This window comes from Vitis vinifera, chromosome 9 (genome assembly GCF_030704535.1).
Source record: "Vitis vinifera cultivar Pinot Noir 40024 chromosome 9, ASM3070453v1".
Lineage (NCBI taxonomy): Eukaryota > Viridiplantae > Streptophyta > Magnoliopsida > Vitales > Vitaceae > Vitis > Vitis vinifera.
In genome coordinates this window covers 8,925,046-8,997,134 of record NC_081813.1, presented here as the reverse complement: position 1 = coordinate 8,997,134, position 72,089 = coordinate 8,925,046, and the positions used below count along the sequence as shown (strand labels likewise).

General features: G+C 37.2%; 3 protein-coding genes across 7 annotated transcripts; all 3 read left to right on the top strand.

Moving 5' to 3' along the window:
* The first annotated feature begins 45,557 nt into the window (after positions 1-45,557).
* Positions 45,558-49,148, top strand: LOC100253212 (putative disease resistance protein RGA3). The gene is made up of 2 exons (XM_059739646.1): positions 45,558-48,481; positions 48,946-49,148. The coding sequence occupies exon 1, from the start codon at positions 45,566-45,568 to the stop codon at positions 48,350-48,352; it is 2,787 nt and encodes a 928-aa protein (XP_059595629.1). The 5' UTR covers positions 45,558-45,565; the 3' UTR covers positions 48,353-48,481; positions 48,946-49,148.
* A 4,069-nt stretch (positions 49,149-53,217) lies between these two features.
* Positions 53,218-57,338, top strand: LOC109123229 (putative disease resistance protein RGA4). The gene is made up of 2 exons (XM_019222347.2): positions 53,218-56,196; positions 57,044-57,338. Exon 1 carries the CDS (start codon positions 53,296-53,298, stop codon positions 56,155-56,157), a length of 2,862 nt encoding a protein of 953 aa, XP_019077892.1. The 5' UTR covers positions 53,218-53,295; the 3' UTR covers positions 56,158-56,196; positions 57,044-57,338.
* A 1,356-nt stretch (positions 57,339-58,694) lies between these two features.
* Positions 58,695-68,415, top strand: LOC100265249 (disease resistance protein RGA2). 5 transcript variants are annotated; one of them, XM_019222348.2, is made up of 4 exons: positions 58,771-59,182; positions 59,467-59,582; positions 62,789-67,265; positions 68,113-68,415. In XM_019222348.2, exon 3 carries the CDS (start codon positions 64,455-64,457, stop codon positions 67,224-67,226), a length of 2,772 nt encoding a protein of 923 aa, XP_019077893.1. In that variant the 5' UTR covers positions 58,771-59,182; positions 59,467-59,582; positions 62,789-64,454; the 3' UTR covers positions 67,227-67,265; positions 68,113-68,415. The 5 variants fall into 5 exon arrangements, with proteins under 5 accessions (XP_002268671.2, XP_019077893.1, XP_019077894.1 ...); XM_019222349.2 differs by having other exon boundaries at positions 59,457-59,582; XM_002268635.5 differs by lacking the exon at positions 59,467-59,582 and having other exon boundaries at positions 58,695-59,182.
* Positions 68,416-72,089: the final 3,674 nt, after the last annotated feature.

The following is a 72,089-nucleotide window of genomic DNA, read 5'->3' as shown; positions in this document are numbered from 1 at the left end:
CTTGCGTATTTGTGCTATTTTAATCTTCCTTTTTTTATGTCTTTGGTTCTATCTGAAAGCAATCTGAATATAGGTTTACCCTTGAATTTGGTGTTATGGGTCTTGCCCCCATTTACGTCCCAATCTGGCCTTAAAAATACACACCGACTGTCTTCTTTTCCCCTGTTTTCTTTTCTTTTCTTTCTCGGTCTTTTTGTGTGCTTCTGTATCTACGTTTCTTCCCTTTCCTTACCTTGGTATTCTCGGATATGGAGACCATGAGCATTCCGAGAAAGTTGGGAACTTGATAAAGGCTGTGTAAAATGGGTTTTCTTGGAGTTAAACAGATGTAGAGGTTACCATAGTTCTTGAGGGTTCTTAGTTTATGGCATCGCTCATTCTATCCGGAAAACATCCCACTTTCACCCGGATGTCTCACAGCTGCCATTCTACCCGACCGATATCCAATTCCACCCGGATGTCTCACAGCCACAATTCTATCCGGCCAACATCCCACTTTCACCTGGATGTCTCACAGCCGCCATTCTATCTGGACAACATCCCACTTTCACTCAGATGTCTCACAGTTGTCATTCTATCCGGCCGAAATCCCATTCCACCCGGATATCTCACAGCCGCAATTCTATCCGGCCAATATCCCATTCCACCCGGATGTCTCACAGCCGCAATTCTGTCCAGACAACATCCCAGTTTCACCCGGATGTCTCACAGCCACCATTCTATCCGGCCGACATCCCATTCCACCCGGATGTCTCACAGCTGCAATTTTATCCGGCCAATATCCCATTCCACTCGGATGTCTCACAGCCGCAATTCTATCCGGACAACATCCCACTTTCACCCGGATGTCTCACAGCCGCCATTCTATCCGACCGATATCCCATTCCACCCGGATGTCTCATAGTCACCATTATATCCGGCCGATATCCCATTCCACCGGGATGTCTCACAGCCGCAATTCTATCCGGACAACATCCAACTTTCACTCGGATGTCTCACAGCCGCCGTTCTATCCGGCTGATATCCTATTCCACCCGGATGTCTCACAGCCGCCATTCTATCTGGCCGAGATCCCACTTTCTCTGAATGTCTCACAACCTTAATTCTATCCGAACGACATCCCACTCTTTTCGGATATCTCACAGTCGCAATTCTATCCGGCCGACGTTCCACCTTCTCCTCTATTCGCTTCTTTGATTGGGAACTTATTGTTTTAAATTGAATTTTTGAACCATTGTTCAACTAAACGTTCTCAACTTTGAAAAATTCATCTTTAGACCTTCTCTAGGCAATAAAATCCAGATTTCAACACCCTTTTGCTGCCATTTTCCTTCCGGCACGCGTTTTCACTATTTTACTCGATTTTCAACTGATTTTCTTGATTTTCCCAAGCATGAACAAACTTCATGATTCCAAACAAAGGAATTCATAGAATCAATTCATGCGAAATCAACTAGGGCTTTGGTGGGGGCCTGACATTCATAACACTCACTTTAATACTGTTTGCTTGATATGTTGATTTTTTATTCTCCTTGATGATATACATGAATTTGTTTCGTATTTATTGTTGAGATGCTCTTGTTTCCCATAGAGGAGTACTAGCTTGCTATCCAGGTACGCTCTCTTCTCATCTATTTTTTCGAGAATTCTATGGACACGTACGCTATTGGTGACTATATCCATGCATGATGTGATTCTTGGGTGTTTAAATATATACTAGATTTGCCTGGATAAGACACATGTTGTGTGATAGATTTCTACACTAACTTTTATGTTTTATGATAGCGCTTGAAGAGCGGTTCAGGTACGCACCCTAACTCTCCTTTATTGCAATTTGATTGTGTTTGGCATGCCACTCTTTAAAATCACCTAGCCTACTTAGGTATCCATAATCAACTGATTAATGGCCACACTTCCCTTAACTTTGTCAGTAGAGACCTTTGTAGGGCTTAGAGGGGTGCTACCTTTTAAAGGTACCTTCCCAATAAGTAACCTGATCCCCGGACTTAGACTCGGGTTTTTTTCAAAGACACGCTTTTCCAAAAATTATGGAGTCATTTTTTTAGGGTTTTATTTCTTGTTTTATTTTCCCTTTAAAAAAAATAAAATAAGTGGCGACTCCAACTTTTTTTTCAAAAATCAATATTTCACAAAAAAAAAAACGAGTCTCACCGATCGAGTGGGGGTGCACGTGAAAAATGTGGGTCCACAAATTGGCGACTCCACTGGGGACTTTGAGGATCAAGCTTGAACAATAGTTGAGGAAAATGTGGCGTTTAATTGGTCGATTAGTGGGTACCTCTTTTTCGGGCAAGGTGATTCGATTTCCTTGCTTGATTGTTTTGTTATCTTGACATGTTTGATTGCCTTGGATGATCACTTGATTGCTTGCTCACTTTAGCATGATTCACTCTCACATATGCTAGATAGGACTTTGATTGTATGATACTTATCTGCTTGGTATGACTGCTTGTTGCATGACAACCCTTTCTCTTGCATGATTGTATGATTGCTTGTCTTTGTTCACTATCTCACTTTAGATCTTAGGTTTTTCGGATGCACCCACATCCTTCATTGTGCACTTTAGATTATCCTTGAGTGTTGAGAGATGAGAGAGCCTTCACCTTTAAGAAACCCCCTGGGAACACGAGGAAGTGCATGTGTGGAGGTGATGACCACCTTGCATGGAAGCACTTCGTCTCCTTCGAGGCGTGCAGAGGGTTGCGTACCGCTGGAGGGTACGATCGCTTCTGCTAGGGATCCTTTAACCCACCCATTTTATCCTATAGAGCCACCTTAACCTTGTAGGTTAGCCTAGATCCAATTAAGATTTCATTCCTACATGTGGATGCATCTGTGGACCTTCAGAGTTGCCTTGGTCACGATTGGATTTGGTTATCCCTTCCGTAGTCTCCTTTTGGTGTGATCAGAGATGGGTATCAGATTGAGTATATTTGGGCTTTGCTTCTACGCATTTGATTCATACAGAGTCACCTTCGAGTTGCACCTTATCCAATGTTTCCATATTTGTAGGAGAGTTTACCGTGACCAGTCTGGATTCACCTTCGTGGATTAGAGTTGGAGACAGATTGACTAGAGCATCAGACCAGTCAGACCAGAGATCAGATCAGGGGGATATAAATTCTCAGATAGTTACCGTTGACCAGTTTGCTACAGTCATGGCTTCTATCCAGGAGGCTATAGCTAACCTTGGTCAAAGGATAGATGGACAGCAGGCCCAACAGATCCCAGTTCAGGAGGATACCCAGTTTGATACCACAGTACCACCACCACCTCCGTATAGTCAACCAGCACCACAGACTGTACCTTTTACTCTGCATAGTCAGACTGAGGTTGCACCACCTCCTGCCATAGTGCCTACCCCGATCTTAGAGGACCCACATGCTCGCATGGATAGACTTGAGCAGAAGTTAAGACAGGTGAGGACTTCAGAGGGAGCTACTACTTGGGAGGATTTTGATGGAGCACCAGTGGCCAGTCTGCCGGCCAAATTCAGGATGCCCGAGATTGAGAGATACACAGGCATAGGATGCCCTCGCATCCATTTGAGACGCTATAGTACTATTATGAGAGCCCACGGACTGGATGAGGCCCAGATGGTTATGCTTTTCCCTATGTCATTGAGTGGTGCTGCACAGCGTTGGTTCGCTTCATTAGAGGTATCGCGCCGTAGGACTTGGGATGACTTAGCCCAGGAGTTTTTGAGACAGTTTGCATTTAACACTGTCATTGATGTTTCGAGAAGAGAGTTAGAGGCTTTGAGATGAGGCCAGAGGAGTCAGTTACTTCATTTATCTCCCGCTGGAGGGAGAAGATTTCACAGATTATAGACCGTCCTTCAGAGAGAGATCAGATTAGCATGATCATGAGGAGCTTGCAGCCTAGATTCGCCAGACACTTGATGGGATTCCCTCACATGGATTTTGGATCTTTGGTACAGGCTTTGTATGGTATAGAGGAGGGCACTGATAGAGGATTATGGTCTGAGTCTTCCCCTACTGATTTTAAGGGGAAGAAGCCTTCAGGAGGACAAAGATCAGGAGATGTTGGTGATATCAGTTCAGCAGAGATGAGGCCTCCTAGACGCTATCAGATAGTTGGGCAGACACCTGGGTTCGACTATCCACCCTCACCTCATGCGCATTACTGGCCACCTGCTTCTTCCAGACCTATGACTCCTACCTATCTGCATCCAGTATCACAGCCCGTTTTTGCTGCACGTCACAGAGAGGCCTCCTGCCCCATATACTTGACCCCGAGCTCCACAGACCACTACTTATGTGCAAAGGCCACCACGTCAGTTTGCTCAGTTGGCCATGCCTTTGAGTCGAGCTTTTCAGAAGCTCACAGAGGGTGGATTATTGATTCCATTAGCATCCAGGCCTTTACCCCAGCCTATACCACCTAGCTTCAGGATGGACTTACATTGTTCCTACCATCAGGGACCAGGACATGACACGGACTATTGCACTACTTTGAGACATGCTATACAGGACTTGATAGACCAGGGTTTGGTTAACTTGGGGCAGCCAAGTGTGACTACGAACCCTCTTCCTGCTCATTCTACACACGCAGCGCCTCCATCTCTAGGAGATATTTATCACATGGACCTTATAGAGGATGACAGTATACACATGTTGAGTTGGGATGATGGATTACCCGAGCCGATTGTTTTGCAGGATAGTTATGAGATTGATGGGGTTTCATTGGTCCCTCAGACTCCTGCACCATTCAGTTTGATCCCAGACGAGACACCATTCCAATTGACTCATTCTACACCCTTAGTTATCGGATGTTAGGATGCTTTTGTCCCATTCACTTTATGGCCAGAGGATGATGATTCAGAGGGGAGAGAGATACAGATTGTGACTCGTAGTGGGAGGATAGCTCAGCCACCACCACCAGCAGTCAGACCATTTGAGGGTGCAACCTCTCATGAGGAGGTTAGGAGAGAGGATGATGAGGTTTTGAGACAGCTACAGAGCACTCAGCCTCGCATTTCCATCTGGAGTTTATTAGCATCATCCAGTACTCATAGAGATGCTTTGATTCGAGCCTTGAGTCAAATCAGAGTAGAGACTACCACCACTCCCGAGAGATTGATTCATATGATGACGGCCAACAGGGCTACTTGCATTGTGTTTTCATATGATGACTTGCCACCTGTGGTTTAGACCACGTGCGCCCTTTATACGTCACAGTTGGATGTTCAGGCCGTAGATTCCCATCTATCCTACTGGACAACGGCTCAACCCTGAATGTTTGCCCTTTAGCCACTGCTATAGACCTTGGTTTCGCGCTTTCAGATTTTGGTCCTTCTACTCAGACAGTCAGGGCGTATGATAACACCAAGAGGGAGGTTATGGGTACCTTGATGATTGATTTGCAGATTGGCTCAGCCACATTCTCCACTTTATTCCAGGTTTTGAGGATTCCTACATCCTTTAACCTGCTACTAGGCCGACCATGGATTCATATAGCTGGAGCTATTCCTTCTTCCCTTCATCAGAATGTGAAGTTTATTCCTGACGGGCAGGTCATCACAGTGCGATCTACCAGGGATATATTTGCCGCTTCTGAGCCAGTACTTCAGATCAGTCACAGTGAGGACGACCTACTTCTGACTGGGTTTACTTTTGATGAGATACAGACTCTCGAGATTGAGGATTTTTGTAGAGACTTTGTGGCTATGTCATTTGATCAGCACAGTAGCACAGTGATCCTTGATATGATGAGGGGTATGACTTTTCTACCTGGCATGGGGTTAGGACGACGTCAGCAGGGACTGAGCGAGTTCATAGCTGCCATTGACCATGACACGACATTTGGACTTGGATTCATCCCTACTGAGGCCGATTACCGTTACATGGTGCGGCTGCACAAAGAGAGGGTGAGAGCCCGTTTATCCCACACACCATTTGATTATCCTATTCGACCCTATAGGATGAGTTTGGCTAACTACTTTGTCAAAGGATTAGAGACTCGACCCCGTCTAGAGGATATTGATAGTATGGTTCATATAGATAGAGAGACCGAGCTTCAGCATCTATTTCACCAGCTACAGTTGAGTGATGGGGCTCCCGACACTTCTTTCCCTATGGTGATCACTCCCATGTCTCCAGATCGAGCTAGCATGTTGTCTCTATGCTTTCCAGAGGAGATCACTAGTAATGGAGTGATTGTTGATTCTACTGAGATGATTGATGGAGTTGTTTCCCATGATGAGTACCGAGATGAGATGGACATGATGACCATGAGCCAAATTACCAACATTATTCAGCTTCAGCCTGTTTTAGCATTTGATATGTTTGGGGTGTCTACCATTGAGGTTCTTGAGGGGACTCAGACTCTTCCTATTCCAGAGCTTCCGGAGAATGATAGTAGTTTGTTTGAGGGCACTGTTAGCCCAGTTGAGGGAGCGTCCGACCTTGTGGACCCACCTCTTTCTTTTGATGTTTTATCGGGATTTGTCTCCCACTCTGATGATGTTTCTATTGCTTCATTTATGGATTTGAGCATTTTTGAGTATTCGCCTATCTCTTGTGATATTATCTCTATATCTGCACCCCACTCATCCATTTCACAGATATTTGATATAGATGATGAGATTGCACAGCCCGGTTCAGATAGGGGCTCTTTTGAACATGACTTCGATCCCATAGATGAGAGAGTTTCACCTGCTACAGGGGATGTTGAGACTGTTGATTTTGGCATAGAGGATCAGCCTAGAGAACTGAAGATTGGTTCACCCCTATCTACAGATGAGAGAGATAGACTCATTCATTTACTCAGGTCATACTTGGATGTCTTTGCATGGTCTTATGAGGACATGCCTGGTCTCGATCCCTCTATAGTCCAGCACCATTTACCTACCCTACCACATGTCAGACCAGTTAAGCAGAAATTGAGACGGTTGCATCCACGTTGGAGTCTACAAGTGAAAGAGGAGATTCAGAAACAGCTCAGTGTTGGATTCATATCAGTGGTTGAATATCCAGAGTGGTTGGCTAATGTCGTCCCAGTACCCAAAAAGGATGGCAAAGTTAGAGTTTGTGTGGACTTTAGAGATCTTAATAAAGCCAGTCCTAAAGACGACTTCCCTCTCCCACATATTGATTTGTTGGTTGATAGCACCGCAGGCCATTCGATGTTGTCTTTCATGGATGGGTTTTCAGGGCATAATCAGATTTTGATGGCTCCAGAGGATATGGAGAAAACAACCTTTATTACTGAGTAGGGTACCTACTGTTACAGGGTTATGCCATTTGGGTTGAAGAACGCAGGAGCCACTTATCAGAGAGCCGCTACTACTTTGTTTCATGACATGATGTATAAGGATGTTGAAGTGTATGTAGATGATATGATTGTGAAATCCCGATGTAAAGCAGATCACCTAGATGCTCTAGAAAGATTCTTTGAGAGAATCCGGAAGTTTAGATTGAGGCTGAATCCCAAGAAGTGCACCTTTGGAGTGACTTCTGGGAAATTATTGGGGCATATGGTCAGTGAGCGAGGCATAGAGGTTGACCCAGATAAAATTAAAGCCATACTTGACATGCCTGCACCGAAGACTGAGAAAGAGATCAGGAGTTTTCTAGGCAGATTACAGTACATCAATCGATTCATAGCCAGATTGACAGACATATGTGAGCCTATCTTTCGTCTTTTAAGGAAGAACCAGCCAACAGTTTGTAATGATGATTGTCAGCTTGCATTTGAGAAGATCAAGGGGTATCTGCTTTCTCCTCTTGTTTTAGTGCCTCCTACGCCAGGACGTCCACTTCTTCTATATTTGTCAGTTTTAGACATGGCCTTAGGATGTATGTTAGCTCAGATTGATGACTTAGGAAATGAGCGAGCTATTTACTACCTAAGTAAGAGGATGTTGGAGTATGAGATGAGATATGTTATGATTGAGCGCCTTTGCTTAGCACTAGTTTGGGCTACCAAGAGATTGAGGCATTACATGACAGAGTATTCAGTGCATTTGATATCCCGCCTAGACCCGTTGAGATACTTGTTTGATAGACCTGCATTGACTGGTAGATTGATGAGATGGCTCGTACTTTTGACAGAGTTCGATATTTAGTACGTTTCTCAGAAGTCTATTAAGGGAAGTATTGTCGCCAATCACTTAGCTTCACTACCGACATCTGAGGACAGACCAGTTGATGATGATTTTCCGGATGAGGAGTTTGTTGCTATGACTAGCTTAGCAGGATGGTGCTTGTACTTTGATGGTGCAACCAATCAGTTAGGGTATGGGATAGGTGTTCTATTGGTGTCCCCTCAAGGAGATCATATTCCGAGATCTGTTCGTTTGGCATTCCATGATCGACATCCTGCCACGAATAACATAGTTGAGTATGAGGCTTGTATCCTTGGTTTAGAGACTATATTGGAACTTTGCATTAGACAAATGAAGGTATTTGGTGACTCCAATCTGGTACTCAGATAGATTCAAGGGGATTGGAAGACTAGGGACGTGAAGCTTAGGCCATATCATGCTTATTTAGAGTTGTTGGTTGCGAGATTTGATGACTTGAGATATGTTCATCTGCCTAGAGCGCAAAACCGATTTGCTGACGCCTTAGCTACTTTAGCTTCCTCCGTGGACATTCCGATTGATGTAGTCATACGTCCATTGCTGATTGAGTTAAGGTCTGCACCCGCCTATTGTTGTTTGATTTGAGAGACAGAGGTCCAGGATGACCTACCTTGGCATCATGACATTTATCAGTTCCTTAGATCTAGCACATACCCTGAGGTAGCCACTGCCAAGTATCGGAGAGCATTGAGGAATTTGGCCACTAGATTTGTGATTTGTGGAGATACCTTATACAGGCGATCAGCTGATGGTATGCTTCTATTATGTTTAGATCGAGCCTCTGTAGATCGAGTGATGAGAAAAGTTCATGCAGGAGTTTGTGGTCCGCATATGGGAGGACACATGCTGGCCCGTAAGATTATGAGGACGGGTTATTTCTGGCTGACTATGGAGACAGATTGTTGTCAGTTTGTTCAGAAATGCCCAAAGTGTTAGATTCATGGTGATCTCATATATGCACCGCCATCAGAGTTACACGCTCTGACCTCGCCATGGCCATTTTCAGTATGGGGTATTGATATTATTGGGAAGGTATCACCAAAATCTTCTAGTGGTCATGAGTTCATCCTGGTTGCCATAGATTATTTCACCAAGTGGGTGGAAGCCGCATCATATGCAAGGTTGACATCTGCTAAGGTTGCCAGTTTCATCAGGTCACATATCATTTGCCGCTATGGGGTTCCCCATGAGTTGATTTCAGACAGAGGGGTGCACTTCCGAGCTGAGGTAGATACTTTGTTGCAGAAGTATGCCATCCGACATCATAGATCTTTAGCATATAGGCCACAGACCAACGGGGCAGTAGAGGCTACAAACAAGAATATTAAGAGGATTTTGAGAAAAATGGTTGGGACTTCTCGAGATTGGTCAGAGAAGCTTCCTTTTGCATTGTGGGCATATCGTACATCTTTTCGCACCTCTACAGGAGCTACACCTTACTCTCTAGTATATGGTATGGAGGCTATTTTGCCAGTTGAGACAGAGATGGGTTCTTTGAGAGTAGCCCTTGAATAGCAGATTTCTGAGACAGAGTGGACTCAGGCTCGATTTGATCAACTTAACCTTTTAGATGAGAGGAGATTGAGAGTGGCAGATCATGTTCAGGCCTATCAGAGAAAGATGGCTCGTACCTTCAAGAAACGAGTTAAGCCTAGACCATTGCAAAAAGGGGAATTAATTTTGAGGATTCTCAGAGGCTTGATTGGAGACCCTAGAGGAAAGTTTAGACCTAGTTGGAGTGGACCTTATGTTATCCGAGAGTTAACTCCAGAAGGGGTTGCATGGTTGATAGACTTAGATGGAAACCAATTTTCAGAGCCTACCAATGTAGATCAGCTAAAAAAGTATTTTGAGACCGTGGTCGCAGAATGGGTGGCCATCATTTCAGTTAGCCTCATACTTTATCACCTCTATATATTAGACTGTTGCTAGCCCATTGAGCTTCGCGTGGTATGTTATAGTCTTATTTCTTTCTTATAGCTTTGATTACCATTTCTATACCCGGGTTGGGGCCCTTTAATGCATATGCATGCTTTGCTAGGAAAGTCTCATGAGCTTTGGACTTATAGGTCTATCTTCTGATTTTGTTACCATCCTCTCATCACCCTATTTGTTCTATTTTATTATCACCACATATTCATTCTTCTTCTTGTCTCTATCATTATTTGCTTCATCTTATCTATTCTTTTCCTCGAGTTGATGATTTTTCACGTCTTAGTGCAAAGAGAGCAGTCATATCACTCTATTCATTCCATCATTTGACATTGATTCGGAGATTTTGGCTTGAGAGGTTATCTCATGGGATAGGGTTCATGTATTCATCAGTGATTTGAGAGAGTTTGTTTATTCCTTATATGTTTCCCATTGGAGTTTGATTTATTGATGATTAAAGCATGCGCAAAAAAAAAAAAAAAAAAAAAAAAAACGCAATGATATGCTCATGTATGGTATCTCGTTCCATTGGGCATTTATGCCACCTTTTGAGGTTCATTTATTGGGTATATTTGTCATTGTGGGTTTTTGTGAGTTTTTTTATGAGTTTTTCACTCCTTGAGCCACTCTTGTTATGCATTTGGAGTGTCGAGGGTTCATATGAGAGTTCTATCAGATCCTATGCTTCTTGGATCATGTTTGATATATACTAGGTATGAGAGATGAGTAATCTTTTTATTAGGGTCTCCGGATCATTGTCTTACCCACCATTCCATCATTGGTGATATGACTTTTCCTTTATTGTACTAACATGGGTTGATCATCACTCATTCCACTTTCTCATTGCTTTCTTTTGCATCCCATTACCTTTTTCCAGATCTTTGTTCCACCTTTTATTCATTCCCTACATATTGATACCCATTACTGATTTGATACCTTCTTCACATCATTCACATATTTCCTTGATGGTTTGACCATTCATCCTTTATCTCATTCCGCTATCGACATTCCCTTTGGTTACTTCTAAGTCCATGACTCATGAGATTTTTCTATGCATTACATCTTATACACGAGGGTATGACTTTGATCATTGGGTATTTGAGCATAGTTTCCTTTCATTTCTTTCACCCCATCACCTTGGCCTACGTTACGTCTCATGTCTTAAGACCACCTTGAGGCCACGAGATCAGACGTTATCTTTGACAGTCTTCACTTGGACAGGCTTTTGTAGATTGGTTGAAGTATGGTCGTTACTATATTCTCTTTTATGGAAGATGCTTTTGGCAGCATTTGGTATCTCTCTTGCTTGGCATATTTCCCCATTTTGAGGTTACCGGATTCCTATCAGATTTAGTTAGGGATTCATCATAGACATGTTTCTACTCTTGAGATTATCACATTCCTCATCATTTTGGCTATTCATTTGAGATTAGATTTAGAGTGTCTCCTTTGAGGCATTGGTCGATACTTCATTCTGACTTCTTAGTAGATTATTGTTGAGCTGAGGACAGTTGATTGATGATGTTGGATTCATCCTTTGGTTGTGCATTATATATTCACACTGGGGCATATTCCCTCATTTCCTCCGAGATTCCTATCTGTTATTGTGCGGTATGACTATCCTTATTCATGGTTATAGAAATGTTTGGTTGATTTTGACAGACTCTTTATTGTACATCAGATATCCATACTGGGGCATATTCCCCTCTCCTTGACGAGATTTTGTTTGGGCAGTGGTATGAGGATGGATGATTAGTGTCGGTTGTTTACCTCATGACTTTGATATCGAATCTTATACTGGGGCATATTTCCCCATTTTCTTTGAGTATCCTTGAGACTGGAACAGTAGCCAGTTTGGTTTCAGATTGAGTACTAGCCCAGAGCTTCCGATGATTGATTGTGTCAGGATCCCCCTATATGGATTTGTTGAGATAGAGATGGATCACATCAGATTTCACCTGAGGAGCTGATTCATGCCCAATTGAGTATTTTAATCAAAAATATTTATAAATCCTATGACCTTATACTGGCGTAGCAAAGCTACTATAGTATAGCAGCTCTAGGGTCGAACTCAAGGATGGGTTTTCACTCTATCAGTGACAGACTCTAGATTAGAAATTGAGTCTGATGATTTCCTTTATCATAAACTTGAAGTTTAAAAGAAAATAAAATTTGTTTTGAAAGTGGTGATTGAAACTAAACTAACATAGAACTAAGTAAAAATGGAAGAAAGAAAGTCTCCCAGAGCTAAGAGTTGCTAGGATCAAGTTCAGAATGCAAAGTGGAAATTCCGGATTTTTCTCCTCGCATTGGGGATTTAACCTATAGTTATTTCCCGAACCGGAATAGGTTTAACAATGAAGATTTAATCCATAAAAAGTCAATAGAAATGATAGTCAAGTTCCATTAATGGCTTTAGACACTATGGGTCTTCACCTTGAATCACTTTCCAATGGCTCGTACATGATAACTAATGGACTGATATGGATCTAGCAATAAGCATCTAATTACTACCCAAAAAGTGCTATTTTACACCTTTAATTCATTATGTTTTAAGCACTTTTGTGTAGTAGTTCTCCATCTTTATCCCAATTGGCATGTTAAGGACCTAGCAATGGCTTCTAATCATATTTGTGGCTAGTTTTAGTGTTTTGACAGCTTTTTGGATCATTAAGACAAGCCAAGCAAAGGAGAGAAGCAAAGAGAAGCAAAGAGGAAAAGCAAGCAAAGTGAAGAGAAGCAAAGAGGATAGCAGCTGCAGTCTTCTTTCGCACTTTTGGAGCACTTTTCGAAGTCCATTTTCTACATTCTATATACCATTTCAAAGCTCAGGAAGTCAAGAATCCAACGCTTAAAACTGTGTATGATTTAGAGCTGAAATGAGGAAGATATGGCCTTCGGAAGACAACTGCTCCAGGGGTGTGCGAAATTTTCGCACAACACCTTCAAAATTCGCACAGCCCATGTGTGGTGCGAATTTTCCTCTGTTTTTGCCGACTCCACTTTAGATATTTTCCTATGTATTTTTTTATGTAATTTCCTTTCTTATCCTTGTAACTAACTAATCACAAGCTTTTGCTTTTGTAAAGACTATATAAGGGGTGGAAATCACCTCTTGGAAAAAAATAACATATGTTACGTTTGACACTTAGAAAATATACAGAGCTCTCTCATTTCTCTTTTCTTTTTACTATTTTCTTTTTCTTGGAAGCCAAACAACCTCTGAGGATGTTTTCCCGGAGGATGAGAGGCTAAACTTTTGGTTTCTTGGAGTGAAGGAAGCTAGGTGAAAAGTCCAGATGCAAAGGTGGAAAACTCTCGTGCATTAAATACAGGTAGTTGGAGTTCATAAATGGCTTCTAAATCCAAAGTTTTGCTTTAAATCCCTTAGAATCACTTTGAATGGACAATACATGGTAAGCTTCAGGTCTCTGTGGATGCTTATTGCTAGATCCATATGAGTCCATTAGTTATCATGTACGAGCCATTGGAAAGTGGTTCAAGGTGAAGACCCATAGTGTCTAAAGCCATTAATGGACCTTGACTACCATTTCTATTGACTTTTTATAGATTAAATCTTCATTGTCAAACCTATACCGATTCGGGAAATAACTATAGGTTAAATCCCCAATGTGAGGAGAAAAATCCGGAATTTTCCACTTTGCATTCTGAACTTGATCCTAGCAATCCTTAGCTCCGGGAGACTTTCTTTCTTCCATTTTCACTTAGTTTATGTTAGTTTAGTTTCAAACACTTTCAAAACAAATTTTATTTTCTTTTAAACTTTAAGTTTTTTATAAAGGAAATCATTAAATTCAATTTCTAATCTTGAGTATATCACTGGTAGAATGAAAACCCTTCCCAGTGAACGATCCTAGAACCACTATGCTATAGTAGCTTGGCTACTTTAGTAATAGTATTTAAGGTATAAATTTTGTTGATACGCCTTTAAAGCTAAGCTACCATGAGTCGAATCAGCATCCACAGAGACCTGAAGCTTACCATGTATTGGCCATTCAAAGTGATTCAAGGGATTTAAAGTAAAACTTTAGATTTAAAAGCCATTTATGAACTCCAACTACCTGTATTTAAAGCACGAGAGTTTTCCACCTTTGCATCTGGACTTTTCACCTAGCTTCCTTTACTCCAAGAAACCAAAGGTTTAGCATCTCATCCTCTGGGAAAACATCCTCAGAGGCTGTTTGGCTTCCAAGAAAAAGAAAATGGTAGAGAGAAAAAGAAAGCAAAAGAGATCTCTGTATTTCACTAAGTGTAAAATTTACATAAGTTGGTCTCCTGGTGAAAGCTCCCCGAGAGTCCTTTTTTCAGTGTTTACAAGAGAGTTTATATAGGAAGGTAATTTACCCTTCCTTGGATACTTCCTAGCTAAGTAATTACATGAGTGGCTGAATACAAGGAGAAAATGGAAATTTAGACACAAAAATATCAAAAGAAAAAGAGTCGGCATAAATATCCCAGTTTCGCACATTGCATGGTGACTTGCGAAAATTTTGCAAGTTGATTTCGCAACTTAGAATTCACTTTCGCACGTTGAGATCCAAGTTCACAAGTTGCAAAATCAACTTCGCATGCTGGGCTTCACCACGACTACACAGCTGCCATCCACTTTAAATTTCGCACATTGGAGTTCCAATTTCGCAAGGTGCGAAATTGTCCCTCAGATTGATGCAGTTGTCTTCCAAAGGCCATATCTTCCTTATTTCAGCTCTAAATCATACACGGTTTGAAGCGTTGGATTCTTGACTTCCTGAGCTTTGAAATGGTATATAGAATGTAGAAAATAGACTTCGGGAAGTGCTCCAAAAGTGTGAAGGAATACTGTAGCTGCTGTCCCCTGTTTTCCTTACTCTGTTTGTTCTTTCCTTGCATACTTTGAACGACTTTGGCAAAGGGCTATGGAGCTCCAAAGCTTGGTTTCTTCATAAATTTGAGCTTCCAAAAGCTTTGCCATGAACTATATATAGCTCTCCCTCATTCTTAAATTGCTTTGGTGAGCAAAAAGCTATCAAAAAGCACCAAAACTTAACACAATTTGATTAGAAACGATTGCAAGGGTCCCTAACATGCTAATTGAGTTAAAAGGTAATAATTACTACTCAAGGGTGTTTAAAATAGCTAATTACAAGCTACAAAATAGCATGTTTTGAGTAGTAATCAGGAGCATGGGTGGATCCTTTAGCTAGATGTTCATGAGATGGATTTGTATGTTTTGAGTAGTAATCACTCCCCCCAACCAACATATTGCTAGTCCCTTAGCAATGAAGGAGAGAAAAAATAAAAATAAAAGTAATAAATTTACAAAATCATGTTGATTACTTCCAAAGAATGTTTAAGTGGCATGACTGATCAAACTCTCACATGGAACATGAAAGAAATAAAACTCAAACTTCAATAGGAGCTATCAAATAATTTGCCTAGTCACAATTCATAAAGAGTAGGCATTATGCAAATTTAAGCTTCAAAATAATTTCCACTCCCAAAGATCCAATCCTTACTCTTCCACAAAAATCTATGCGTTATTTACTAGTTTCCGAATATAGTATGTCAAACTAATCTCTCCCCTCAACCTAGTTCTTTTCAAAGCTTAGCAAACTAATCAACCTCCAATAGGCTAAGAACGCACCTCTTTTCTTTCACAATTTTTTTCTTGTAGGAGTGCAAAGCTTAAAGGCATTCTTTTCTAAATTGTCCATGTAACGGGGGTCCATCGATGACTCCCAACCAATCAAGGTTTAGGGCATCAAGCTTTAAGGATTTTTCAACCACTAACTCCTCGGATTTCACCCCGGACTTTTGAGAATGAATTTTTAATACCCAAACACCTACAATATGTTAAACTCCACCTATTCACCCATGTAACGAGCATTGAGGTCGGTGACTCCCAACCATTGAAGGCTTAGGGCACCAGGTTTTAAAGATTTTCCTTTTTCTTTCTTTTTCCAAAGGTCATTGGCCTTTTATAAGGTGTCTCAACACTATTAAAATGAGGTCAAAGGTACCAAGTCTAAATTTTCATAAGTCAAGGGGGAAAATAGTTTTCATCTTATAAACGGAACCTAGTGTGCACGGTGTGTGATAAGCTTAAAGTGGAAGAAATAAGGTTGAAATCAATAGGAGTTCAACAATTCATCAACTTTAATAAATATAATACAAACTCTAAGTTTCAAGTAAAAAGACAAAAATTTAATTTCTCCCATTTTATTTTGAAATTTTTTCCTTAATAACCATGAAGAGTATTCAAAAAAACAAAAAAAAATTTTAAAAATTAAGCAAAAAGCAACTAAATTACCAAAATAACTTAGCATTAGTAACAAAACTTCCTTCCTCAACTCTCCCCCCAACCAAGCTGAAAATTGTCCTCAATGTTTCAAGAACGATTAAAATAAAGGGAGGAAGTGGTACCTCCTGAGTGAGACAAATTCTGAGTCGTATAGGAGGTGTGCAATACCTTAAACCACATGTTCCAAAGACAAAAGAGTAATGAGAAAAGGGAATATAATAAAAAAGGATATATATATATGTATTACTCGGAAAATAAATACACTATGCATGATGTTCAAGTAATACATCCAATCCCAATTTATAAAACATGAAAAAGATGGGATTCACAAGTCTAATATAAAAAGTAAGTAAAAAAAAACATAAAAAGATCAGATAGTAGTGGGATCATGTGATGGCTCTACTCTGATCTGCTCATCTGGTATGGGCTGCTCAGCTGGTATGATCTCTTCATCTAGCACTGGAGGCTCGGATGGTCCAGACCTATCATGCCCAAGAGGTGTCTGCATACTTAGATGCTGCTGGATCTGATGAAGGATCGTGGTATGCTGAGTCTGAGTAGCAATGATCTGATCCTGGTGTGCACGAATAGTGGCCATCTGCTGGATAAGAGAATCCTGAGCGGTGCTCAGTGTCTACAATGAGTGCACTAAGCCTCTGAATTCCGTAAGAGAAACGGTGACAGTGGGCTCAGATAAAGGAGGAGGTGCTGAGGCAGCTGGCATGACTGGTGGAGCACCCTGAGTGATAGGAGAAGCAGGAAGTGTAGCCTCAGGCATGTGCACTGAGGTGTGTGCTGCAGGGGCAGGAGGTGTAGTGTTAGTGAGAATCTCATCCTGTTGGGCCTGAAGTAGCTGCTCATCTTGGGGTAGCTCTGGAGGTGGGGGCATATCTGGGGCTCCCTGAGATGGAGGCACAGCTAGGGCTCCCGGAGGTGCAAAGTAGGCTGCCAAGTGATGCCATTTGTCGAGAGAGAAGTCCTCTCGGCAATGGCGGCGCTTCTCAAGGCGGGGCTCTCCAGGATAGCCCAGGTGCTCTAAAATCTGGCAAAGGAGCCTCGGAAATAATAATGGAATGACATCTGCCCTCTGAAGCTTCTTCTGATGGACTTTCTCTTCAAAATGAAGAAGAGAAGTCATAATCAAATGATGAGGGCCGAAGTAATATCCCTCAGAAATCCTAAATAATGCCTCAAGTATAGCTCTTCTCCTTTGAACTTTATGCTGAAGTGGGAAGATGTTGGCACACAGGAGCACATCAATAAGGAGCATCCCAGATGGAAGCTCTCTCCTAGTCAACACTGAGGCTGTAGAAGTCCCCCTGGACAAGATACGAACCATGTCCCTCTGAGAGAATGAGGACCACTCCCTGAAGTCTGCCTGAGTCACAGGCTCATAAGTTATACGGAGGGCCTCAGCAATGTGGCGAGCTCCAATGGCACTCTGGCGTCCATCTATGGTAAAATGGATGAGAGTAGGATTCCGGACGCCTCGAGTAGTCATAGACCGATAAAAGTCTAGAACTACTCTGGGATAATAGAAGTGCCTAGGGGTGAGAAGATGCTCCATGTGATACCTCTGCAGCAAACGGAATGAATCCCTGAGCTCTGGCTGCTGTCTGAGAGCCTCGACGTCAAAGCAGGTCTCTGAGTGGAAGAATCGATCTCTGCAATCCAGGTTGCCTTCTATAGGCGGTCCTGCGATCATAGGACGCCTGATGACGGTCTCGAGAGGAATCCCCACGGGAATCTGAGAGTCCTCTATAGGCGGCTCTGCCTGAGGTGTCTGGGATGGCTCTCCAGGACCCGAGAACTTGGTCCTCTTCGCAGGTGGCCGAGAAGCAGGCCTCTTGGCTTTGGCGACGGGTGGCACAGGGTCAGTGGGTGGCCTCCTGGTGGGATACCGGCGCTGAGAAGGCGTTCCACCCTCAGATGGGGGAACGGTGGAGTCCTGAGCAAGTGGCGAAGTGGCGCCTCCAATGGCGGACTGCTCTGGTCGAGGCATCGGCGAGGATGGGGGTGCGGAAAGACCTCCCCTAGTCTTTGTCATGGCCGAAATGGAGCGAGATGGTTGTTCGTGAGTTCCAGAGGCTCGCAACTGGTGCGCGGGCTAGTCTCTTCAGCTTCTCGCCTTCAAGGGTTTATATAGAGATGGGGTTTGGGGGGGTTTTGATGTTTAAAAATTTTCAAGGCAACCGAAAAGTCGTTTTTGGACGTTAGGCAAAATCCCAGGGGTAAAATTTGAGTTTAAAAGTCAGTTAGGAGTTTTCGCAGCTTAAAATTTTACCGTGCGAAATTTTCGCACCTTGAACTGAGAATTTCGCACCTTGGATTGCATCGTGCGAAATTTTCGCACTTAAAACTGAGAATTTCGCACCTTAGATTAAATTTCGCACTCAATTTCGCACTGTGCGAAAATTTCGCACCTTGTTTCGCACTGTGCAAAAAGTGGCTTGAGGTGTGCAAAATGGCACTCATGTGCCAGGAGAGTGTTTCGCACCTTGAACAGGGGTGTGCGAAATTGCCATTTAGGGAATTCGCACCTTGTTTCACACACTGGAATGAATTTCGCACCTTGGATTGAGGTGTGCGAAATTTTCGCACCTTGATTCGCACACTGGAATGAATTTCTCACCTTGGATTGAGGTGTGAGAAATTTTCGCACCTTGATTCGAGGTATGCGAAATTTTTGCACCTTGATTCGCACGATACGAAAATGGCCTTGAGGTGTGCGAAATGGCACTCGTAGGAGGGAGTTTCGCACGGTGCGAAAATTTTCGCACCTTGAACAGGGGTGTGCGAAATTGCCATTTAGGGAATTCGCACCTTGAAATGAATTTTCGCATGTTGGTTTCCATCGTGCGAAATTCTCGCACCTTGAATTGCAGTGCTCTGTTCATTTGCTTTGTTCTCCTATCTTGCTTTTGAAGGCTTCTCCACATTTTTCTTGATTTTTTCTGAAATTTAACATCAAAATTGACTTGAATTAAGACAAAATAAACCAAGTTTGAGCAAGAATTAAAATCAAAAGAAATAGAAATAAAAATAAAAATAAAAATAATAATACAACTATAGAACTATAAAAATTCATGGACTTATATAGTCCATGAAACCTTGCTTTCCCTCAAAGTTGTTGTGGTTCAAGGAGGTTGATCTCCTCCTTGTATGTATTGTAAGGCTCTATGAATGGCTTGAGACAATGGCCATTGACTTTGAAGGTTTGATTGCCTTTGGGATTGAATACTTCCACCACTCCATTGGGATGCACTTCACGAATTATGAAAGGACCCGTCCACCTGGATTTCAATTTTCCTGGAAAAACATGAAGTTTAGAGTCATAAAGCAAGACTCTTTGTCCCTTGGTAAAATTCTTCTGATTAACCAACTGATCATGCCATTTTTTCAACCTTGCTTTTGCAATTTTTGAATTGAGGTAAGCATCATTCCTCATTTCCTCCAATTCATTCAAATCCAAACATCTCTTTAACCCGGCTCTTGTCAAATCCATGTTGAGCTTCTTGATTGCCCACCATGCTTTATGTTCAATCTCCACTGGGAGATGGCACGCTTTGCCATAAACAAGGCGATAAGGAGACATACCGAGAATGGTCTTATAAGCGGTCCTATAAGCCCATAATGAATCCAGGAGCTTAATAGACCAATCCTTCCTATTGACATTCACTACCTTCATCAATATATTCTTGATTTCTCAGTTAGCTAACTCAACTTGGCCACTCGTTTGAGGGTGATAAGGTGTAGCTACCTTGTGCTTAACCCCATATTTGGCTAAAAGAGTCTCAAAAGGCTTATTGCAAAAGTGGGTTCCTCCATCACTGATAATAGCCTTAGGCACTCCAAATCTTGAAAAGATGTTCTCTTTGAGAAATTTGAGAACCACCTTATGATCATTGCTCCTACATGGGATTGCTTCTACCCACTTAGAGACATAATCCACTCCCACCAAAATGTAGGAGTGTCCAAATGACATTGGAAATGGACCCATGAAGTCTATCCCCCAAACATCAAAGACATCCACTATCAAGATGGGGTTCAAGGGCATCATATTCCGGCGTGTTATCTTACCAAGCCTTTGACACCGATCACATCCCTTGCACATAGAGTGGGCATCCTTGAAAAGAGAGGGTCACCAAAAACCTGATTGGATCACTTTCATAGCTGTTTTCTGGGAGGCAAAATGACCTCCACATGCACTATCATGGCAATGGGAAAGAATGCCTGATTGCTCTTGTTCAGGAACACATTTCCTTATGATTTGATCCGCACAATATTTGAAGAGAAAAGGCTCCTCCCAATAATAGGCATGGATCTTAGCAAAGAAATGCTTCTTATCTTGGGCACTCCACTCACTTGGAACTTCTCCAGTGACCAAGTAATTTGCGACATGAGAATACCATGGAGCTACCTCTATTGACATGAGAGACTCCTCAGGGAAGTCATCATTGATAGGCAGACCATGTGAGTCATGTGCTATCACAAGTCTTGACAAGTGGTCAGCTACCACATTTTCAACTCCCTTTTTATCCCGGATCTGGAGATTGAATTCTTAAAGCAAAAGAATCCATCTTATCAATCTTGCCTTGGCATCTTGCTTGGTTAGCAAGTACTTCAAAGCAGAATGGTCAGTGAACACCACTATATTGGACCCTACCAAATAGGCACAAAACTTATCCAAGGCAAAAACTACTGCCAACAACTCCTTCTCAGTAGTTGTGTAGTTCCTTTGAGCCTCATTCAAAGTTTTGCTTGCATAATAAATCACATAGGGTTTTCCATCTTCTCTTTGCCCCAAAACAGTCCCCATAGCAAGATCACTTGCATCACACATTACCTCAAAAGGTAATTTCCAATTTGGGGCTCTCACTATTGGTGCAGTTGTGAGGAATTGCTTCGGTTCCTCAAAACTCTTCTGACATTTATCATCCCACATGAACTTGGCATCCTTTACCAAGAGTTCACAAAGAGGTTTTGAGATTTTTGAGAAATCCTTAATGAACCTCCTATAGAACCCAGCATGTCCTAAGAATTGCCTAATTCCTTTAACATTTGTGGGAGGTGGCAACTTAACAATTAGCTCCACCTTTGCCTTATCTACCTCAATGCCATTCTTGGAGATTATATGTCCTAAGACAATTCCTTGTTATACCATAAAATGGCACTTCTCCCAATTTAGCACTAGGTCTTTCTCAATACATCTTTAGAGAACAGCTTCTAAATGCAACAAACATTCCTCATAAGAATCTCCATATACAGTGATGTCATCCATAAAGACTTCCATGATGCGTTCCACCATATCACTGAAGATGCTTAGCATACATCTTTGGAAAGTTGCAGGAGCATTACATAGACCAAAGGGCATCCTCCTATACGCAAAAGTACCAAAGGGGCAAGTGAAGGTTGTCTTTTCTTAATCTTCCAAATCAATCTCTATTTGGAAGTACCCTGAGTATCCATCCAAAAAAACAATAGAAAGGATGTCCTGAGACTCTCTCAAGGACTTGATCCATGAAAGGCAATGGGAAATGGTCCTTCCTAGTCACTAAATTCAACCTCCTGTAGTCTATACACACCCTCCATCCTGAGGTAGGACGTGTAGAGACTTCCTCCCCTTTCTCATTCTGGATCACAGTAATTCCAGATTTCTTTGGGACTACTTAGGTTGGGCTCACCCACAAGCTATCTGAAATGGGATATATGATCCCTGCTTGAAGTAGCTTCAGAACTTCACCCCTTACCACCTCTTGCATGTGAGGATTCAACCTCCTCTGGGGCTGCCTCACTGGTTTTGCATCTTCCTCCATGTAGATATGGTGGGTGCATACTGAAGGGCTAATCCCTTTCAGATCAGAAATTGTCCATCCAATGGCTTTTTTGCATTTTCTGAGGACTCCCAAAAGACTTTCCTCTTAATCACTTGTGAGAGTTGAAGAAACCACCACTGGACATTTCTCATCTTCCTCCAAATATGCATACTTCAAATCAACAGGAAGTGGCTTTAAAACAAGCTTTGGAGGGTCCTCCATAGCTGCTCCTTGTGAGTCCTCCTTATTGAACAGTGGTAAGATCTCTTCCCGTCTCCTCCAAGGAGACATGATGGCTAGCATATCCGAGGGTTCAGGTAACCCATCTTCAGGTACTTCCAGGCTTTCGTTCAAGCTCTCTTCTAAATTCTTGTCATAATGCTCTTCAACCAAAGTGTTGATCAAGCACACCTCCTCAAATCCTTCCTCCTCTTCAGGGTGAAGATGTCTCTTGCATCGGTGGAATATGTTTAATTGCAAGGTCATGTTTCCAAATGTGAGCTGCATCACCCCATTCCTACAATTAATGATGGCATTGGAGGTAGCTAGGAAAGGCCTTCCAAGGATGATTGGCACATAATTTTCTTCCTTGACAGTGGAATCAGTATCAAGCACCACAAAATCCACAAGATAGTAGAATTTGTCCACTTGAACTAGAACATCCTCTATCACCCCCCCTTGGGATTTTGACTGACCTATCAGCTAAGGAGAGAGTTATGGTTGTGGGCTTCAATCCTCCAAGTCCCAGTTGCTTATACAGATAGTATGGGAGCAAATTCACACTTGCCCCCAAGTCTAGTAAAGCCTTCTCCACATGTGTCCCTCCAATGTTGACTGAAATGGTGGGACATCCCGGATCTTTGTACTTAACTGGAGACTTACACTGAATGATGGCACTTACTTGCTCAGTGAGGAATGCCTTCTTTGTCACATTTAACCCTCTCTTGACCGTGCACAAGTCCTTTAAAAATTTTGCATATGTGGGGACTTGCTTGATCATATCAAGTAAGGGTATATTCACCTTCACTTGTCTCAAAACTTCAAGAATTTCTGGTGAATTCTTGATTTCCTTCTTTCCATGTAAAGGGGGAGGCATATGTTTCTTCATCATATCCTCCTTAATCACTATCCTTGGCTCATCTTCAATGCTTGATTTAGATGCATTTTTCTTCCCACTCTTATCTTCTTGGTTATTGCTCTCTTTAACCAAGGGTCTCTTTGACATGAGTTCTTCATCTTGCCTCACGTTAGGCAAGGGTTGATCAACCTCCTTCCCACTCCTCAAAGTGATTACAGCTTTGACCTCCCTCAAATTTGAAGACTCCCCATCTTGGGTTTCAACTTCATGAACACCCTTTGGATTTTAGCTTGGTTGAGAGGGAAACTTTCCTTTCTTATTCACTGTGTTGAGGTTGGTAAGCCTAGAGATGGAGTATTGAATATTGTCTATCTTCTAAGATAGATCATTTTGCATCCCCTCCATTCTCTTAATTTGAGAACTCTCAACATTCTCAATCTTTTGGTGCAATTGGGAGTTGATTGCCTTTTGTTCACCCACAAAGTCTCCCATGACTTTACTCAGGTTCACAATGGCTTGCTCCACTGAAGAGGTTTGTTGAGGTGCTTGGGTTTGGGCTTGTGGTTGGTATGGAGGTGGCCTTGGTTTCCAAGAAAAATTTGGATGGTTTCTCCAGCTTGAATTATAGGTGTTTCCATAAGGTGTACTGTTGTTAGGCCTAAATTGCCCACAACATTGGCTTGATCACCTAACATCTCCCTCATAGCTGGGATGGTTGGACACTCATATACCACATGATCACATGATTGGCAAATGGTGCATGGCATGACATGGGCTTGTGTCTCGGAAATGGCTTGGACTTCATGCATTTTTTTCAACTCAAGTTCTTCCAACCTCCTTGCCATTGTTGCCACTTTAGCTTTCATGTCCATGTCTTCACTTAACATGTACATTCCAGCCTTTGGATTTTGGGTTGGTTGAGAGGGAAACTTTCCTTTCTCTCTTGAGTTGAGCTCATCCCATCCTCTTGACACCTCAGACACATAACTTAAAAAGTCCATGGCTTCTTCCGGATTCTTACTCATAAAATCTCCCCCACACATGGTTTCAAGAATTTGCTTCATGGAGGAAGACATCCCATCATAAAAATAGCTCACCAAGAGCCATGTATCAAAGCCATGATGAGGACAACCATTGATGGCCTCCATATACCTTTCCCAACATTCATAGAACTTCTCATTTTCTTTGGCAGAAAAGTTTGAGATTTGTCTCTTCAACCCATTGGTCCTATGGGTGGGGAAAAATTTCTTCAAAAATTCAGCCTGAAGATCAACCCAATTCCTTATGCTCCTTGGCCTTAAAGAATTAAGCCATATTTTTGCCTTGTCCTTCAAAGTAAAAGGGAATAGCTTGAGTCTCATCAAGTCTATTGAAGATCCTCCTTCTCTAAAGGTATTGCACACCTCCTCAAACTCCTTGATGTGGGCATATGGATTCTCACTCTCCATTCCATGGAAATTTGGTAGGAGGGGCACAATATGGGGCCTTATAATCAGCTGCTCAAGAGGAGGTACGATGCATGAGGGTGCACTCATCCTTGGTGGGTGCATTCTATCCCTCATGGATTGATATGCATTTGGATTACCCCCTTGACCTTGTTGAGAATTCTGATCCTCTTGTGGAGGGTCCATGATGTTTACACAGATATCCAACTCTGTGTCTTGAGGATTCTCAATCCTTACTAATCTTCCCTCTTGGTCCCGAATCCAATAGGGCATGCACAAGTTACAACTTACCTAAAATAAAACAAAAACAACAAAAACAAAAGAAAACTAAAAAGAAAAAAAAAATTAAGGTTAGAAAGAAAACGAAAATAAACTTAACAAAAAGAAAGGAAATGAAGTTAGTGAAAAAGGAATTCACCAAACTTGTGATGGAATTCACCAAACTTGTGATGGAAATCACAAGTAGCCTCTAAAAGGTTGTATCACTGTATTATGGCACCATCCCCGGCAACGACACCATTTGATTCATGCCCAGTTGAGTATTTTAATCAAAAATATTTATAAATCCTATGACCTTATACTGGCGTAGCAAAGCTACTATAGTATAGCAGCTCTAGGGTCGAACTCAGGGATGGGGTTTCACTCTATCAGTGACAGACTCTAGATTAGAAATTGAGTCTGATGATTTCCTTTATCATAAACTTGAAGTTTAAAAGAAAATAAAATTTGTTTTGAAAGTGGTGATTGAAACTAAACTAACATAGAACTAAGTAAAAATGGAAGAAAGAAAGTCTCCCGGAGCTAAGGGTTGCTAGGATCAAGTTCAGAATGCAAAGTGGAAATTCCAGATTTTTCTCCTCGCATTGGGGATTTAACCTATAGTTATTTCTCGGACCGGAATAGGTTTAACAATGAAGATTTAATCCATAAAAAGTCAATAGAAATGATAGTCAAGTTCCATTAATGGCTTTAGACACTATGGGTCTTCACCTTGAATCACTTTCCAATGGCTCGTACATGATAACTAATGGATTGATATGGATCTAGCAATAAGCATCCACAGAGACCTGAAGCTTACCATGTATTGGCCATTCAAAGTGATTCAAGGGATTTAAAGTAAAACTTTAGATTTAAAAGCCATTTATGAACTCCAACTACCTGTATTTAAAGCACGAGAGTTTTCCACCTTTGCATCTGGACTTTTCACCTAGCTTCCTTTACTCCAAGAAACCAAAGGTTTAGCTTCTCATCCTCTGGGAAAACATCCTCAGAGGCTGTTTGGCTTCCAAGAAAAAGAAAATAGTAGAGAGAAAAAGAAAGCAAAAGAGATCTCTGTATTTCACTAAGTGTAAAATTTACATAAGTTGGTCTCCTGGTGAAAGCTCCCCGAGAGTCCTTTTTTCAGTGTTTACAAGAGAGTTTATATAGGAAGGTAATTTACCCTTCCTTGGATACTTCCTAGCTAAGTAATTACATGAGTGGCTGAATACAAGGAGAAAATGGAAATTTAGACACAAAAATATCAGAAGAATAAGAGTCGGCATAAATATCCCAGTTTCGCACGTTGCATGGTGACTTGCGAAAATTTTGCAAGTTGATTTCGCAACTTAGAATTCACTTTCGCATGTTGAGATCCAAGTTCACAAGTTGAAAAATCAACTTCGCGTGATGGGCTTCACCGCGACTACACAGCTGCCATCCACTTTAAATTTCGCACGTTGGAGTTCCAATTTCGCAAGGTGCGAAATTGTCCCTCAGCTTGATGCAGTTATCTTCCGAAGGCCATATCTTCCTCATTTCAGCTCCAAATCATACACGGTTTGAAGAGTTGGATTTTTGACTTCCTGAGCTTTGAAATGGTATATAGAATGTAGAAAATGGACTTCTGGAAGTGCTCCAAAAGTGTGAAGGAAGATTGCAGCTGTTGTCCCCTATTTTCCTTACTCTGTTTGTTCTTTCCTTGCATACTTTGAACGACTTTGGCAAAGGGCTATGAAGCTCCAAAGCTTGGTTTCTTCATAAATTTGAGCTTCCAAAAGCTTTGCCATGAACTATATATAGCTCTCCCTCATTCTTAAATTGCTTTGGTGAGCAAAAAGCTATCAAAAAGCACCAAAACTTAACACAATTTGATTAGAAACGATTGCAAGGGTCCCTAACATGCTAATTGAGTTAAAAGGTAATAATTACTACTCAAGGGTGTTTAAAAGAGCTAATTACAAGCTACAAAATAGCATGTTTTGAGTAGTAATCAGGAGCATGGGTGGATCCTTTAGCTAGATGTTCATGAGATGGATTTGTTTTTTATCGTCATTGTTACCTTGCATATTGGGTTATCCGGATGAGTAGTACTTTCGCGTACTTTGATATTTGCTTTTAGATGAGCCATGATATACACACTTTGAGATTTGTCTTTTGAGGTTCGTCGACATAGCAGTTTTTCAGACACAGAGGCCTCCTTCAGTTTTGACTTTTCAGAGGTTTGTTGTGACGTATTCGGTTCCTGACCCATTGATTTCAGCAGATGATTGATTAACTGGTTGTTTCAGCAGTGTGAGCACCCTGGATACTGGGGCATATTTCCCTTCTTGGTTTCAGTAGTCCGACCCTTGACATTTTGAGTATATGGCTTTGAACCAATTTATTTCATGTCCACTTTCGAGTTGGTCTTCTCTATTATTCCCTTCTAGGCCCTGAGCCTCGTAGCCTTGAGTTATTCATTCCTTCTAGACCCCGAGTCTTATAGCCCTGAGCATTCTTCTTCCCTTAGGCCCTGAGCCTAGTAGCCCTGAGCTATCCTTTTTTTTTTTTAGGCCCTGAGCCTCGTAGCCCTGAGCTATCCGTTCCTTCTAGACCCTGAGTCTTATAGCTCTGAGCTATCCTTTTTTCCTTAGGCCCTGAGCCTGGTAGCCCTAAGATATCATTTCCGGAGTCTTTCTAGCTCTTAGCTGAGCTTTCATCATTTGGTCGCCCATGAGTGGTTTGACCTGGAGTTTGCATATCGCATTCTCCTTCTAGCCGATCAGTCATAGAGCCCAAAGCTCATAGCCCTGAGCTATTCATCGTAACCCCGAGTTACTCATCGCATCATGACCCAGAGTCATTCATTCCATCTATAGCCCTGAGCTATTCATCGTACCCCGAATCACTCATTGCATCATGACCCAGAGTCATTCATAGCGCCCCGAGCCTTAAGCTCACGACCCGGAGTCATTTGCATCATTCACATCCCTGAGATGTTTTGTTTTCATCATTCTAGCCACTTGTGAGTGGCCTCGACCCGGCACCTTGAGTCGGAAAGTATCCTGATCGGCTATCTATTTAAAGCCCAAAGTTCTCGACCCAGAGTCATTTTCCATTTTGACCCAGAGTCATTCTTTTAGAGCCCAAAGCTCTCGACCCAGAGTCGTTTTCCATCTTGACCCAGAGTTATTCTTTCCAATTAGAGCCCTGAGCTCATGACCCAGAGTCTTTTATCCTATTTTAGACTTAGAGTCATTTTCCATTTTGACCCAAAGTCATCTCTTTTTCGTTTAGAGCCCAGAGCTCTCGACCTAGAGTTGTTTTCCATTATGACCCCGAGTCATTCTTTCCCATTTAGAGCCTAGAGCTCTCGACCTAGAGTTGTTTTCCATCTTGACCCAGAGTCATTTCTTTTCCATTTAGAGCCCTGAGCTCACGACCTAGAGTCGTTTATCCTATTTTAGGCCCAGAGTCGTTCATCTTGTCCATGACCTAGATTCATTCATCTCATCCATGACTTCGAGTCATCCTTTTCACCTCTTTCCATTTTTGTGCTACTCGTCACATACCGTTCTCTCTTTATTGTCATTCTCCCCGCATAGAGTTGTCTCATCCATGTCATTGAGACCCCATCTTTTGATCTTACCTCTTCATGTGCTAGGACAAAATCTCTGGTCCTTCTTTAGTTCTTCGATATAGTTCACTTCATTTCGCTCATTACTCATGTTTCTATTCGCATTCTCTACACTCGTGATCTATACCGAAGAGGGGCATATTTGCAGACCCTCAATTTTGTCCTTTTAGCACATGTCTTTAAAATTCATTTTCAGTGCTCCACAGTAGTTCCTTGGTGGCCCATTACTACTCGTACGACTTACCCTTTTCTGAGTCACCTCGAAGACTTTGGTTAAGGGATTATCTGACCCCTTATTGTGACTCCGGGCAGCCCTAATTTAGACTTAGGCTTTTTCGTTCATTTTTAGGATAGCTTTTAGGTACACTTGGCCCATTAGGCACCGCTCTAGACCCATTTAGACACACTTGGACCATTCGGACATTTTTAGCGTGACTTGTATGACTTGCATGGTTACATAGCTTTTGGGCTTGGCTTTTGTTTATTGGTTTATTTTTATTTTTATTTTTTTTAGTTTTAGTTTTGTGATTATCATTCACTTTTTATTGGTTATCTTCCTCTTTATATTATTTTCCTTAACTTATTTATTTATTTATTTATTATTTATTTTTTTACCGTTTCCTAATTTATTTACTTACTTATCTATTCATTCGATTATTTAACTTCAAAAATTTCATGTTTTTGCAAGGAAACTTACTATTGGAGTTTAAGGAATGTAGGACTCTCCTTGGAAAGTTTTGGAGAGGAATTTGAAATTGGGAAGATTGTTTTTGAATTGGAAGATTTGAAAATTGATAAGGAGAAAAGAAGAGAGGAGATAGGAGAATTTGCCTTTTTTTTAGGGAGATTTAGGTTTTAGGGGGTAAGATATATATGTGTGAGAGGAAAAAGAAAAGGAGGGAGGACGCATTGGAGAAAAAAAAAATGGAGGCGCATGAGAGGATCGTCTGAGAGGAGGCATAGAAGATAGGGACTTAAAACACGCATAGATGGGGGAGAAGATTGGAGGACGGAAAAAGGTTTGGGAGCAGATTTCTCAGTCGAGAAAAGTTGCAGCAGCCAGAAACCAAGCAATTAGAGAGGAGAACGTGCAGGTATGTTTTCCAGATTATTGCTACATCACCATTTAGTTTTAATCTCTCCGAACTTCTTAGTTTTCTGAAGGTTCATTCTTGCTGTTTAGTGTAGACGCAAAAGGGCCACAGTTTGATTTGTTGAGACTGATTTGCTTGCATATTTGTGCTATTTTAATCTTCCTTTTTTTTTTAATGTCTTTGGTTCTATCTGAAAGCAATCTGAACATAGGTTTACCTTTGAATTTGGTGCTATGGGTCTTGCCCCCATTTACGTCCCAATCTGGCCTTAAAAATACCCACCGACTGTCTTCTTTTCCCCTGTTTTCTTTTCTTTTCTTTCTCGGTGTTTTTGCGTGCTTCTGTATCTACGTTTCTTCCCTTTCCTTACCTTGGTATTCTCGGATATGGAGACCATGAGCATTCCGAGAAAGTTGGGAACTTGATAAAGGCTGTGTAAAACGGGTTTTCTTGGAGCTAAACAGATGCAGAGGTTACCATAGTTCTTGAGGGTTCTTAGTTTATGGCATCGCTCATTCTATCCGGACAACATCCCACTTTCACCCGAATGTCTCACAGCCGCCATTCTATCCGGCCGATATCCCATTCCACCCGGATGTCTCACAGCCGCAATTCTATCCGGCCAACATCCCACTTTCACCCGGATGTCTCATAGCCGCCATTCTATCCGGACAACATCCCACTTTCACCCGGATGTCTCACAAACACTATTCTATCCAGCCGACATCCCATTCCACCCGGATGTCTCACAGCCGCAATTCTATCCAGCCAATATCCCATTCCACCCGGATGTCTCACAATCGCAATTCTATTCGGACAACATCCCACTTTCACCCGGATGTCTCACAGCCGCCATTCTATCCGGCCGATATCCCATTCCACCCGGATGTCTCACAGTCGCCATTATATCCGGAAAACATCCCACTTTCACCCGGATGTCTCACAGCCGCCATTCTATCCGGCCGACATCCCATTCCACCCGGATGTCTCACAGCCGCAATTCTATCCGGCCAATATCTCATTCCACCCGGATGTCTCACAGCCGCAATTCTATTCGGACAACATCCCACTTTCACCCGGATGTCTCACAGCCGCCATTCTATCCGGCCGACATCCCATTCCACCCGGATGTCTCATAGCCGCAATTCTATCCGGCCAATATCCCATTCCACCCGGATGTCTCACAGCCGCAATTCTATCCGGACAACATCCCACTTTCACCCGGATGTCTCACAGCCGCCATTCTATCCGGCCGATATCCCATTCCACCCGGATGTCTCACAGCCACCATTATATTCGGCCGATATCCCATTCCACCCGGATGTCTCACAGCCGCAATTCTATCCGAACAACATCCAACTTTCACCCGGATGTCTCACAGTCGCCGTTCTATCTGGCCGATATCCTATTCCACCCAGATGTCTCACAGCTGCCATTCTATCCGGCCGAGATCCCACTTTCTCTGAATGTCTCACAGCCTCAATTCTATCCGGACGACATCCCACTCTCTCCGGATATCTTACAGCCGCAATTCTATCCGGCCAACGTTCCACCTTCTCCTCTATTCGCTTCTTTGATTGGGAACTTATTGTTTTAAATTGAATTTTTGAACCATTGTTCAACTAAACATTCTCAACTTTGAAAAATTCATCTTTAGACCTTCTCTAGGCAATAAAATCCATATTTCAACACCCTTTTGCTACCATTTTCCTTCTGGCACGTGTTATCACTATTTTACTTGATTTTCAACTGATTTTCTTGATTTTCCCAAGCATGAACAAACTTCATGATTCCAAACAATGGAATTCATAGAATCAATTCATGTGAAATCAACTAGGGCTTTGGTGGGGGCCCGACATTCATAACACTCACTTTAATACTATTTGCTTGATATGTTGATTTTTGATTCTCCTTGATGATATACATGAACTTGTTTCGTATTTATTGTTGAGATGCTCTTGTTTCCCATAGAGGAGTACTAGCTTGCTATCCAGGTACGCTCTCTTCTCATCTATTTTTTCGAGAATTCTATGGACACGTACGCTATTGGTGACTATATCCATGCATGATGTGATTCTTGGGTGTTTAAATATATACTAGATTTTCCTGGATAAGACACATGTTGTGTGATAGATTTCTACACTAACTTTTATGTTTTATGATAGTGCTTGAAGAGTGGTTCAGGTACGCACCGTAACTCTCCTTTATTGCAATTTGATTGTATTTGGCATGCCACTCTTTAAAATCACCTAGCCTACTTAGGTATCCATAATCAACTGATTAATGGCCACACTTCCCTTAACTTTGTCAGTAGAGACCTTTGTAGGGCTCAGAGGGGTGCTACCTTTTAAAGGTACCTTCCCAATAAGTAACCTGATCCCCGGACTTAGACTCGGGTTTTTTTTTCAAAGACACGCTTTTCCAAAAATTATGGAGTCATTTTTTTAGGGTTTTATTTCTTGTTTTATTTTCCCTTTAAAAAAAATAAAATAAGTGGTGACTCCAACTTTTTTTTCAAAAATCAATTTTTCACAAAAAAAAAAAAAACTAGTCTCGCCGATCGAGTGGGGGTGCATGTGAAAAATGCGGGTCCACACATTGCCCTACATGAAGGAGATGATATTATTCAAATAGTACATATTCTATTCGAAGATGAAAAGAAACACACTTACATATTAACCATCTCCTTAAAATCATCACATGGTTGATGGAACATTTGGTCAAGGTAGAATGTGGTCATTGTCCTTGTCTCTAGTGTCACTAAGATCCAATGGAAACTACAAAAAATTGTTATTTTGATTAAATTTATACATAAATTAGCATATCAAAATGTAACATACATACATAACATTAACATTTGAAAATGTTTACTCTAGATTGTATGGAATAAAAATATAGTGAACATGCTTCGCATTCTTTAGTTGATTAGCTATAACCCTTGACTTGTTTTCCTTGGTTGCCTTTCCTAATCCTACTTTTTGAAACCAAAGTTGGATTGACAAAAACAAATCATTCAGACTACTTTGCACCAATGAGCTTTTTATGCAAGTGCTTGGTTAAATTAGAGGTGTCCAATGGGCCATGTTGACCTTGTTTACCGAGAAATAACGGGCCAACATGTTGGGCCAGCCCGACCCACTTTAAAATCGTGCCGGGTTGGGCCGGCCCATGCATGCTAAATAGGTGGCCCGACATGGCCTATAAGCCCATGGGCCAATCGTGTCAAGTCGTGTCGTGCTAGCAAGTCGTGCCCTATGGGTCATTCACTTTGTTAAAATTTTTAATTTAATTTTTTAAGTCAATTTGTCTTAAATTTTTTTCATTATGAAATGAAATTTCTTTAAACACCTCTAATAATTTTAATTTTCATTTTCATACATTTATATTTATCGAGTTTATAATTGTAAAATTTATAGAAATATTAATTTTTTTTAAAATAGTAAAAAAAATTATATTTCAATTGGTTTTTTATTTTATCAAAATTACAATAAATTTAAAATAATGGAATATAAAGGGTAATAATTCTTTTATTCAATATTCCAACAAATTACATGAAAAAATAGAGAGAAAATAAAGTTGAGAATTGCATCACTATAGTTTGAGTACATCTCAACTTGGTTGGCATCCACCCAACTATCAATCATATACATTACTCAATCTTTAAAAATTAGCTACATTTAATAGATTTAAAAGAAACGAACAACATATTCAATTATCATATTCACTTTTGTCTTCTTATTCAATCTTCATTCTTCATCTACAATCGTCATCAATCTCTTGAACATCATTGTCTGTATTGATATCCAATTTATCGAGGTCTTCTTTAAATTCATCTTCCAAAGTTTGGAGTCTCATGTGTCCATCTTCCCAATCCTTCAAACATATCAAGGCTTCTAGCATCTCTGCTGCAAGAGTTGTCCTTCTATCTCCTATTATATTTCCAACTATAGAAAAAGCATATTTTGATGCTACAATAGACACCGATGGGGTTAGTAGATCACAGGTCATTTTAGATAGTACAGGAAAAGTGAATTCATGAGATTTCCACCACTTCATAATATCAAATTTTTTTACTTCATTAGGGGATATGTGTGAACAATAATCAGTATCTAAATATTTTGAAAAATCACACCTACTTGAAGGACCAACTTGTCACTTTCCCTTAGCTAATTGCATAAAGAATGAATCATTTCCAAATGTAGATGGAGTTATAGTACTTGAAGAGACACTACCATATTTATTCTCATATTATTTATATAAGTTGTTTAATTGTTCGTATATCTTACCCTCTAGTTCAGATGGTTGGTTCATACAAGTAGCTATGAATAAAATGTTTTCTATACCTTTAACCTTAACCCTTGGATCCATACAAGCAACTAAACAATAAAGTGGTGGAATAGTTTTTCAATATTTTCAAAAAAAAAACCATTTGTACGCATATTTTTTATACAATTGGGAGAGATTAAGAGTTCAACATCTTAGTTATTTTCTCAAATATAAAGAGGGAGTTGATGATAAGGACTCCCTAACTAATATTAGATTTAAAAACTTCATTATTGAAACTTCCAAGACAGAAGAGACGAAACCACCCATATTTCTAATATCCACCTCATTGGTAAGGCTATTTTATTTTTATTTTTGTCTTGCTTTCATATTAAATGAGGAATTTAATGATAAGAACTCCCGAACTAATATTAGATTTAAAATTTTCATTATTGGAACTCCTAAAACTGAAGAGACAAAACCACTCATATTTCTAATATCCACCTCATTTATAAGGCTATTTTAGTTTTATTTTTATCTTACTTTCATATTAAATAAATGAATGAAAGTCCCAACTATCTTGGGGAAGTCTTCCTCTTTCACCTTGTGCTAACAAAGAAATTTAAAGTTTTTTATTTTATTTTATTAATGGGCACAAAAGATGTATCAGGCAAAGGATGCTTTTAATAGTTTATTACAATTTGATATTTTCATTGCATCTTGGTCAAAGAATGTGTTCAAGGCAAATTAGACATCCATATTCATTCTTAATCTAAATAATCAAGGGAGTTTCAAAAGGATAGAATGATATAATAGAAACAATAAAAAAAATTGTACATAATCAAATATATATTTTCATTTGTACATAAAAAAATTTTAAAAAAATCCACTCCAATCAATATTTTCATAAGTTAAAAACAATTTGTTAATAATATTTTATTTTTTCTTAAATAATATTTGTTTTCTTTAATTTTAACATATTTATTATTCCTTTCCTTTTATAATACATAAACATTTTTGTTTAAATTTCTAAAAAGAACTAATAAAACTCCATGCTTCCACTGTAAAATTATCAAACTCTTCATTTAACATATCACATTATTTTTCTCATAATTTTTTTACAATAAATAAAATTACTTTAATAAGGTGTCGAACATCTTTTAAATCTTTTCAAAACTTGGAATGGGAAGAACAATAATGAATTAATGAATTTAACCAATTGTTTGAAATTTTTGCTACCTCAACGGTCATGCTTGGTATAATCATAAAAAGAAAGTAGAAATTAGAAAAAAAAAAAAAAAAAAATCATATCATGAATTTTTGACAAAAAATAAATTATAAATCCTCTTAGGAAAGCTACCTTAGTTATAGAAGTCTCTCTCTTATTATAAATATTATATTTTTTTATTTTTTTTTTACTTGTAAGAATAATTAGAAAAATGAATTATTCTGTCAAGTCATCAAACACTGTGAATTCATTTCAGACATTGAAATGGTCGTGTGTCAATGCAACAAGTTTAGTCAGACTATTCAATCAGAATTATTTTAAGTGAGAATGATGAAGAGAAATCAAGGCTCTACATCATCGCCATAGTTGGGACGGGAGGCATGGGCAAAACAACTCTTGCTCAACTAGCCTACAACCACCCAGAGGTGAAGGCCCATTTTGATGAAAGAATTTGGGTCTGTGTCTCTGATCCTTTTGACCCAATCAGAGTTTGTAGGGCTATTGTTGAAACCCTCCAAAAAAAGCCTTGTAATCTCCATGATTTGGAAGCCGTAAAACAAGAAATTCAAACATGTATTGCCGGACAGAAATTCCTTCTTGTGCTAGATGACATGTGGACTGAAGACTATCGATTGTGGGAGCAACTGAAGAACACTCTCAACTACGGTGCAGTAGGAGGGAGTAGAATTCTGGTGACCACGCGTAAAGATAATGTTGCTAAGATGATGGGAACTAATACAAGCATCCAATAGGGGAATTGTCTCCGCAGCATGCTCAAGTATTATTCCATCAAATAGCTTTTTTTTGGAAGAGTAGGGAGCAAGTCGAAGAACTCAAAGAAATTGGTGAGAAAATAGCAGACAAATGCAAGGGCTTGCCACTCGCTATAAAAACATTGGGGAATCTCATGCGCTTAAAAAATAAAAAGGAAGAATGGAAGAATGTTTTGAATAGTGAAGTATGGCAGCTGGATGTGTTTGAGAGAGATCTTTTCCCGGCTTTGTTGCTGAGTTATTATGATCTACCCCCTGCGATTAAACGTTGCTTCTCATATTGTGCTGTCTTTCCAAAAGACGCTGATATTCGAGTAGATAAGTTGATCAAGTTGTGGATGGCACAAAACTATCTCAACTCTGATGGAAGTAAGGAGATGGAGACAGTTGGTAGAGAGTACTTCGACTATTTAGCAGCTGGGTCTTTCTTCCAAGATTTTCAAAAGGATGATGATGATGATGATATAGTAAGTTGTAAGATGCATGACATAGTGCATGATTTTGCTCAACTTTTGACTAAGAATGAATGCTTTATTATGAGCGTTGACAATGCAGAAGAAGAGAGAACAAGGATATCCTTCCAAACAATTCGTCATGCCACCTTCACTAGACAACCTTGGGACCCAAACTTTGCCTCCGCTTATGAAATGAAGAATCTACACACCCTCTTGTTCACATTTGTAGTCATTTCAAGCTTAGATGAAGACCTACCCAATTTCTTCCCGCATCTGACATGCCTCAGGGCATTGGATTTGCAATGTTGTCTTTTGATTGTGAAACTTCCTAATGCACTAGGGAAATTGATACATTTAAAATACCTTGATTTATCATATTGTGGAAGCTTAAGAGAATTGCCTGAAACAATTTGTGATTTATATAATTTACAAACCTTAAATATTTTTGGATGTGTTTCTCTTATACAACTACCACAAGCAATGGGTAAACTTACTAACCTGAGGCATCTGCAAAATTTGCTGACTACTCTAGAGTATTTGCCAAAAGGAATTTCAAGATTAACCTCTCTTCAAACGTTGAATGAATTCGTTGTAAGTAGTGATGGTGACAATAAATGCAAAATAGGAGATTTGAGAAACTTGAACAACCTTAGAGGGGAACTGGGAATAAGAGTGTTGTGGAAAGTGCAAGATACAAGGGAGGCCCAAAAAGCAGAATTGAAGAATAAGATACACCTCCAACATTTGACATTGGACTTTGATGGAAAGGAGGGGACGAAGGGTGTGGCTGCAGCTCTAGAACCCCATCCAAACTTGAAATCTCTATCTATACAACGGTATGGTGATACAGAATGGCATGGTTGGATGATGAGGTCATCATTAACCCAGCTGAAAAATCTTGCACTCTCGTATTGCAGCAAATGCCTACGTATGCCTCCATTGGGGGAACTTCCTGTCCTAGAGAAGCTGGAAATAACGGATATGGGAAGTGTGAAACACATTGGTGGCGAGTTTTTGGGATCATCATCAAGAATTGCATTTCCAAAGCTGAAGAAACTCACTTTTCATGACATGAAAGAGTGGGAAAAGTGGGAAGTAAAAGAAGAAGAAGAGAAATCAATAATGTCATGTCTTAGTTACTTGAAAATCCTTGGATGCCCAAAGCTGGAGGGGCTACCTGACCATGTGCTCCAGAGGACACCATTGCAGGAACTAGTCATCACAGATTCCGATATCCTACAGCAGCGCTACCAACAGGATATTGGAGAGGATCGACCAAAAATATCTCATATCCCAATAGTCAAATATGAAGGGGAGTGAAGATTGGTCATCACACTTCACTCTTGTCGCTCATGTTACATGCAGGTAATTCTATTTCTAACATAGCTTTCTCTTCTTTTCTATTGCATCCATAACCACACACATTAATCTATTGCAACAATTGCATGGTATTGTAATTCTCCTAATCATTTGTTCTTCTTTGTTCTACTCATTTACTTTTTTCCATTTCTCTTGCCTCCCACTATGCATTTGGTAAATTTGATCGATTACTTAATATACTAAATAGGTTAATTTAAATCCTAAACTTCAAAGTATATTCCATAAAATTATTATCTCCCATATATGTTCCACGATCAAACACAAGAATAACTCTTTATTACCATCCATAACTACAAGATTTATTCCTTTTGGCTTTGATAATTGGTGCAGTTTGATCATGCTTGGATTTATAGTAATGGGAAGCAAATTTTCTAGAACCAGAGCAAGTCTACCATCTCCGCCGGATTTTCTGCTAAATAAATGTAAGATGGTGATGTATGTATGTATAATAAGACTATTTTGACAATTGATTGTAATAAATGCTTTATGTAATCTTCTATGGCTGTCTAGAAATTTGAAGTTTTTCCCTTTATCTTGCATCTTTGTTTCATCACAAAATAATTCATGTGATGCAAGTTAATATGACTTAAAAACTTATTACTTGTTATGAATAGCTATTAATGGTGGATGACCACCACCATTAGTTTTGTAAATTAAAATATATACATTTACTTCATTATGAAGCAAAAAATTGTAACTTTAGGTTTAATTTGTGAATCTATAAATGATGGTTTCCCACCTTGCAAAAGAGAGATCAAATTTTGAAAAACATTCTTTCTTGTTACTCTCTCCTTTCTTCAGTACATGATTTATTTCTTTTATTGTTTGAATTTTATATTCTTTTATTATACATTATCAATATGAGTTGCTTTGAAGATAATTTGGTTTATTATTATGTCAAAGTTGTTAATATATATATATATAATAGATGTCGCATATTTCTATTCATATTTACTTGGTTATATATATTCAAATGGTACAAGCAAATTATTTTACTTATTCATTTCCAGAAGCTATGCACAAATCTCATTTAATAATATCATTGCTAGATGTGTACAAGTTATTATATAGCCAAAAGCAATATAAAGATCACTTTTATAGTAAAAAAATATCTAGAAATAATTTTATATTTTTCTCATAACAAAAGCTTTGTAAAGAAAAAAAATATATAGCCTAAAACTACACAAAAATTATTATTAGCTTAAGACTAAAGTAAAAAAAAATGACAAATTAAGTCAATATCCCAATTACAAATACTCCAACATAGATTGATATCCCTACAAAATAATTAATAAATGAATCCAAGATATGCTTGAAATGTGATAAACTTATCAACTCAAAGAATCTAATTCCCCAAAAGAGGAAACTCATTTTGATCCTCATAGGAATCAATGTGAACTAAAAGTTTAAAGGATCATTTATTTGAAAAATCTTGCAAACCAATTTCCAAATGCATTCATTGATATAAAAAAAAATGACAAAGTCACATATCTCAATTGCAAATACTTCAGTACAGATTGATATCCCCACAAATAATTAATAAATGAATCTAAGATATGCTTGAAAGTGACAAACATATCAACTCAAGGAATGCAATTCCCTAGAAAAGGAAACATAAGGAAAAGTTGACACTCTCGAAGAGCCCAAAAGAAAATGACACATTAATCTAAAATTAGTGAACTCATAGCCTCCCAAGAAGCACAAATAAATTAGATAACCCCTAAAAAGACACATATTGAACAAGCCTTGAAAAGGTACAAATTGAATAAGTAGCCCCTAAAGAAGTATAGACACCTAAAAATAATGAGATCTCAATAAGTTATGTTCACATAGAGAAAAAAAAAACCAAAATCAAAATAATATTGTTATTAAATAATATTTTAGCTTTCCAATTGACATCATAAGAAATGATGAGGATCTTGAACAATAAAATGTAGAAGAATATTAACACAAAAATAATTGGTCAAAATGAAAAGAAGTCATGTAGGCAAAATTAAACTCATTAATAAAACGAGAAGTGTGACTTGTAGTCCAAACACCTAAAGACATAAAGTTTATTAGGCACAAATGGGTATTAAAAGGAAAGCACAATAAGAAAAAAAAATCATAAGATATAAGAACGATTAATAGCACAATGTTTCTCATAGAGATTTAGTATTAACTACAAGAAAACATATTATCCCATCATGAACGTAATCATACTTTAATTTTTAATTAATTTGACAGTAGGACTAGATATGCATCTCAGGGATATTGTTATAATATATTTATATAGATCTACTAAGAATGATGTATACATAACAATCCCTAAATGGTTTAAATTTCCTAAAGCAAATAATAGAAAGTCTTGTAGCATTTATTCAATCAACTTATAACAGTCCTTATATGAATTGAAGCAATCCGAATATATGTGGTATACAATCATCTTAGCAAATTACCTACTAAAAAAAGGGTATGTAAATAACTCTATATGTCATTATATTTTTATTAAAAAAAATCAAAAATCATATTTGCAATTATTACAGTATATGTTGATAATTTAATCTTACTAGGATTCCTAAAGAGCTCACAAGAACTGAAAATTATTTAGAAAATGAATTTGAAGTAAAAGATCTTACAAAAACAAAATTTGTCTTGGCTTGCAGATTTAACATTCTTCAAATGGAGTTTTAGTACATCAATCAACATACATTGAAAAAATTCTAAAGCGTTTTCATATGGATGAAGCACATCCTTTAAGCTTTTCAATAGTTGTTTGATTACTTGAAGTGAAAAATAACCAATTTTGTCCTTGTGAAAATAATGAAGCATTACTTGGTCCTGAAGTATCATACCTTAGTGCAAGTGGTACACTTATGTATCTTACCAATTGTACACACACATACTTTGTTTTTTCTAACAATTTACTAGCAAGACATAGTTTCCTTCAACTCAAAAACATTAGAATGGTATCAAATATATATCACGCTATCTTTGGGGAACAATTAATACAAATCTATTTTATTTAAGAAAACCAAATCTACAATTACTTGGGTATGCATATGTAAGATACCTTTGAGAACCGCATAAAGGTAGGTTACAAATAGGGTATGTGTTTAATTGTGATGGTACTACTGTCTCATGGAGATTAGTCGAGCAAACAATGGTGGATATACCTTCAAAGAATTCAAAAATACTTGTAATTCATGAAGGAAGTTGTGAATATAACTGAAATTTATGATCCAATATATTTGGAAATTATGTGGGCTATCCTCTATCAAAGGCTACCCAATAATATTATATGAAGATAAATGTTATGTCTATTGCACAGACAAAGAGGGGTTAATGGATAGAACCAAGCACATTCTACAAAAGCTTTTTTTGTACATATAACTCCAAAACAATGGTGAAATTAATGTTCAATAAATTAGTTCAAGTGATAATATAGTAGATTTATTCATGAAGTCATTACCAACCTCAACATTCAAAAGATTAATACATAAAATTAAAATGTTTCAACTCAAGGATCTATCATTAGATTAGTATGAGGATATTAACATGAAAGGGAGCGTGTTTCTAAAAGAATGCCAATATATTATACTGTTTTTTTCTTTATTGAGATTTTATCTCATTAGTTTTTACTAACCAAGTTTTTAACTAGGTAATTCTAACAAACCAAGATCAACTTAAAAAAATTATAAAAATGTTGTACTCTTTTTCTTTTATTAGGTTTTTCTCAAATAATTTTTTACTAATAAGGTTTTAATAGGCATATTCTTTTAATATGATGGACTGGTAAGAAAGAATACTATAAATGACCATTAATAGAGGATGATCACCACCTTTAGTTTTGTAAATTAAAATATTTCCATTTACTTAATTTGTGAAGTGATAAAATTTTAATTCTAGGTTCCATTTGTGAAACTATAAAAGAGAGTATCTCACCCCATAAATGAGATATACCAATCTTGAGAAGCAATTTTCTTCCCTCTCTCTCCTTTATTCCTTTTATTATTCATTTCTTTTATTGTTTCAATTTTGTAATATACCAATCTATAAGGACTAGGAATGCTTTAAATTTTAAAAAAAAATTAATTTCTTTCATTTAATTGAAATATTAAGTTATTTTTTACTATACTTACAAAAAGTAATCCTAAGTGTCTCTTAACTTTCATTCTCTTCATTAAGAAGATTAGATCAAGATTAAATCCTTGATCTATCTCATCATTAAGTAAAATGTTAATATGTTAAATTATCCTAGGAAACAGCAAAAGCTAGTAGATTGTAAATTTTCTTTGGTGGTGTAAGCTTGGAGCGTTTTTCAAAAAAAAATTATATAATATTTATTTTAACAAAATTTTGTTTCTAAATTTGAAATATTCTCAAATTTTTTTATGTTTTTTCATATTTTTTATAAATAAATTTTGTCTAAATGTTTTATTTTCAATCATTCTTTATATTTACATAATAATTTTTTAATAATCCCAAAAAAACAAATGAAATAAGATAAAAATAAAAAAAAATTAAAAATAATTAAAATATATTTTTAAAAACCCTATTTTCAAAATAAGTTCTCAAAAAATAATTCTTTATAAAATAAAAATTATCAAAAGTATTTTTAAATTTAGAAAACTATTTTTTATTTTTAAAAATAAACAATCTATTTTAAAAAATAGTTGCTCCAACACATCTAAAGTGTAAGACTCTATAAATGCCCCACAACATAAGGAACAATTGAACAACCTTATAACAAGGCTAAAACCACCATGAGCAGGCTGCAAAATCTAGCTCAATACATATGATAATTATAGTTGTTAACTCACAAAACGTATTATGTATCGTTTTTCTCTTTTTTCGTACCATATATTGAAAGTTTTTTTATATAAAGAAAAATAAATAGAAAAATATGTATAGATGCAAATATCTAATAAAAATATGAAGTATAAAATATTATATATCCAATTTTATGCAAGATAATAGGATATCTAAAGAGTTGATCTATATCATATTATATGAAAACACTGAATGTTAACGTTTTAATAAATTCAAATTAATGAACTATAATTTTAATATATAAATTCATCACATAATTCATAAAAATAAACTTTTTCAATTTTTAACTATGATTTTTAGTTCCAAATTCTAATATATATGTATGTATATATGTATATGTGTCGTGTGTCTTTATTTGTTATCTACAAAGTTTCAATTTGTCTTACATGTTATCTTCAAATTCCTTTTCTACCAAAATAAAAAAATAAAATAACATATTAATCACCATCATTTTTCATTGTCAACATTTAAACCAATCAAATGAAAATTCTCCGATATTTATTATAAAAATAAATTTATTTAATTTCTAATATAGCATCTAATAATAAAATTGCAACTTTTCATATAAGATTACTTTACCTATTTTTTTATTTTATAATTAATTTTTAATCTTTTAGTATATTTTAATCCATTAATATAATAAATTCTTTTAACAAAAAAGAATTAATTTGAATTTTTTCAAAACATTATATAGTTGAAGATGCATGTATTGTGTATCGTTGTATTGTAACATCACATATTGTATCGTGTATTGTATATAAATAAATAAATATAAATATAAATATATATTTATATACGAATTGTAATATCTATCGATTTTCATAAAAATATATATATATATATTATATTATTGCATCATATTATGTGTCGTAAGTTTTTAACAACTATATTAATACCACCTAAAAGGATCAGCAGGAGTATGTAAAACCATGCCAAGGAAGCTTATCTATATTTCCATTCTCTTTCATAGTGTATCTACACATTCAATACAAAGCTTTGCACAAAGGAACAACCAACCAACCATGCAGTAGAAGCTTGTCTACATTTTCTTCCACATCTACACAAGTTCGAGGAATGCTTTGTATAAATTATTCATAACAACCCATCAGAACCTTGGATTCTCATCATGGTAAAACCCGCATTCAGATCCACCTATATGTACAGTTTATTCAATGTTTCTGTTTTATTCTTCTTATATACACAGCTGCTCCATGCTGACCAGGAGCTATTCTCAGAATATCTAATAAATCACGAAAACTACTCAGGCTGGAAGCTTACCAGATTAGGGAGGTCTGTTGATTAGAGCTTCTTAATGTCATTCACAGTCACCTTGCATGAATCCAGTGTCAGTGACTTCAAATGCTTCACTTGCTTCAGATGCTGCAACCCTGCATTGGTTATACGAGAGTTGGAAACGCTCAAAGAGACCAGCGCAGCCAACCTGCATCACATGGGAGAGTACGAGAATAAAAAAAAGGGGAAAATTAGAAGGATAGTTAGCATGTATGGTTACAAGAATACAGAAACCCATGCATAATAAAAGAAAATATAGCCCAACAGGGCAAAAATATAAAAAGAGCTATCCTCGTCATCATGGCAATTGCAGTTCTATTCTAGAATCGATGCAAAACTGCAAACTTCCAAGCTTGTTCCACTATATAATTGGAGTGAAGTAACCCAATAACCATTCTTTCCGGTTCAGGCTTGCCCCTAATGCAAAGGGTTCTCAAGATCAAATGTAATTTAGCATTATTCAATCCTTGGTCAGCCAAAAGATAAAAACATGGACAAGCCTGTTCTACCAAATTTTGGTGGCGCACTCTCTAAGTTGGACAATTCGGAAGAGGGAGCAAACGCCTTCAAGGTTATACTGCATGGAACAGGTATCCCACTAAGAATTAGGGTATGTTTCGTCATGTTTTTTAAAACTGTTTTAAGTTGAAGAACAAAAAATGATTTTCTATTATTTTATAAAAATGAAGGTGTTTGACGAGTTGTTTTAAAAAACACTTCTTAAAAACAAAAAACAAAAACTTGTTTACATAAGTTATTTTTAAAAATAATGTTTTTGTATTGGTTTTGTAAAACATTGCAAATTCAATTTATATAATATAAATTAAATTTAATTACAGTCTTATTAAAAATGAAAATAGTTTTTTAATTAAAAAATTAAATTTTAGTAAAACATGAATAATAATATTATAATCAAATTATAAATTATATTTTTTATAAATAAAATAAACCATTTTAGTATATGTTACAAACGGAGGCATATTAATATCTTCGTAATTTTTTTATTAAAAATGAATAATAATAATTTAAAATTTTTAGCACATAAGTGCCAAGTTTGAATCCTTATATCTAAATCTCATTGAAAACTCTCAAGTGCATCTATTCTTTGACAGGCCAATTTCTCTTCTGCACCATCAAATCAATCTTATTTTCCTTACATTGTGATCGATCTTTCCTTCATTGGGATTAAAGGTGTTTACTCGTATTTGAAGAAAAAAAAAGTATTTTTACAATATTCTTTATAATTATTTGCTAATTTTGAATAATTTTTTAATGTTTAGACAAGATAGGATTATTGTTAGTTTTGTGATGAGGTATGAAATATTAGTTTTGAATGAGTATTAATTTTCAAAATCATTTTAAAAATCTTAATTATGAAAACAAAAAAATAAAAATAAATAAAACTGGAACCAAACATATGGTTAAGTAACAAAAATAGGTTGGCCTACAACTCCTTTTCCTTCATTTCCATTAGTCTTTATTTCACTAGAATTCTTAGTCTTTACGCGTTTTCTTACAATGTGATATTTGTCATAAAATTCCAAGCTTTTACGGGGAAGAAGACATCAATCTGACGGTGAAACCGAAGAGATCGACTAAAGCTCCAATGAGAATAACAAATGGAAAAAATAAGGTTGGCCTCATTTCCTCCGCACATAGTTGATAAGCCAAGGCTAAATAGTTGATATAGATGAAGTCAACTATTGGTGTTGTATGGCTGCGCCTCTTTACCAGTGAAATTAGATTACTAGCTCTCTCACTCGCCTTCATTCATCACCCCCTTATGGCTGACGCTCTCCTTTCTATCGTCTTGACGCGCTTGGCTTCCGTTGTTGGGCAACAGATTCGTGATGAACTTACTCTGGTTCTGGGTGTTGAAGCAGAAATCCAAAGCCTCACAGATACGCTCCGATCCGTCCGAGATGTTCTTGAGGATGCAGAGCGCAGACAAGTGAAGGAAAAATCCGTCCAAGGTTGGTTGGAGAGGCTGAAAGACATGGCTTACCAAATGGACGACGTGGTGGATGAGTGGAGCACTGCTATTCTCCAATTACAGATCAAGGGAGCTGAAAGTGCGTCCATGTCTAAGAAGGTAAGCTCCTGCATTCCCTCCCCTTGCTTTTGTCTCAAGCAAGTTGCTTCTCGTCGTGACATCGCTCTTAAGGTTAAGAGCATTAAACAACAACTAGATGTCATTGCTAGTCAAAGAAGCCAGTTCAATTTTATCTCCAGTTTGAGTGAGGAACCGCAGCGATTTATAACTACCTCTCAACTTGATATTCCGGAGGTATATGGTCGGGATATGGATAAAAACACCATATTAGGCCATCTGTTGGGTGAGACTTGTCAAGAGACCAAATCTGGGCCCTACATCATCTCCATAGTTGGGACTGGAGGCATGGGCAAAACAACGCTTGCTCAACTAGCCTACAACCACCCGGAGGTGAAGGCCCATTTTGATGAAAGAATTTGGGTCTGTGTCTCCGATCCCTTTGACCCAATCAGAATTTTTAGGGAGATTGTTGAAATCCTCCAAGGAGAATCTCCTAATCTCCATAGTTTGGAAGCTTTACAACAAAAAATTCAAACATGTATTGCTGGAAAGAAGTTCCTTATTGTGCTAGATGATGTGTGGACTGAAAACCATCAATTGTGGGGACAACTGAAGAGCACTCTCAATTGCGGAGGTGTAGGGAGTAGAATTCTGGCGACCACACGTAAGGAGAGTGTTGTTAAGATGGTGGGAACTACATACACGCATTCCTTAGAGGAATTGTCTCAGGAGCAAGCTCGGGCATTATTCCATCAAATAGCTTTCTTTGAAAAGAGCAGGGAGAAAGTGGAAGAATTGAAAGAAATTGGTGAGAAAATAGCAGACAAATGCAAGGGCTTGCCACTCGCTATAAAAACTTTAGGGAATCTCATGCGCTTAAAAAATAACAAGGAAGAATGGGAGAATGTTTTGAATAGTGAAGTATGGCAGCTAGATGAGTTTGAGAGAGATATTTGTCCTGCCTTGTTGTTGAGTTATTATGATTTGCCCCCTGCAATTAAACGCTGCTTCTCATTTTGTGCTGTTTTTCCAAAAGACTCGGTTATTAAAATAGATGAGTTGATCAGGTTGTGGATGGCACAGAACTATCTCAACTCTGATGCGAGTAAAGAGATGGAGATGGTTGGTAGAGAGTACTTCGAATATTTAGCTGCTCGGTCTTTCTTCCAAGATTTTGAAAAAGATGGTGATGATGATATAATAAGATGTAAGATGCATGACATTGTGCATGATTTTGCTCAATTTTTGACTAAGAATGAATGCTTTATTATGAACGTTGAAAATGCAGAAGAAGGGAGAACAAAGACATCCTTCCAAAAAATTCGTCATGCCACCTTAATTGGCCAGCAGAGGTACCCGAATTTTGTCTCCACTTATAAAATGAAGAATCTACACACCCTCTTGCTTAAGTTTACATTCAGTTCAACCAGTGATGAAGCCCTGCCTAATTTATTCCAGCATTTGACATGCCTCAGGGCATTGAATTTGGCGCGGAATCCTTTGATTATGGAACTTCCAAAGGCAGTAGGGAAATTGATACATTTAAAATACCTTAGTCTATCAGATTGTCATAAGTTGAGAGAATTACCTGAAACAATTTGTGATTTATATAATTTACAAACCTTAAATATTAGTCGGTGTTTTTCTCTTGTGGAACTACCACAAGCAATGGGTAAACTTATTAATTTGAGGCATCTGCAAAATTGTGGTGCTCTTGATCTAAAGGGCTTGCCAAAAGGAATTGCAAGATTAAACTCTCTTCAGACATTGGAGGAATTTGTTGTAAGCAGTGATGGTGATGCTGAATGCAAAATAGGAGATTTGAGAAACTTGAACAACCTTAGGGGGGAACTTGAAATAAGAGGGTTACGGAAAGTGGAAGATGCACGGGAGGTACAAAAAGCAGAATTGAAGAATAAGATACACATTCATCATTTGACATTGGTATTTGATCTAAAGGACGGGACCAAGGGTGTGGCTGAAGCTCTACATCCCCATCCAAACTTGAAATCTCTATGCATATGGGGTTATGGTGATATAGAATGGCATGATTGGATGATGAGGTCATCATTAACTCAACTGAAAAATCTTGAACTCTCACACTGCAGTGGTTGTCGGTGTCTGCCTCCGTTGGGGGAACTTCCTGTCCTAGAGAAGCTGAAAATAAAGGATATGGAAAGTGTGAAACACATTGGTGGCGAGTTTTTGGGATCATCATCAACAATTGCATTCCCAAATCTAAAGAAACTCACTTTTCACAACATGAAAGAGTGGGAAAAGTGGGAAATAAAAGAAGAAGAAGAAGAGAGGTCAATAATGCCATGTCTTAGTTACTTGGAAATCCAGAAATGCCCAAAGCTGGAGGGACTACCCGACCATGTCCTCCACTGGACACCGTTGCAGGAATTTCATCACAAATTCTGATATTCTACAATAACGCTACCAACAGGATATTGGAGAGGATGGACAAAAAGTATCTCATATCCCAAAAGTCATATATGGAGGGGAGTGAAGATCGATCATCACACTTCACTCTTGCTGCTCACGTTACAGGTAATTCTATTTCTAATATAGCCTTCCCTTCTTTTCCATTGTATCCATAACCACACACATTAATCTACTTATTTCCATTCCTCTACTCTCTCACTATATTTGGTAAATTTGATGACTTAATATACTAAACAGGTTAATTTAAATCCTTCAACTGTGAAGTATATTCCATAAAATTATCATCTCTCACATGTTTCCCAATCAAAGTCAAGAATAACTCTTTATTACCATCCTCAACTTGGATCTCTACCTTTTGTCTCTTTTCATTACTAAGGTTGTGTATAAACATTATACTAGGATAAAATTTTCAATAAGAAAACAATGATCTTTTGACTGGCTGGTATGTATAGAGATATATAGAATGTTGCTTTGAACATAAAAATAATGAAAGAATTCATAGCAAAATTCAATGTTATTCCATCCATGACTACAAGATTTATTCCGTTTGGCTTTGATGATTGGTGCAGTTTGGTCATGCTTGGATTTATGGTCATGGGAAGCAAATTTTCTAGAACCGCAGCAAGTCTACCATCTCCACTGGATTTTCTGCTCAATAAATGTAAAATGGTGATGCATGGATGTATAATAAGACTATTTTTGACAATTGATGGTAATAAATACTTTATGTAATCTTCTATGGTTGTCTAGAAATTTGAAGTTTTTCCCTTTATATTGCATCTTTGTTTCACCACAAAATAATTTATATTATGCAAGTTAATATGACTTAAAAACTTATTACTTGTTACGAATCGCTATTAATGGTGGATGACCACCACCATTAGTTTTGTGGGTTCAAATATATATATTTACTTCATTATGAAGTAATAAATTGTAACTTTAGGTTCAATTTGTGAATCTATAAATGGTGGCTTCCCATCTTGCATAAGAGAAAGATCAATTTTGAGAAACATGTTTTCTTCTTACTCTCTCCCTTTTTCCAATCATGATTCATTTCTTTTTGTTATATGTTATCAACATAAGTTGCTTCGAAGATAATTTTTTTATTGTTAAGTCAAAGTTGTTAATATAAAATAGATGTTGCATATTTCTATTTGTATTTACATAGTTATATATAGTCAGAAGCTATAAGCAAATTATTTTACTTATTCATTGTTAGCTATGCACAAATCTCATTTAATAACATCATTGTTAGACGTTATGTACAAATTATTATATAGTCAGAAGTAATGTGAAAATCATTCTTATAGCCATAAACTATCTAAAAAATATTTTATATTTTTCTCATAACAAAAACTCTATAAAGAAAAAAAAAATTATAGCCTGAAGCTGTGCAAAAATTATTATTAGCTCAAGACTAAAGCCAAAATATATGTGAAACGAATGTAATTTCATTCCCTAAAATGAATGTAATGTTATTCCTTAAGACAAAGGCAAATCTTTTTCTTTGATTATTAATATTAAAGTGAATTTGGCATAAGCCGCATAACAAACTAAAGCATATCACCAAAGTTAAATAATATTGAGAATTATTATAGGTATGGTATGAAAGTGCATTGATCACATACCTATTGTATGCTCAAATATTTCATCAACCTTTATTAAGTCACAATTAAAGTAAAAAGAAAGAGATGAAAATGAATTTCATTAATAGTAATTGATTAGATCCAACTTATTTAATTTGATATTGATTTCTTTGAATATCCTAATGAAAAATTAATATTCTAGTGAATGATGGAAATATTCTTATTGATCAAGATATATCATCATTACATTTATTATTTTTATTTATCATATGTTTTATGTTTTTCTCCAATGTTATTCATATATAAAATTACATGTGTTATTTTAAGGTGAATTGGGAAAATGTATGTCTTACAGATTGTGCAACATTAGGTACCGTAGACTTGATCGAAAGCTTTGGAAGAGAAAATATTATACTATTGAATGGAACTAAATTTTATACAAATGGAGTTTTATATTACAGCAAATCGAAAAGAAATTTGCCTAATTTTAAAGATAGCCATAGAAATTGGTGTTATATTGAAACTATAAATGAAGGCAATGCAAAATATCTTTACATTACTTTTCTTATTTCTAGCCTAAATCATATAATTGAAGAACTTTTGACTATCTCCTCTATGTTGTATCATATAACCATAAGGTCCATCCAATCAATATGTTATCATGAACTAGAAGTTCAATGACTCAAAAAATTTTATGCTTTGACATGATAGGCTAGGTCACCCACGATCCTCAATGATGCATTAAATAATACACTCATATGGACATCCATTAAAGAACTATATTTTATTTTTATTTTTATTTTTCCCTAATAAATATTCATATGTTGCATGCTTACAAGACAAATTGATTATTAGACCACCTTTTACTAAAGTCACATTCGAGCCTGCACCCTTTTTGAAAAGAATATATGGGAACATGCATATATGGGTCTAGGGTCTATCCACCCATCATGTGAATCATTCTGTTATTTTGTTATTTTAATGGATGTCTCTACTAAACAATCACATGTTTGTCTTCTTTCTATATGTAATGTTCCCTTTGTCAAGTTCCTTACATAAATAATCTAATTGCAAGTACAATTTCTAGATTATCCATCAAGTTAATATGTCTTAACAATACTAATGAATTTAATTCTCAAACATTCATTAACTATTTTATGTCGATTGGGATTTGATATTGAGCATCTTGTTGCTCAGACTATTACCTAGAATGGTTTCGCAAAATCCTTCATTAAACATCTCCAATTAATTATTCAGCTCTTAATAATGAAAATCAAATTACCTACTTCGGCTTGAAGACATGTTATCATGTATGCTATGACCTTAGTTTGTATTAAACCTACAACTTAGCATGAATACTTCCCTACACAACTTGTATTTGAAAAACATCCAAATGTCTCTCGCTTACGAATCTTTCACTGTGTAATACATACACCAATTGCATCCTCACGACGCAATTTCGCAGCACAGTGACCCTCATTTCACAGCTGCGAAACGGCTGCGAAGTCCCAAAACGTGAAAAATCCCAATTTCACAGCCGCACTCCCATTTTGGAAATTGTTGGACACATTTCGATCACTTCCCGAAGTTCAAATTATGCATGCAATATCTCATTTGAAATATTGGGAAGTCACGAGTCCATAGCTTCAAACGGTGCTTGATTTGGATTTGAAACGGAAAAGTTATGGCCGTTTGAAGATGACTGTGCAAACCATGAGCGGAAATGTCACACCTCCATTTCGCTACTGTTGGACACATTTTTGAAGCACTTCCTGAAGCTCAAATTATGCATACCATATCTCGTTTCAAAGCATGGGAAGTCAGGAGTCCAGTTCTTCAAACAGTATACGATTTGGAGGTGAAATGAAGAAGTTATGGCTGTTTGAAGACAAGCGCACAAAGCTGAGCGAGAATTTCGCAGCTGAGACGCCATTTGGAAGGGTGTTTGGCAGCTGCGAAACCAACTTTGGCACACGAGAAATCGATGCAAAACTGCAAACTTCCAAGCTTGTTCCACTATATAATTGGAGTGAAGTAACCCAATAACCATTCTTTCCAGTTCAGGCTTGCCCCTAATGCAAAGGGTTCTCAAGATCAAATGTAATTTAGCATTATTCAATCCTTGGTCAGCCAAAAGATAAAAACATGGACAAGCCTGTTCTACCAAATTTTGGTGGCGCACTCTCTAAGTTGGACAATTCGGAAGAGGGAGCAAACGCCTTCAAGGTTATACTGCATGGAACAGGTATCCCACTAAGAATTAGGGTATGTTTCGTCATGTTTTTTAAAACTGTTTTAAGTTGAAGAACAAAAAATGATTTTCTATTATTTTATAAAAATGAAGGTGTTTGACGAGTTGTTTTAAAAAACACTTCGTAAAAACAAAAAACAAAAACTTGTTTACATAAGTTATTTTTAAAAATAATGTTTTTGTATTGGTTTTGTAAAACATTGCAAATTCAATTTATATAATATAAATTAAATTTAATTACAGTCTTATTAAAAATGAAAATAATTTTTTAATTAAAAATTAAATTTTAGTAAAACATGAATAATAATATTATAATAAAATTATAAATTATATTTTTTATAAATAAAATAAACCATTTTCGTATATGTTACAAACGGAGGCATATTAATATCTTCATAATTTTTTTATTAAAAATGAATAATAATAATAATTTAAAATTTTTAGCACATAAGTGCCAAGTTTGAATCCTTATATCTAAATCTCATTGAAAACTCTCAAGTGCATCTATTCTTTGACAGGCCAATTTCTCTTCTGCATCATCAAATCAATCTTATTTTTCTTACATTGTGATCGATCTTTCTTCATTGGGATTAAAGGTGTTTACTCGTATTTGAAGAAAAAAAAACGTTTTTTACAATATTCTTTATAATTATTTGCTAATTTTGAATAATTTTTTAATGTTTAGACAAGATAGGATTATTGTTAGTTTTGTGATGAGGTATGAAATATTAGTTTTGAATGAGTATTAATTTTCAAAATCATTTTAAAAATCTTAATTATGAAAACAAAAAAATAAAAATAAATAAAACTGGAACCAAACATGGTTAAGTAACAAAAATAGGTTGGCCCACAACTCCTTTTCCTTCATTTCCATTAGTCTTTATTTCACTAGAATTCTTAGTCTTTACGCGTTTTCTTACAATGTGATATTTGTCATAAAATTCCAAGCTTTTACGGGGAAGAAGACATCAATCTGACGGTGAAACCGAAGAGCTCCAATGAGAATAACAAATGGAAAAAATAAGGTGGGCCTCATTTCCTCCGCACATAGTTGATAAGCCAAGGCTAAATAGTTGATATAGATGAAGTCAACTATTGGTGTTGTATGGCTGCGCCTCTTTACCAGTGAAATTAGATTACCAGCTCTCTCACTTGCCTTCATTCATCACCCCCTTATGGCTGACGCTCTCCTTTCTATCGTCTTGGAGCGCTTGGCTTCCGTTGTTGAGCAACAGATTCGTGATGAACTTACTCTGGTTCTGGGTGTTGAAGCAGAAATCCAAAGCCTCACAGATACACTCCGATCCGTCCGAGATGTTCTTGAGGATGCAGAGCGCAGACAAGTGAAGGAAAAAGCCGTCCAAGGTTGGTTGGAGAGGCTGAAAGACATGGCTTACCAAATGGACGACGTGGTGGATGAGTGGAGCACTGCTATTCTCCAATTACAGATCAAGGGAGCTGAAAGTGCTTCCATGTCTAAGAAGAAGGTAAGCTCCTGCATTCCCTCCCCTTGCTTTTGTCTCAAGCAAGTTGCTTCTCGTCGTGACATCGCTCTTAAGGTTAAGAGCATTAAACAACAACTAGATGTCATTGCTAGTCAAAGAAGCCAGTTCAATTTTATCTCCAGTTTGAGTGAGGAACCGCAGCGATTTATAACTACCTCTCAACTTGATATTCCGGAGGTATATGGTCGGGATATGGATAAAAACACCATATTAGGCCATCTGTTGGGTGAGACTTGTCAAGAGACCAAATCTGGGCCCTACATCATCTCCATAGTTGGGACTGGAGGCATGGGCAAAACAACGCTTGCTCAACTAGCCTACAACCACCCGGAGGTGAAGGCCCATTTTGATGAAAGAATTTGGGTCTGTGTCTCCGATCCCTTTGACCCAATCAGAATTTTTAGGGAGATTGTTGAAATCCTCCAAGGAGAATCTCCCAATCTCCATAGTTTGGAAGCTTTACAACAAAAAATTCAAACATATATTGCTGGAAAGAAGTTCCTTATTGTGCTAGATGATGTGTGGACTGAAAACCATCAATTGTGGGGACAACTGAAGAGCACTCTCAATTGCGGAGGTGTAGGGAGTAGAATTCTGGCGACCACACGTAAGGAGAGTGTTGTTAAGATGGTGGGAACTACATACACGCATTCCTTAGAGGAATTGTCCCGGGAGCAAGCTCGGGCATTATTCCATCAAATAGCTTTCTTTGAAAAGAGCAGGGAGAAAGTGGAAGAATTGAATGAAATTGGTGAGAACATAGCAGACAAATGCAAGGGCTTGCCACTCGCTATAAAAACTTTAGGGAATCTCATGCGTTCAAAACATAATAGGGAAGAATGGGAGAATGTTTTGTGTAGTGAAGTATGGCACCTAGATGAGTTTGAGAGAGATATTTCCCCTGCTTTGTTGTTGAGTTATCATGATCTGCCCCCTGCAATTCAACGCTGCTTCTCATTTTGTGCTGTTTTTCCAAAAGACTCGGTTATTGTGAGAGCTGAGCTGATCAAGTTGTGGATGGCACAAAGCTATCTCAAATCTGATGGGTGTAAAGAGATGGAGATGGTTGGGAGAACGTACTTTGAATATTTAGCTGCTCGGTCTTTCTTCCAAGATTTTGAAAAAGATGATGATGGTAATATAATACGTTGTAAGATGCATGATATAGTGCATGATTTTGCTCAATTTTTGACTCAGAATGAATGCTTTATTGTGGAGGTTGACAACCAAAAAAAGGGGAGTATGGACTTATTCTTCCAAAAGATTCGTCATGCCACCTTAGTTGTCCGAGAGAGTACCCCTAATTTCGCCTCCACTTGTAACATGAAGAATCTTCACACCCTCTTGGCTAAGAAAGCATTCGATTCAAGAGTTCTTGAAGCCTTAGGCAATTTGACATGTCTTAGGGCATTGGATTTGAGCAGGAATCGGTTGATTGAGGAACTTCCTAAGGAGGTAGGAAAATTGATACATTTAAGATACCTTAATCTATCATTATGTTATAGTTTGAGAGAGTTGCCTGAAACAATTTGTGATTTATATAATTTGCAAACCTTAAATATTCAAGGATGTATCATTCGGAAACTACCACAGGCAATGGGGAAACTAATTAATTTGAGGCATCTTGAAAATTATAATACTCGTCTAAAGGGCTTACCAAAAGGAATTGGAAGATTAAGCTCTCTTCAGACATTGGATGTTTTCATCGTGAGTAGTCATGGCAATGATGAATGCCAAATAGGAGACTTGAGAAACTTGAACAACCTAAGAGGACGTCTTTCCATTCAAGGGTTGGATGAAGTGAAAGATGCAGGGGAGGCAGAAAAAGCAGAATTGAAGAATAAGGTATACCTCCAACGTTTGGAATTGAAATTTGGTGGAGAGGAGGGGACAAAGGGTGTGGCTGAAGCTCTACAACCCCATCCAAACTTGAAATCTCTAGATATATTCAATTACGGTGATAGAGAGTGGCCCAATTGGATGATGGGTTCATCATTAGCTCAACTGAAAATACTTCACCTCCGATTTTGCATAAGATGTCCATGTTTGCCTCCTTTGGGGCAACTGCCTATCCTCGAGGAGCTGGGGATATTGAATATGCATGGTGTGCAATACATAGGTAGTGAGTTTTTAGGATCATCATCAACAGTATTCCCAAAGCTGAAGAAATTGCGTATTTCAAATATGAAAGAATTGAAGCAATGGGAAATAAAAGAAAAAGAAGAGAGGTCAATAATGCCATGTCTCAATGACTTGACTATGCTAGCCTGCCCAAAGCTGGAGGGACTGCCGGACCACATGCTCCAGAGGACACCATTGCAGAAATTGTACATCAAATATTCTCCTATTCTGGAACGACGCTATCGAAAGGATATTGGAGAGGATGGGCACAAAATATCTCATATCCCAGAAGTCAAATATTCATATTCATGGGACTGAATGGTCATCACGCTTCACTTCATGTCGCTCTTGTTACAGGTAATTTGAATTTATCTTAGTTTTCATTTCCATTGCATCCATAATCGCACACATTAATGTATTTCATGAATATTCATTTTCTGAAGCTTTCCATTTTGCATAACATTATTATCTTGTATCCATAGGTCCATTTTGGCACATCTACACTGTTACTAAAGTGTTTATCCTATAATATCCACACCTTGCAAAATAAGAGAAATAAAAATGAAAACCTTTTGTACAAAAAAACTTGAAACCTTTTCTATTCTAAAAGTGTTTTGTTACATGATCAAATACCTTGAAAAAGCTCTAACAACCGTGTAGAAGAGATTTTATGTGATCTTTAGACTCTATATGTACTATATAATGTTATATATTATCAAATTCCATTTTAGGGTACACTTTTCTTGGGCATGGGCCTAGTGTTCCCTCTTTTCTGGTGGAGCTGGGGGTTTTCGGCTTAGAGTAGACTTTTGTTGGGCCATGGGCCTAGTGTTTCCCCTTTTCTAGTGGTATGGGCGCAATGATTGATCAGGTTTCAGGCCCATGGGTATATATATAAATTGTAAAAATAATATTTCAAATACATTAATGAATGAGAAATGAAACAAATGAAAAACATGATCTAAATGTTAACTAATTAATATTTTAATAGCCTAACCTATTAGATTATTTGCTCAAAATATTGCAAAGAAAATTTCAAAACTTATCAATAAAGACCATTTTGATTCTTGTCTCAAAATTATATCCAAAGGCATAATTTATTATTATTATTATTTGTCATTTTTACTTGCAAGCTTTGATCTTTATTTCTGTCTTGACTTTCCTTATCTCTTTTCCATCTTAATTTTATTGTTTTTCGTTTCAGAGAAGCAAGTTCAAATAAAGAGGAGAAAATTCTCAACACCTATGTATTGTGAAGTTGTCTATGAATCAATTTCAAATTGGTGATTTGTAAATTCTTTCTCTTTTTCTTTTCCCCTTTTATTTGTTTGCCTATATATGTAAGAATGTGTAAACTTCAACGTTATTGTTTGGATTTATTTCCTACAACATATGGTTTGCAAATGATGGGAACTTGCATGCATGCATGCATGATGTTTCTTCTGATTTGTTGTAAGGACATATCTATTGTTAACCTAATGGATGAAGTGGGTAACTTCTGGTTTGTTTTAAGGACATATCTATTGTTAACCTGATGGATGAAGTGGGATGTTCTTGAAATTTCAATGCAAAGGTTTCAAATGTTTGGTTGTGATTCGAACAAAATATTCTCTTAGAGGGGGCTTTGTCTAATAAATGTGAGGCATTATCAACTAACTTAAGGTCCATTTGCCAATGTTTTATGAAACTTATTTTTTAAAACTGTTTTTTATTCTTTAACTTAAAAACAATTTTTAAAAACAAGTTTCGGAAAACATGATCAAATGGATCCATGTTTTCCTTTCGTTTTTAAAAACTAGTGAAAACAACTCTTATTTGATCTCTAAAAATTGTTATCTATTTCACTTTGTTTTTAAAAATTGTTTTAAGAGAATAACAATAAAACAGTGTTAGAATATTTTAAAAATAGTTTTTTCTTTTTAAAAAACAAAAAATTGTTTTTAAATCAAACAACCAAATAGGTTCTTAGTGTTTGTTTGGATACACTTTTTAGTTTTATAAAATGCTTTTTGTTTTTTATTTATAAAATTAGAAAATAGCAGTTTCTTTATATAAGATATAAGAACTCTGATAATTTAAAAATAATTTAATAAATTGAAATGTTAAAGAAAATTTACTATCTCAAAATTTAAAATTTTTTAAAATGAATTTAAAAAATATAAAGTAAATTTATACATAAGGATGTTTTTGGTAAAAATGCAAAGATGCATTAAACCTTATGAAATTTTTTTTTTTTGTTTATGGAGTTAATTAATTAATTAGAACCTACTACAACTAAATAATCAATTAAGACTCAAGTGAACTAGTTTAGGCGACCCAAGTACAATTTAGGATTAAGTCACTTAAACCTAACAAAAAACCCTATAAATGCACCTTAAGGGATAGGATTTTAGCCTTCTTTCTATCATCTTCCAAAGAGCCTTCAAAGAGAAAAACCCTACTTGTCTTCGAAAGAGAAAAGTTCACCATTTTCTCATGCTTATAACCTTGAAAGAGAGCGAATGGAAGAATACTGGGTAAATAACTTCTACAATGGTCTTCGATATCTTTATCAGATTAGAAACGATTCAAAAACATTCAAATTGAATGTATGATTACTATATTCTCTATATCTAATTATTATAATGGTTTTTTGATGTTACATATTCTATTACATTAGATTTAGAGAAGCCTAGATAGATAACATACACCCTATATGATCTAGGGCTAGGGAACGGAGTGATATAAAGTTCTTCACAATTACAAATTCTACAAAATCCTATTAAAATCATTGATGAAATAGAATATGAAGGCCAAAATTAATTAAGATGATTAAAGTGACGCCACAAATTGCAATATAATCCTATTGAAATGATGGGTGAAATAGAAGCCAAAATTAATTGAGAAGATTAAGACCTTGTTTAATAACTGTTTTAGATAACATTTTTCTGTTTTAAAAATACTCTATGTTCAAAACAAGCCATCCAAACAGCCCTTGGAGAAACAAAATAACACACGTTGGAAATTAGCTGCCAAACAGAGTTTAGGGAGAAATTCCTGAATCGCCTCTCTTCGCAATTCTCATAAACCAGAGACAATAAGGATGAGAGCCAAGCTCCCATTTTTATTGTTTATGGAGGGCTCTATAAATTTCAGGCTTCTCCATTGAAGAGTAAGAGACGTTGAGGAAGACAACGGTTGGCGACAAACGACGGTGAGTTGGGCGATGCCGAATTATCCATGGCGGTGAAGGGCGGCGTCTCCAATGATTAGTGGCGAGAACAGCTTCCGGGATGGCGGTGATGAGGCAGGAACCAGCCATAGCGGTGGGTTTGGTTGTGGCAGGAGATTTCTTCACCCAAAGGTCAGTGTTGATCTTTTCAAAATCATAGCAAGAAAACCCTAAAAGAAGATCAAAGCCGGAGCCAGTGTTGGATTACTGCATAGCATAGAGACAAAATTAAGAAAATAGAGAAAGAGGTCTTCAATGATTAAGAGTATGGATTAACCAAGCAAGCATTGTCAATTTCAACTATTTTTAGGGGAAATCGAAGAATATATGATGCCAAATAATTAACAGAAAATAAATAAATTAGTAATTACCGAAATGTGTGGACTATTCAGAGGTCTTTTTTTAGGGCATGACAGACGTAGATGCACAAAGTCTGCAGCTGCGTCATCCGGAGCAAGCTGTCCGGCAGGGCCTCTAGCTTGGGGCATTTCTCCAGTGTCAATGAACGGAAACATGGCATTATTGCAACATGGTATTCTTCTTTTACTTTCCACTTTTTCCATGCCTCCATAAAAGCAAACGTCAGTTTCTTCAACTTTGGGAATGCAATTGTTGTTGTTGTTGTTCCCAAAAATTCATGACCCACATACTTGAAGGAAACCATTCCCCAAATGTCAAGCCCCTCCAGCTGAGGTAGTTTTCCCAAGGAAGGCAAATGGGTGCACTTTATACTACCTTCCAGCTTAAGTGTTGTCAATTGGGATAGTGATGTGGTCAACTAATTGGGGAATTTGATGTCATTGGAATGGTATATGCCTAAAGATTTCAGGTCTTGATGGGGTTGTAGGGCTTCAGCCACGATCTTCATCCCCTCTGCTGCTTCTTCCTTATCTGTATAGAAATTCAAATATGGAGGTGCTTCTTTTTCTTTAATTCTGCTTTCTCTGCCGCCCTTGCGTCCCTCACATTACCCAATCCACTTATTGCAAGATGCCCACAAAGATTGTTCAAGTTTGGCAGGTCTCCCACTTTGAGTGAATTATCATCATCGTCATCACCCACAACAGCAATCTCTGCCAATGTTCGAAGTGAACTTAATCTGCCAATTCCTTTGGGCAACACCCTTATAAGAGTGCTGTCTGTTTTAAGATGTCTCAAGTTTATCAGTTTTCCCAGCCCTTGAGGCAGATTCTCAAGACGCCAACACTTACTAAGTGTCAAGGTTTGCAAATTACATAAATTGCACATAGCTTTTGGCAATTCTTTCAACCAAGCATTATCCGACAAGTTAAGATACCTGAGATGTATCAGTTGTGCTATCTCCCTGGGAAGTTCTTCAATTGAGTTGTTGGCCAATTCTAATGTTCTAAGAGATTGCAAACATTGGAATATATTAGGTAGCCCTTTACGAATGTGTAAGTTGCCTCGAGAAATAACTAAGATAGTCTGTAGATTCTCTATATTGAAAATAGAGACAGGAAAGGGGCTGTTAAATGAAAATACTATACTTGAATGACGACCCATTTTATAGAATGATTCTAACCTCAGATCTTTTCCATTATCAACCTCCATGATAAAACATTCATTTTTTGTCAAAAATTGGGCGAAGTCATGCACTATATCATGCATCTTACACTCTATTATATTTCCATCATTGTCTTTTACAAAATCTTGGAAAAGAAAGCGCATTGCTAAGCTTTCAAAGTACTCACGACCTATGGTCTCCATCTCTTTACTTTTAGAGCTGAGGTAACTCTGGGCCATCCACAACTTGATCAAATTATCCCGCTTTATGACATGATCTTTTGGAAACAGTGCACAATATGAGAAACAACATTTCATTGCAGAAGATAAATCATAGTAACTCAGTAATAAAGCAGGGGAAAGATCTCTTTCAAACACTTCCAGTTGCCATACATCATTATTCAAAACATTTACCCAGTCTTCTTTCCTCTCTTTTAAATGCAGGAGACTCCCCAAAGTTTTTGCAGCAAGAGGCAAGCCCTTGCACTTGTCTGCTATTTTTTGGCCAATTTCTTCTAATTCTTCAATACCTTTCTTAGTTCTACCAAAAAAAATGATCTTACTGAACAATGACAGCATTGCTTCTTAGACAATTCTTCGAGTGGGTGTGTGTAGGTAGTTCCTATCATTCTAGCCACTCCCATTTTATGGGTGGTCACCAAAATTCTGCTCTCTGGTGCTCAACACTTGAGACAATTCACCAGCTCCCAAATCTGGTAGTTTTCATTCCACACATCATCCGATACAAGGAGGAACTTCTTTCTTGCAATAGAGTTTTGAATTTCTTGTTGTACAATTTCAAGTTCATGGAGACGACTAGAAGTTTTTCTTTCAAGTGCTTCAAGTATTGCCCTTGAAATCCTCATTGCGTCAAAAGGGTCTGACACGCATACCCAAATCCTTTTGTCAAAATGGGAACACACCTTAACATCATTGTAGGCTAGTTGGGCAAGCGTTGTCTTTCCAATACCTCCCAAACCTACGATTGAGATCATATGGAGATCCAATGTTTTTTACTACTGCCACACAACAATTTGCTTATTATGATATCCTTATCCTCGCCTCGACCTTGTACCTCTGGTACATCAATAAAAGAGGTAGTTTTTGGTCTCTCAGGCTCTTCCATGCCTGAAATAAAATTAAAATTATACCTATCTTTCTCCTGGGCAATCACATCTAGTCTTCTATTGATTTCTCCTCTCTTAAGAGCGATGTCATGACATAGGTGGATACCACGAAAAGAAAAACAAGGGAAAGGGATACAGCTGCACACCTTCTTCTTGTGAGTGAGAGCATTGTCAACTCCCTGAATTTGGACTTTGAGAATTGATGAGCTCCATTCATCCAGCACGTTGTCCATGTCATATGCCAATCCTTTGAGATCTTCTAGCCAAATTTTTACAGCTTCATCCTTAACTTGTCTCTTCTCTGCATCCAGAAGAACTGCTCGGATGTTCCTAAGTGTGTTGGTGAGCTTTTGGACGTCATTTTCAGCACCCACAAGCAATCTCAACTCTTGTTGAATCTGCCGTTGGATTACTAAAGCCAACCACTCCAAGACAATGGAAACAAGGGCATCAGCCATGTTGTGTGATGAATTGGGCAGAATTGAGAAATGAATGATGGACATAAAAGTTGCAGCTCATGTCCTCATTTGTAGCTGCAATCATGTAGTTGAGTTCATAGAAAAATGGCCCAACCACCAAGTTGACTTCAAGGGGACGAGTCTTTTTCCTTTTTCTCAAAGTGTTTATAATATGAGCATTAGTTTATTTCAATTATTTCTCAATTTCAATTTCAATTTTTCTAAATTTTATTCTTAGAAGATTCATATGGTTATCGTGTTTGCTGATAATTGTTTTGTTTTATTTTTTAATTTTAGTTTCATTTTTGTCTTTCTTCTTGGTGTGTGGCAATGACAATCTTGAAGATAATATTTCCCTGGGTCATGTTTGTAGCTCCTTTCTTTTGCTTCTAGTTTTTTTTCCATTTTCTCTTTCTCAACTCAGGAACCAAACATGACTTAAATATTCACCTTCAGATTTGTTTTTACCCTCATTGCTTGGGGAGGTTGGAGTCCTCATTGTTTGTTTTAGTTCAGGTCTGTTATGCATCATCCGATTCCATTAGATGGTTGACAATCATTTATTTGTTCATATAATATTAATAACATTGCTAATACCATTCATATTAATATTAATATTTGATTGGCAGGAAAATGGATGACAACAACCCAACAAACAAGGTTTGCTTTCTTTGCCAACTCAGACCAGATCATCCTTAGCAGGTGAGTACTTAAATAAATACATAAGCAAAATAATAAGTGGGTAACATCTATTCCCCTTAATACTCTTTGTTGTTTTTTTTCTTTTAATTAATATAAGCACACTTAATGTAAACATCTATTCCCCTATTTGTTTAGTTGTATACCAATTTATTACTTGTAACAAAATTACTTTTTCAAATGCTAATTCATTAGTCCACTTTCCTTATTTAAATTATTTTAGGCATAAAGATGGCCAAACTATCATTTTTTTTTTAAGTTAAATTGGGTTAAAATAATTATTTAATTAATATTGAAAGAAAATTTTGTAACCCTAGCATATGAAATTACTTGGAAAATGATGAATAAATATTCCCTGAATTAATTTCAAATTAAATTCTTTGTTAATAACTTTTAGTATGTCCTTTAGATTAATTATTTATTAAGAGCAAACAATCTCATGTACATGTTCAAAAAAATAAAATTGATTATATTAATAAATATAAAATATAACATGAAAGAATCATCTAACAATATACTAAAAGGAAAATTATGCAACCATACATCGCCAAAAATTAAATATGCTTTTAGGAACTTTGTTTTTACCTTTTTAATTGTAATGTGTAGAAAATTGTAAGCGGTCTCCTAACTATTGAATAATTCATTAATTACGAGAAATGGTACAATAATCCACTAACTATGAGAAAAGTACGCTGTTTTACCATGATGATCAATTAGGAGAGTTTCAAACCTTTTAAACATTCCAAAATGATTTTTTACTTTAAAAAAAAAAAAAAAAAACTTTGAACAATCATTTTAAATGATGCCCCTGATCTTTTGAACAGTCTCTCCCATTTGACATGTTTTGCCAAATTTTCAAATGCCTTTTTAGTACCTTTTTCATGTAATTGTGATTCCAAAAGTTTTATCAACTTTAAATGCATAGAAGGAAATTTAACATAGTGAAGCCAGTTTAACATAGAGGGCATGTTGTCGGTGGAGCCGCGTCAAAAATTTAACATAGAAGGAAATTTCTTGGCAACTTCCTGCCTCTTAAGTCTATAATGGTGGGGCCAGTTTGAGACCCTTAGCGAAGGAAAAGTCTTGGCAACTTCGTGCCTTTTAAGGGTGAAGTAATACCAGAATTATTTAGATGACCATTCAGAATATATATATTTATGTTTTGTGGTATGGTCTTCTTCCTCTCTGATTGGTTTTCTGTGCGAAGTAGTTCCAGATTGAAGGGAGACAATCCGTATGTTTGATATGATTAATTGAAGTTAGAATTTCCTTGAATAATAAGTTGAATGCCTCAGAAATTTTATTCCATTATTAGCCTCAATCATGCATATCAAGCAAGCCTTGATGATTCAAATAAAGTAAGCCCCACTAGCCTCAAATAATACAAACCGTATAAAGCAAAGCTCCAAAAGGCTCAACAATAATTCAAATAAAGTAGCTCCTAAAGCCTCAATAATGCATCCCTCTGGCCCCACCGCTTTCAAAAGGATAGACCATAATTAAAGTATTAAACTCACTAAAGCTGCAGATCTGATCTCTTCATCATTCATCCTCCATTCCTCTTCATTCATCAATCCCACCTTCTTCACCCTCCCCATGGCTGATGCCCTCGTTTCTATTGTGCTGGAACGCTTGACTTCGGTTGTTGAACAGCAGATTCATGAACAAGTTTCTCTGGTTCAGGGTGTTAAATCAGAAATCCAAAGCCTCAAAAAGACACTCCGCTCCGTCCGAGATGTTCTTGAAGATGCCGAGAGGAGACAAGTGAAGGACAAATCTGTCCAAGGTTGGTTGGAGAGTCTCAAAGACATGGCCTACGAAATGGAGGACGTGCTGGATGAGTGGAGCATTGCTATTCTTCAATTCCAGATGGAGGGAGTTGAAAATGCTTCCACGTCTAAGAAGAAGGTAAGCTTCTGTATGCCCTCCCCTTGCATCTGTTTCAAGCAAGTTGCTTCTCGTCGTGACATTGCTCTTAAGATTAAGGGCATTAAACAACAACTAGATGATATTGAAAGGGAGAGAATTAGATTTAATTTTGTCTCTAGTAGGAGTGAGGAGCGACCACAGCGACTTATAACTACCTCTGCAATTGATATTTCAGAGGTGTACGGTCGGGATATGGATAAAAAAATCATATTAGACCATTTGTTGGGTAAGATGTGTCAAGAGAAATCTGGCCTCTACATCGTCTCCATAGTTGGGACGGGAGGCATGGGCAAAACAACTCTTGCTCAATTAGCCTACAGCCATTCAGAGGTGAAGGTCCATTTTGATGAGAGAATATGGGTCTGTGTTTCTGATCCTTATGACCCAATCAGAGTTTGTAGGGCTATTGTTGAAGCCCTCCAAAAAAAGCCTTGTCATCTCCATGATTTGGAAGCTGTACAACAAGAAATTCAAACATGTATTGCCGGACAGAAATTCCTTCTTGTGCTAGATGATGTGTGGACTGAAGACAATCAATTGTGGGAACAACTGAAGAACACCCTCCACTGCGGAGCAGCAGGGAGTAGAATTCTGGCGACCACACGCAAAGAGAGTGTTGTTAAGATGATGAGAGCTACGTACAAGCATCCCTTGGGGGAGCTGTCTTCGGAGCAATCTCGGGCATTATTCCATCAAATAGCTTTCTATGAAAGGAGTACTTGGGAGAAAGAGGAAGAATTAAAAGAAATTGGTGAGAAAATAGCAGACAAATGCAAGGGCTTGCCCCTCGCTATAAAAACTTTAGGGAATCTCTTGCGCATAAAAAATAGCGAGGAAGAATGGAAGAACGTATTGAATAGTGAAGTATGGCAGCTAGATGAGTTTGAGAGAGATATTTCCCCTGCTTTGTTGTTGAGTTATTATGATCTGCCCCCTGCAATTCAACGCTGCTTCTCATTTTGTGCTGTTTTTCCAAAAGACTCGGTTATTGAGAGAGATGAGCTGATCAAGTTGTGGATGGCACAAAGCTATCTCAAATCTGATGGGAGTAAAGAGATGGAGATGGTTGGGAGAACGTACTTTGAATATTTAGCTGCTCGGTCTTTCTTCCAAGATTTTGAAAAAGATGATGATGGTAATATAATACATTGTAAGATGCATGATATAGTTCATGATTTTGCTCAATTTTTGACTCTGAATGAATGCTTTATTGTGGAGGTTGACAACCAAAAAAAGGGGAGTATGGACTTATTCTTCCAAAAGATTCGTCATGCCACCTTAGTTGTCCGAGAGAGTACCCCTAATTTCGCCTCCACTTGTAACATGAAGAATCTTCACACCCTCTTGGCTAAGAGAGCATTCGATTCAAGAGTTCTTGAAGCCTTAGGGCATTTGACATGTCTCAGGGCATTGGATTTGAGAAGCAATCAGTTGATTGAGGAACTTCCTAAGGAGGTAGGAAAATTGATACATTTAAGATACCTTAATCTATCATACTGTGATAGTTTGAGAGAGTTGCCTGAAACAATTTGTGATTTATATAATTTGCAAACCTTAAATATTCAAGCATGTTCCCGTCTTCAGAAACTACCACAGGCAATGGGTAAACTAATTAATTTGAGGCATCTTGAAAATTATGATGCTGATGATTTGCAGGGCTTGCCAAAAGGAATTGGAAGATTAAGCTCTCTTCAGACACTGGATGTTTTCATTGTGAGTAGTCATGGCAATGATGAATGCCAAATAGAAGACCTGAGAAACTTGAACAACCTAAGAGGACGTCTTTCCATTCAAGGGTTGGATGAAGTGAAAGATGCAGGGGAGGCAGAAAAAGCAGAATTGCAGAATAGGGTACACCTCCAACGTTTGACATTGGAATTTGGTGGAGAGGAGGGGACAAAGGGTGTGGCTGAAGCTCTACAACCCCATCCAAACTTGAAATTTCTATGTATAATCCGTTATGGTGATAGAGAGTGGCCCAATTGGATGATGGGTTCATCATTAGCTCAACTGAAAATACTTCACCTCCGGTTTTGCATAAGATGTCCATGTTTGCCTCCTTTGGGGCAACTGCCTGTCCTCGAGGAGCTGGGGATATGCTTTATGTATGGTCTGAAATACATAGGTAGTGAGTTTTTGGGATCATCATCAACAGTATTCCCAAAGCTGAAGGGATTGTATATTTATGGTTTGGATGAATTGAAGCAATGGGAAATAAAAGAAAAAGAAGAGAGGTCAATAATGCCATGTCTCAATGCCTTGAGGGCGCAACACTGCCCAAAGCTGGAGGGACTGCCGGACCACGTGCTCCAGAGGGCACCATTGCAGAAATTGAACATCAAATATTCTCCTGTTCTGGAACGACGCTATCGAAAGGATATTGGAGAGGATGGGCACAAAATATCTCATATCCCAGAAGTCGAATATTCACGGGACTGAATGGTCATCACGCTTCACCTCATGTCGCTCTGGTTACAGGTAATTTGAATTTATCTTAGTTTTCATTTCCATTGCATCCATAATCGCACACATTAATCTATTTCATGAATATTCTTTTTCTGAAGCTTTCCATTTTGCATGACATTATTATGTTGTATCCATAGGTCCATTTTGGCACATGTACACTGTTACTAAAGTGTTTATCCTATAATATCTACACCTTGCAAAATAAGAGAAATAAAAATGAAAACCTTTTGTACAAAAAAACTTGAAACCTTTTCTATTCTAAAAGTGTTTTGTTACATGATCAAATACCTTGAAAAAGCTCCAACAACCATGTAGAAGAGATTTTATGTGATCTTTAGACTCTATATGTACTATATAATGTTATATATTATCAAATTCCATTTTAGGGTACACTTTTCTTGGCCATGGGCCTAGTGTTCCCTCTTTTCTGGTGGAGCTGGGGGTTTTCGGCTTAGAGTAGACTTTTGTTGGGCCATGGGCCTAGTGTTTCCCCTTTTCTGGTGGTATGGGCACAATGATTGATCAGGTTTCAGCCCCATGGGTAAATATATAAATTGTAAAAATAATATTTCAAATACATTAATGAATGAGAAATGAAACAAATGAAAAACATGATCTAAATGTTAACTAATTAATATTTTAATAGCCTAACCTATTAGATTATTTGCTCAAAATATTGCAAAGAAAATTTCAAAACTTATCAATAAAGACCATCTTGATTCTTGTCTCAAAATTATATCCAAAGGCATCATTTTTTATTATTATTATTTGTCATTTTTACTTGCAAGCTTTGATCTTTATTTCTGTCTTGACTTTCCTTATCTCTTTTCCATCTTAATTTTATTGTTTTTTGTTTCAGAGAAGCAAGTTCAAATAAAGAGGAGAAAATTCCCAACACCTATGTATTGTGAAGTTGCCTATGAATCAATTTCAAATTGGTGATTTGTAAATTCTTTTTCTCTTTTTCTTTTCCCCTTTTATTTGTTTGCCTATATATCTAAGAATGTGTAAACTTCAACGTTATTGTTTGGATTTATTTCCTACAACATAAATGGTTTGCGAATGATGGGAACTTGCATGCATGATGTTTCTTCTGATTTGTTGTAAGGACATATCTATTGTTAACCTAATGGATGAAGTGGGTTACTTCTGATTTGTTTTAGCTGCTCGGTCTTTATTCCAAGATTTTGAAAAATATGGTGATGATGATATAATAAGATGTAAGATGCATGACATTGTGCATGATTTTGCTCAATTTTTGACTAAGAATGAATGCTTTATTATGAACGTTGAAAATGCAGAAGGGAGAACAAAGACATCCTTCCAAAAAATTCGGCATGCCACCTTAATTGGCCAGCAGAGGTACCCGAATTTTGTCTCCACTTATAAAATGAAGAATCTACACACCTTCTTGCTTAAGTTTACATTCAGTTCAACCAGTGATGAAGCCCTGCCTAATTTATTCCAGCATTTGACATGCCTCAGGGCATTGAATTTGGCGTGGAATCCTTTGATTATGGAACTTCCAAAGGCAGTAGGGAAATTGATACATTTAAAATACCTTCGTCTATCAGATTGTCATAAGTTGAGAGAATTACCTGAAACAATTTGTGATTTATATAATTTACAAACCTTAAATATTAGTCGGTGTTTTTCTCTCTGCAAAATTGTGGTGCTCTTGATCTAAAGGGCTTGCCAAAAGGAATTGCAAGATTAAACTCTCTTCAGACATTGGAGGAATTTGTTGTAAGCAGTGATGGTGATGCTGAATGCACAATAGGAGATTTGAGAAACTTGAACAACCTTAGGGGGGAACTTGAAATAAGAGGGTTACGGAAAGTGGAAGATGCAAAGGAGGTACAAAAAGCAGAATTGAAGAATAAGATACACATTCATCATTTGACATTGGTATTTGATCTGAAGGAGGGGACCAAGGGTGTGGCTGAAGCTCTACATCCCCATCCAAACTTGAAATCTCTATGCATATGGGGTTATGGTGACATAGAATGGCATGATTGGATGATGAGGTCATCATTAACTCTACTGAAAAATCTTGAACTCTCACACTGCAGTGGTTGTCGGTGTCTGCCTCCGTTGGGGGAACTTCCTATCCTAGAGAAGCTGAAAATAAAGGATATGGAGAGTGTGAAACACATTGGTGGCGAGTTTTTGGGATCATCATCAACAATTGCATTCCCAAATCTAAAGAAACTCACTTTTCACAATATGAAAGAGTGGGAAAAGTGGGAAATAAAAGAAGAAGAAGAAGAAGAGAGGTCAATAATGCCATGTCTTAGTTACTTGGAAATCCAGAAATGCCCAAAGCTGGAGGGACTACCCGACCATGTCCTCCACTGGACACCGTTGCAGGAATTTCATCACAAATTATGATATTCTACAATAGCGCTACCAACAGGATATTGGAGAGGATGGACAAAAAGTATCTCATATCCCAAAAGTCATATCTAGAGGGAAGTGAAAGATTGATCATCACACTTCACTCTTGCTGCTCACGTTACAGGTAATTCTATTTCTAATATAGCCTTCCCTTCTTTTCCATTGTATCCATAACCACACACATTAATCTACTTATTTCCATTCCTCTACTCTCTCACTATATTTGGTCAATTTGATGACTTAATATACTAAACAGGTTAATTTAAATCCTTCAACTGTGAAGTATATTCCATAAAATTATCATCTCTCACATGTTCCACAATCAAAGTCAAGAATAACTCTTTATTACCATCCTCAACTTGGATCTCTACCTTTTGTCTCTTTTCATTACTAAGGTTGTGTATAAACATTATACTATGATAAAATTTTCAATAAGAAAACAATGATCTTTTGACTGGCTGGTATGTATAGAGATATATAGAATGTTGCTTTGAACATAAAAATAATGAAAGAATTCATAGCAAAATTCAATGTTATTCCATCCATAACTACAAGATTTATTCCTTTTGGCTTTGATGATTGGTGCAGTTTGGTCATGCTTGGATTTATGGTCATGGGAAGCAAATTTTCTAGAGCCGGAGCAAGTCTACAATCTCCACTGGATTTTCTGGGAATAAAATGGTGATGCATGGATGTATAATAAGACTATTTTTGACAATTGATGGTAATAAATACTTTATGTAATCTTCTATGGTTGTCTAGAAATTTGAAGTTTTTCCCTTTATCTTGCATCTTTGTTTCATCACAAAAGAATTCATATTGTGCAAGTTAATATGACTTAAAAACTTATTACTTGTTATGAATCGATATTAATGGTGGATGACCACCACCATTAGTTTTGTGGGTTCAAATATATATATTTACTTCATTATGAAGTAATAAATTGTAACTTTAGGTTCAATTTGTGAATCTATAAATGGTGGCTTCCCATCTTGCAAAAGAAAAAGATCAATTTTTAAAAACATGTTTTCTTCTTACTCTCTCCTTTTTCCAATCATGATTCATTTCTTTTGTTATATGTTATCAACATAAGTTGCTTCGAAGATAATTTTTTTATTGTTAAGTCAAAGTTGTTAATATAAAATAGATGTTGCATATTTCTTTTCGTATTTACTTAGTTATATATAGTCAAAAGCTATAAGCAAATTATTTTACTTATTCATTGTTAGCTATGCACAAATCTCATTTAATAACATCATTGTTAGACGTTATGTACAAATTATTATATAGTTAGAATTAATGTGAAAATCATTTTTATAGCCATAAACTATCTAAAAAATATTTTATATTTTTCTCATAACAAAAACTCTATAAAGAAAAAAAAAATTATAGCCTAAAGCTGTGCAAAAATTATTATTAGCTCAAGACTAAAGCCAAAATATATGTGAAACGAATGTAATTTCATTCCCTAAAATGAATGTAATGTTATTCCTTAAGACAAAGGCAAATCTTTTTCTTTGATTATTAATATTAAAGTGAATTTGGCATAACAAACTAAAGCATATCACCAAAGTGAAATAATATTGAGAATTATTATAGGTATGGTATGAAAGTGCATTGATCACATACCTATCGTATGCTCAAATATTTCATCAACCTTTATTAAGTCACAATTAAAGTAAAAAGAAAGAGATGAAAATGAATTTCATTAATAGTAATTGATTAGATCCAACTTATTTAATTTGATATTGATTTCTTTGAATATCCTAATGAAAAATTAATATTCTAGTGAATGATGGAAATATTCTTATTGATCAAGATATATCATCATTACATTTATTATTTTTATTTATCATATGTTTTATGTTTTTCTCCAATGTTATTCATATATAAAATTACATGTGTTATTTTAAGGTGAATTGGGAAAATGTATGCCTTACAGATTGTGCAACATTAGGTACCGTAGACTTGATCGAAAGCTTTGGAAGAGAAAATATTATACTATTGAATGGAACTAGATTCTATACAAATGATGTTTTATATTACAGCAAATCGAAAAGAAATTTGCCTAATTTTAAAGATAGCCATAGAAATTGGTGTTATATTGAAACTATAAATGAAGGCAATGCAAAATATCTTTACATTACTTTTCTTATTTCTAGCCTAAAGCATATAATTGAAGAACTTTTGACTATCTCCTCTAAGTTGTATCATATAACCATAAGGTCCATCCAATCAATATGTTATCATGAACTAGACGTTCAATGACTTAAAAAATTTTATGCTTTGACATGATAGGCTAGGTCACCCACGATCCTCAATGATGCATTAAATAATACACTCATATGGACATCCATTAAAGAACTATATTTTATTTTTATTTTTATTTTTCCCTAATAAATATTCATATGTTGCATGCATACAAGACAAATTGATTAT

Excerpts from the sequence above, each read along its gene's own strand:
- LOC109123229 (XM_019222347.2), top strand. The coding sequence starts at position 53,296 with ATGAAGTCAACTATTGGTGTTGTATGGCTGCGCCTCTTTACCAGTGAA.
- LOC100265249 (XM_002268635.5), top strand. The coding sequence starts at position 64,455 with ATGGCTGATGCCCTCGTTTCTATTGTGCTGGAACGCTTGACTTCGGTT.
- LOC100253212 (XM_059739646.1), top strand. The coding sequence starts at position 45,566 with ATGAAGTCAACTATTGGTGTTGTATGGCTGCGCCTCTTTACCAGTGAA.